This window comes from Malania oleifera, chromosome 10, assembly GCF_029873635.1.
Source record: "Malania oleifera isolate guangnan ecotype guangnan chromosome 10, ASM2987363v1, whole genome shotgun sequence".
Classification (NCBI taxonomy): Eukaryota; Viridiplantae; Streptophyta; class Magnoliopsida; order Santalales; family Ximeniaceae; genus Malania; species Malania oleifera.
The window spans coordinates 90742228-90814316 of record NC_080426.1 but is presented as its reverse complement, the minus strand read 5'-3'; the positions used below and the strand labels follow the sequence as shown (position 1 = coordinate 90814316).

Genomic DNA, 72089 nt, shown 5'->3' with positions numbered 1-72089 from the left:
ATTTGGGCTGGAGTTAGCTGCAACCTCACCAAAATCTCACCAACTTCAGCCACCATTGTTGATTATATTATTCTAACCTTGCTATAAATAGATGTTCGTATGTGTAATGTAAAGTGTGGTGTAGAGAGGGTGAATAACTAGTGAGTGAAAGATTGTATTTTTGAGAATTCCTCTCTATTTTTGTTTCAGATTATTTATTAAAATCAATTGAGTGTACTTGTGTGCAATCCTCACTGAGTTTCAATCACAACTAGTGATTGAGTGAGTCACCTCCACCCATCACCCACTAGAGGTTTGGGCCAGAAGTATTTAACATTTTTAAATGTTGCTTATGAGATTCTCATAACCTAATATGAACTGGAAGAATACATTTTAAAAGGAAAAAACTTTTTGCTAAGCTTAGAGATATTATGAATTTGTGTGGTGGTAAGTGAATGAAGGTGGGTTTGTATATTCATCACTCTTCAGTCACGTAGATTCATGATAATTTAGATGTTTTAAAATCAAGTTGTTAGCTTGTTCAAGAGTGTGATATAACTCAAAAAATTACAACTTATGATATTTTGGATTTATCCTGCCTCCAAATTTTTCAATGTAGTTATTTTTTTTTTTGTTCACTTAAAATTTTAGGCTTCCCACATTTAGTAGGAGCAATGTGCTTAAGCTTATTTATTAGACGTCTATCCCTTTTGTGTACACTTTTTCATGATGGTTTCTATATGTCTTTAGTGTAATCAGCCACTCTCACATCAAGGGGGAGTGTGTGCTCGAGTTAGGCAGTATTCCACATTCCTAAGACCCTTTTGTAGTTCAAAAAACATTGAGAAAATGAAATGTAAATATAAAAAGTTTCCTTCTCATGTTTGGGTTTTAAAGAAGATGAGAGAAAATAAAAAATATAAAAAATTAATATATTTTTTACAATTTTACGTGTTATTAATATTTATTTTTTAATTTTAATCACATTATAAAAATATTTTATTTTTAATAATATTTTATGTAGTGAGAAAGGATATGAAAAAAATTAATTTCTTTCTTATTTTGCTTTTCTTTCCTTTTCTCAACAAAATTCTTAATCCAAAGTTGTGTACATTTTTAAGTAATGACATGCTTGCAAGTCTTTTTATAATATATATTTTGAGTGTCATTTATGTTGAAATTGTTGATTCGAATGTGCAACGAAAACACTCAACTCAAATCCAAACAAGCAATACAGGCAACCAACAATGAATATACGGAACAAACAATCACAATGAGAAAAACAAAAAGCAATAAAATTAAAGACACCAGAATTTACGTAGTTCGGCAATGTGCTTACATCCATGGGAGCAAGAGGCTGATTTTCAATATCAATTTGTCAAGCTTACATAAAGGGTTACAAAAAATTGTATATATTCAAACCCTATACGTAAAGAAGGCATAGAGACTATCTAAATACTCCAATAGTAAATCCCAAAGGAAAATCCTCCAAATCTCCTAATCTACTGATCTTCCAATTCATATTCCGTGACCTGCACCAAACAAAACTGTCGATGATTTCAGGCAAACTGTCGACGAAAAGATACCGAGAGCTGAATCCTATAGATAACTAAAATCGTCGACGATTTCAAGGAAACCGTCCATGGTTGATACTAAGAGCAAATCATCAATGCAACCATCAACGGTTTTCCTCCTATAGCCTCCTTCCTTGTTTTTTGCATCACTATATTTCTCTAGCACATGCGTTCCACTCAAATATAACGACATCTCCAACAATCTCCACCTTAATTAGAGAATATTCACCACTTAGGAGAAATCCGAAAGCATAACCCCACTGCTCCACCCAGGACAGTAAATTGGGACCACCTTCCGTCTAGCACCTGGAGACGATAATCAAGTCCAAGTAATGCTTGAACTTGTCTGTTGTGACAGACTTTGTCAACATATCAACTACATTCTTAGATGTGTGAACCTTCTCAAGTAGAAGTTCACCTAAAGCAACTAGTTCCCTGATCTTATGAAACCGCACATCAATGTGTTTTGTCCTCGTATGATACACTTGGTTCTTTGCCAAATACATGACACTTTGACTATCACACTGCAACCGAACTCCACCTTGCTGGACACCCAGCTCCTTAACCAATCCTGTCAACACTTCCTTGGAAGCCCCAGCCAGTACTATGTACTCTGATTCAGTAGTAGATAAGGCAACGTGTGACTGCACCATAGACCTCCAATAAATAGGTGTTTGGTAGGCTCGCCAAGGCTTGGGTCCATAACTACAAAAGATAAAATTTATAACCTAACTAATCCCAAGTTTAGTAGAATAATTAGTAAGTCAGGTGTCTATCCTCAAGGACTCCAATGCAGTTGTTTGCCACTTCTAGCCTAATTTACTATGCTTTATGAAAAATGGAAAATTGTGAGATTTTGAAAGTATTTTTCTATCAATTATGAATTGAAAGCAAGTAAAATTATATTAATACTACTCCAACAAAGCAATTCTCAAATCATGAATCAAGCTTAGGCTATCGTGTGCGATAGCTATGTCCGGTCAGTTATCCATAATAGATTAGATAGTAAAGTGAACCATTCGAGTGGCATAGGGTACCGAAGGTGCACTAATCATCCGGAGCATGATCAAGAACTAGGGTATACCCTATCCAGCGATCACAAGAACACCCATACATGAACTGTAGCCTATTATATATAAGTGATTGAATCCCTAGTTATGCTATCCTTCACACTACGGTCTCATCACAATTAGAGAAGTAAAAGTGCATGGAAATTAAAGACATAACATTTAAAGTGTAAATATTCAAATGAAAGCAGAGTAAAAGAACATGTATTGAAAAATGGCTTCAATTGCAGCTGGAAGGCCTATCACTAGCAATCAAGAATACAACCAAGAACTAGTTATTCTATGTGGCAACACCTAGAACTCGAAAGTTGTCACAGGCCTTCAAAGAATCCAAGCACGAACCAGCACAAGGAATTGAAAGGAAAGCAGTAAATCTACTATAAGTGGCACCCAAAGATACTGTAGTTCTGTCACGAACCAAAGGGGGGCCCAAAGAGGAACCCTAAGCACATAGACAAAGTTAGGTTTTATACCCAAATGGGTTTACAATCATTTAAATTCAAATCAAGAAACTTTTGCAGGAAATCTCGCAAAGAAAATTGCTAGGCTTGCGTCTGTCAACCAAGTTGCACCTTTGTCTTCCCCTGGTCGCGTCTTGGTCGAGACTCTTGGGAATTCTAAGGAAGCTACCTTTAAGTTTTCTCAACATGGTCGTGCCTATAGGTCCTCTTGGTCGAGACTGTTATGATCTCTAGCTCAGTCAGTCTTAGTTCAGCCGACCTGATCTTACCTCAGGGTCTCCTGGTTGAGCTATTCGTTAAACCTTGCAGCATCTCACTTTCAAACTAAACCTTAGAGTCTTCTTTGTGTGGCCTGGTCACCCCTTGTGTTAGCTGGTCACACCACATGGCCGAACCAAGTCTTGTTTGCTTTTGATGATATAAGGCCTTGAGGGCTTGGTTGAGCATATGATTGAGCCTTGTGCTTTCCAATTACTCCCTTTGTTTCTTGTATTACCTAACTCCTCAGTTTTAACTTGATTTTCTTGAAATATGAACAAATCATGCATAACTCCAAACTATGATAAGAAAGGATAAATACATGCAGGATAAATGAGGAACACATCACAACCCCCAACTTACACTTTGCTAGTCCTCGATCAAAGCAAAACTAAGAAAACTATAAAAGATAACCAAAAATCCTATCTACCTCCTCTTTCGCGGGAAACACGATTGCATTTATTATAAACAATAAGGCTTTAAACCCCTAGGTGACCTTAGTGGACGAGTTACAGTCTTATGAAGGTTTCTAGGGAGATACCCATAAACACCAATCTCAGTGGATATTAAATAAGATCAACAAGTAACACAATCATGCCATTTCACATACAAGAATATAACCTAATTATAAACAGACTCTTCCATACGTAACTTCATTATACAAAAAACTCTAAAGCAAATCACTCATATAAGTACCAATAGTGTATAATCATCAAGAAAATCATAACTCATAAAGAATCAACTAGAAATTACAATTCAGAGTTAATATCATCATATAAATTTAAGTATAAATAGGCATATTCACAAGGCATGTGTAAAGTGAATGATTCATCACTCAGGTCACCCTCAGACACCTACAAAGTGGTCGTATTGACTTAGCCTCACCGGTATACTCTCAAAAACACTAAAGAAGATGGGTTAGCTCTTGTATGTTAGGAAAAGCATACATAATCAAACATCTCACATATTTCTAAGAACTAACGCTAAAAATGGAGTGAACGAGCCTCATAAGAATGGGATCCAGCCTATTATTGAGGTGTCGTGTAACGACTCGACTCTTTACGTGGGCCCAGAGTGCTATTAATCCATTCATTTACCTGATAATCCACATTTTAATATCATGTGCGCAGTGGAAAACATAAATATAATCTCCTAAAAAAAAATATAATACCAGAGTTTTCTAAATCTATCTATCAACCATAATAAATTAATCATCCACCTGTATTCATATATATACATGTCTCCAAAACATAATCCACAAAAACCAATATTCACAACTATTCACCTATCTAAAGACTTCAACACATAAAACCTAAATTTATACATCTTAAAATTAACATAAAAATATACCATTTTCTCTTTCAATTTCCCAAAAATGTTATAAAACCTCGAGCTCTCTAAGCTCAATCTCGAGGAAATCCTGAAAAAGATACATTTATATTCAGGTGAGACACATCTCAGTAAAGGAAGAAATAATATATTAAAACAGTGTGTGACTAACATGAGTTTATAAATATCATTTTAATAACATTTTCAAAACGTTATCATAAACACCGAAATCATTCTCCGAGCCTAATCAAACACATACAAAATATTTAACCCCACGAGATTACCCAAGGATAAGGGTGATTACCCACCCATACAAGTAGCACCCCTCTGTTATGATACATTTGACAACCCAAGGGTCGCTACTAAAGCATATCAAGGCACTTACCTTACTCAGTAAGCTCTCAAGTATTAGATTGATCTCATACTCACACAGTTCAAACAAAGGTTTACCAGCAAAAACTCCCAAGAATAGGGAAATCTACCCGCCCATATAAGTAATTTTCTTCTACCCTAGCACGTTATGCAACCTACTGCTACACCTAATACAATTAGGGCACTCGCCTTTCTCAGTAAGCCCTCAGGCAAAGAGTTTGCCTCGCCCAAACGTAACATGTTCTACTAGCATAAATTCTGATAATACCATAATACATTATTTTGTTTGTCATTATTCTGCATTTCTTAACTATTCACGTTTTCATTTTTTACTTTTCATTTCATTTCACTTTGCATGAATCTTTCCCATTTTACATTGTTCACATTTCACATTTCATTTCCGTTTCATTCGTTTCCATTTCCATTGCATTTGATTTCATACCCAGCATCTTTTAACTATTTTACCTAGCACCTTTCAACTATTTTACCTAATATTTTTCAACTGTCATATATTTACCCAACATCTTTCAGCTGTTTTACCTAACATCTTTCAACTGTTTACATGGTTGCATTAACACACACAAGCAGCATAGTTCATATCATATTTCATTCTTAACACTTTACTTACTTAACCTGCATCTCATACATTTAACATATATTTGCACAGAATTTATATTTACTCATGCCACACAATTTAGAAATAAAATTCATACATTACCTGTAAAATAAGTCAACCAATATTTAATGTTTATATACTAAAAATACCTTTCATTTCTTACATAATCATCCTGAAAATATTTTTCACTTTCATCAGTTCATTTTCGCATATACGTATCTAATAAACAACCCTAATGTAATAACCCAAAAAAAAAAAAAATTAATTAATTAATTGATTAAACACTATTAAATTAATTTATTAAATAAACAAATAAAAAGAAATAGTATGAAAAAAAAGTAATTATTAATTAATTAAACCTTATTAAATTAAATAAACAAATAAAAATAAATAGTAAAAAAAATGGAATAAAGATATATATATATATATATATATATATATATAAAAGCTAATGTATATATATGTGTATAAAAGTTAAAGCACAAGTTAATGTATAAATATAAATATATATATATATATATATATATATATAAAAGTAAGTTAAAGTAAGTAAGTAAAAAAAAAAAAAGATAAAAGAAGAAGAAAGAAACCTGAAGTCCAGAGACCTGCGTCTCTTTCTCTCTCTCTGAACTTACTTCTTCTTTCAGTTCATCTCTCTCCACTTCTCCATCTCCGTCTCTCTCTCTCCCCTCATTTCTTGATAAATATTCGACCGATCGGGAAACGGAAGGTGCCGTTGGGTTCCTAGCTCCACCACCGATATTTCTATTGGAGCGGATTTGTCGTGGGAACGGCTTAGGTACTGCTCCTGGGGAAAGGTAATTTTTCCCCAATTTCTCAATTTCTGGTAAAATCTGCTGTTGAATCGACGATCAGGCACCACCACGGGATCTTAATCGTTGTTGTCGTCATTTTGACGTAGGTCATTTTTCAATTGGGGTTTTTTAGGCCCTATTCTAAAGCGAAAGTGGGATTTGGGAAATTTGGCAATTTGACTAAATTTAAGAGTATATTTATTTATTTAGGAATTATGACTATAGGAAATATTTAAATAATATTTTATTTAAGAATAATTTATTGGAACTAGGAATTTAATTTCAGGGTTCAGGTGAGCGCTGCAGGTATTTTTCGGAATCCCTGTTGGCGTAGTTCAAGAAACCAGGTAAGGGAAAAAATATATATTAAATCAGAATTTTTATAAATTTAATGAAAAAATAAATTATGTTGACCTTATTGGTCACGCCCAGTTTTGATTATGACAAATACTCATTGTATCTAATGAGTGTTTGAGTTTTTGTGCAGAAATCAAGAATGATAAGATCAAGATGTGCACAAAGCAAGAAAAGCTTGAAGGCCAAATCATACTCTTTGTAATATATCTATATTGGTCTGTAATAGTAATTAGGGCATTTGGTTTGTAATAAGCTCACACACATCACACGTATGATTTATTATGTAAGCTCAAACCGAACCATGAATGAGAAAGGACCGTAGAAAAACCTTAGGGTGCACCTTCGGTTGACCGACACCGAACTTTTTCGGTGTCTTCAAATTGGACCCCAAGTGACCTTAAGACACACACATATTTCACATATGTTTATTAGGCATTTGAATAGGACTTGTTTGGGTCAATACGGGACCGAAATGCACACTTGGTGCACTTTCGATCGACCGGCCAAATCAGTTCATTTTTGGCCTGGTCGACCGAACCCTACCTGGGTCAATCGTTGACCTAGTTCCCGGTCGACCGAGACCATGTAGTTCATTTGACCCCGGTCGACCGAACCACCTGGGAGTCAACATGTTGACCTCCCAGTTGACCGAGCACTTTTTGTACTCCAACAACCTGGTCGACCAAAGGGTCTCGGGAGAATTCCCAGCGGTCTGGTCGACCGAACCACACAGTTCAAAAGGGCCCGGTCAACCGAACCTCGGAATTTTAGAAAATTTCCCTTTCTCGGTCGACCGACCACTCAGTTCAAAACACCCCTGGTCGACTGAGCCATTTGAGTCCTGGTCGACCGAACCATTTCTGGTCGACCGGACCTCTCGGGTTGCTCCTATTTTTACCGCGGTTAATAATTTTTTAAATAGGGTTAAAATGTCTTAAACGTCATTAAACTTTTCTAATAATACCCAATAGGTCCCCAACGGTCATATTTCTCCCTTGCCTATATATATGAGTTCATTTGGGATAATTAGCTATGGGATTAAAAATATTGATTAAGAGAAATTCTCTGAAAATCCCAAATCCTATAATACTCATATCCAATCCCCATTCACTCATGCTTACCTTCTTCGATCTCTTAAATCCTCTGTAAGTCGATTGAGTGTTTATAGTTAATAGGTTTGCTCTCCCATTCATTTTTGATTGATTTATTTTCATTGAGAGCTAAACCTAAGTATTCTTAGGAGACTTTGTGAATAAGTCTATCCTAAGAAAACTTTGATAGATCTTTTAAGATTTGCACCTTCATTGCAACATCTTAAGAAGATTGTATTTGTTTTTGGTTTCAAAAACATTTTCAAATATCTACTGTGTTTTTATCTTGAAAATATTTGATGAGATATTTGCTAGTGTGATAAAATCTTTGTTGCAATATTCGCTAACTCATATATCCCTTGCTGAATACAAAGATTGAATATCCTTTTGCAAACCAAACTTATACGTGGCTAGAGCTTCATATACATGTATGTATTGAGAAAACTTGTTGATTGAAATATATGAAGTTTGGATAATATCTTTGTTTAAGCACTTAGATTGAATATCTTGTGATACAAAGATCACTTAGGTTTGCACTCTCACGCACTCATTACAACGATAGTAAATCTATTTGAGAGTTGACATCTTAGACCACATTGAGCTTACAAATTATTTCATATTTGTGGTGTATATTATTGCACGAATTTGGATACATATCTGCTTTACTTGAAAGCACAATCACTGTACCATTTGATTGTATTTCAAATCTATTGTATTTCCAAGCACGGGCCTGAAGAGGGAGACTAGCCCTGGAATAGTCTCGGATTGGCTTAGACCCGGTTAGGAAAGCTAGGTGCGTCGTCCTGTTAAGGCGTGTAGGTTGAGGTCAGCCCCGCTAATTGACCTGGTTAAGGTTGAGGTCAGCCCTATGTTAATTTGACCTGATTGTAAACGGTGTCACTCCACCCTTAAGTGAGCTACTAGTGGAATCCTCAAGCTTACGAGCTTGAGGCGGGGACGTAGGCACAGTTGGCCAAACCCCGATAACATATCGTGTGTTTGCTTACATTTCCGCACTTTACATTTACCGCACATGTATGTTATGGGTGAATGATGCATATGACTTAATTTTCATATTATATTTATCTACGCATTTGGAAATTGCATAGACAGGCCCTAGGTTGTGCATATACTGTTGTTGAATACATTAACCTAGGAGAAAAAAGTTTAAAATTCCAATTCCCCCCCCCCCCCTCTTGGGAATACACAAATTCTAACAAATTGTGTTATATGTACATATATATGTTTCAGTATGGGTAAAATATCAACTGTTTAAATTATATTTTTTTTCGAGTTTAGGTCTGTATATTAGATATGTATATATGAAAATGAATTGATGAAAGTGAGAAATATTTTTAGGATAATTAAGTAAGAAATGAAAGGTATTTTCAGTATATAAACATTAAATATTTGTTGGCTTATTTTACAGGCAGTGTATGAATTTTACTATTAAATTGTGTGGCATGAGAATTTGTGCAAATATATGTTAAATGTATGAGATGTAGGCTAAGTAAGTAAAACCATGAAAATAAAATATGATATGGACAATGTTGTCTATGTGTGTTAATGCAACCATGTAAACAGCTGAAAGGTGCTGGGTAAACAGCTGAAAGATGCTGGGTAAAACAGCTAAAAGTGGCTGGGTAAATGTGTCACAACTAAAAGTGGCTGGATAAATATGTCACAGCTGAAAGTGGCTGGGTAAATGTGAAACAGCTGAAAGTGGCTGGGTAAATGTATAACAGCTGAAAGATGCTGGGTAAAACAGCTGAAAGATGTTGGGTATGAAATGAAATGAAATGAAAAGGGAAATGAATGAAATGGAAATGAAATGTGCAATGTGAACAATGTAAAATGGGAAAGAGTCACTTAAAGTGAAATGTAATGCAATGTTAAGCCATGAATATAAACAGATGTGTATGATTAAATAATGATAGAAAGAATGATATATTATGATATTAGAAGTATGCATGTACGTAAAACATGATACGATTGGGCAAGGCGTACCTTTCGCCTGAGGGCTTGCTGAGTAAGGCGAGTGCACTAGTAGCTTCAGATGTGACAGTAGCTGCATAATAAGCTAGGGTAGAAGGAACCTACTTGTATGGGCGGGTAGAATTCCCTATCTTTAGGGCCTTTGCTGGTAAAGTATTGTTGAATGCGTGAGTACGAGATCAATCTAACACTTGAGGGCTTACTGAGCAAGGTGAGTGCTCTGGTATGCTTAAATTGTGACCTTCGGGTTGCAAAATGTATCAAAGTAGAAGGGTGCTACTTGTATGCGCGGGTAATCATCCCTATCCTCAAGTAATCTCGTGAGTTAAACATTTGCATGTGTTTGTTTAGGACTAGAAAATGACTTTCAGTATTATGTTAATGATTTGCAAATATTATAAACTGATATGTATAATCTCATGATGGTCATACGCTGAGTTTAATATATTGTTTCTTCCCTTACTGAGATGTGTATCACCCGAATATGAATTCATTTTTTTCAGGATTTCTCAGGATCGAGCTTGAGAGCTCGAGATTTTATAACATTTTTGGAAGATATAAGAAAAATGGTATATCTTTATGTTAATTTTGATATGTATATTTTATGTTTTATAATTTATGTTTTAAGTTTTATAAGATATGGATGGTTGTGAAACCTACTGGTATTAGTGAATAATGGTTTGGAGACATGCATATATTTGAATACTGGTGGATGATTAATTTATTATGGTTGATAGTTAGAGTTAGTAAACTCTGGTAGTACGTTATATGGAGATTATGGTTATATTTCCGCTACATATATTATGGATTATGGATTATCAGAGATTTTATCAGGTATAACGTACCGGACCCGAGTTTAAGGGTCGGGGCGTTACACCTAAACTCGGAAAAACATAATTTACATGGGTGGCATTTTAAACCCATACCGAAACATATACACGTATATATAACATAATTTATTTTCCATTAAACTCATAAAAATTCTAGTTAAATATTTTTTTTTTCCTTACCTGGTTTCTTGAACTACGCCAATAGGGACCTCGAAAAATACCTGCGGCGCTCACCCGAGCCCTAAAATAAAATTCCTAATTCTATTAAATTAACCCTAAATAAAATATTATTTTAATATTTTCTAGGGCCATAAATTCTAAATAAATGGTTATACCCTCAAATATAACCAATTTACCAAATTTTCCAAATCTCACTCTCGCTTTGGAGTGGGACCTAGAAACCCCTAATTGAAAATTTATTCATGCAAAAATGATGAAGATCACAACTAGAATTCCATGGTAGTGTCTGATCGTCGATTTAACGGCAGGTTTAAAAAGAAATTGAGAAATTAGGTAAAAGTTGCCTTATCCCAGGAATGGTGCCTACACCGCTCCTACGATAAATCCACTCTAATAAAAATGTCGGTGGCGGAGTTAGGAATCTAACGGTACCTTCTGTTTCCCGATCGACGTTCATTAGGCCAACAAAATTGAGGAGAGAAAGAGAGCAGGAGATGGAGAGGCGACAGAGAGATGAGAGAGAGAGGGCGTCTTTCCTAGGAAGAAATCTTCCTCAGAAAGATTCAATATAAACATAATATATATATATATATATATATTATTATATTATTATTAAATCTTATATATATCTATATATATATCATATTATTTATTTAATAAATCAAATTTAATAATACTTAATTAATTAATTAATTCATAATAATTTTTAAATTTTTATTTATTTATTTAATAATGTTTAATTAATTAATTAATTAATTAATAATTACTCTTAACTTTTTTTTCATACTATTTCTTTTTACTTGTTTATTTAATACATTAATTTAATAATGTTTAATTAATTAATTGATTGATAATTTTAATTAATTAATTTTTTTTTGGGTTATTACATGTCAGGTCCTTCACCTAAGCGCCTTCTCACCTACTCGCCATATCCAACCAAGACCACCCTAGATTGACTATTCATAAACCAGGCATGAATACATCATATGAACTAGACATTCGAAGAAGCTTCATACGTGTAGGGATATGATTTGTTGTGTCCCTAGCTTGACCCTTTTTGTATTTGGAGCAGGCATTCCATGTATTTTTCTCATTTCCTTTTCTTCTGCTCATTCTTTTCTTTATACATTTTTCTTTTATGGTCAGCTAGGAAAGTCATCACAACTCTTGTCATCTTCATGCTACGGATAGGAAACTAAGCTTAAAAGGAAGTGCATGAATTATGTTCATTTCTAAGGGTGACTTACTTCTCACGTCTTGAGTTGGCTACAAGACCTAAGTTTATATCTCCTTACTAGAAATCACCTCCAGGCTAGCAAATGCAAATATAAAGACTAGCATGCAAAGAATATCCAGAGAAATAAATTGAATTCTGTGAACTCAGGGTTCATGTAAAATGAATCTCATAAAAAATGAAAAGCTCAACAAAACCTCACAAGGTGTCAAAGTCACCATGGTTGTTCTCTCAGTGCTCTCAAGGAACCCTAAGTTATACAAATCATGTGGAAGTGCGTCCTAACCTTGTAAAATACCATGTGAATACAAGAACTTATACTATAGTATTAAAATGAATGAACTACTACTCAACCCTCATGGAGTAGCAAAATAGGTAAATTGGCTATATCATGTGAAACTACACACAAGCAACTCACTACATTATTAGTGAGCATAATAAAGTCATTTAAATGATACAACCTAAGCATGTAACATACAAGCTATATAGAAGTGTGTAAAAGGCATCAAAAGTGTTATCATAGCATAAAATAAGCAATATTCATTGAAAATTTTAAAAATTGTGTCATTGTTTTGCTCAAAATGTGTCATGTAGTGCTTTCCTAACCCCACTACCCTAACTTAAAACTTCAGTATCCTTACTGAAGTATGGAAAGAAAGAACCTGGAAAGAATAGGAAGGAAACATTGCACGGTGCTCAAAGATTAACTAATGTACATGCGTAAGTAAGCATCCACATAAAAACCAGATGCCTATGCTCCCCGTTTCCCCCTAATTTCTGCAGAGTATCTCTATGCTCTCGGCTCGGTTTTCCTTCTTTTTCCCTAGCATTTCTCTATGCCCCCTATTTCTCTCCTAATTTCTGCAGGGTATCTATGCTCTCCGAGGAGTGTCCTTGTAGTGTGCGAGCCCCTCCCTATTTATAGGGAGCTAGGTGGCTTCTTGGCGCCAATTTTTCTAACAAACTTCCCCTCTAACGAACTATGTCAGGGAATGATTTCTTTCAGTGATTTCCTTTATTATTATTTTCCTTCTTCTACTAACTAACGGTGCCAATTTTCCCATTCTGTGTGCAGGTGAATTGGAAAACCCAGATGGCAGCACCGGAATGGAGGGCATGGCAACTACTTTTATATTATTTTTATTTCTTGTATTTTGATTTTTATTTTGTATGATTTCAACCTGGGTGCACCCGCGAGTTCTCTTTCTTGCAACAATTCTTTGTATAGATATACTGATGTATCCCTCACCCCCTTAGTACTATGACATGTATGTTTTTGATCTGGATGTGCTTGCACAGGAGGCATGAGCCTTACTCCCCCAATAAAATGTGTTGTGATTTTTTTCAACTTTTGACCAATTTTGACTCTTTGCTTAAGGGCCCTTGACTAATTTTGACTTAAAGAAACTGGCTATTATGAACTAACCTTAATATCAAACAAAAACCCTGGTTTGATTCAATTAAAAATCAGATTAAAAGATTGAAAGAACCGATTTCACAAATCAAACGTTAATGTTTGGCTTTCAATTAGCACATTTTTCAAAATTTAACTCAAGGCTTAAATTAAAAAGGACTTTAATTGAAAATTTTAGAAGAACTAAAAGAACGAAAATTTTTCTAGAACACTAAGACTCAACCTAACATGTTGGGATCCTTTTATTTATTTATGGAAGGGTGATAAATTTGAAATCCGGGTCCTTAATCAAGGCCATAAATCTTATGAAAAACCCTCTCAAAATTATAGCAAAAAGGATTTAAAAAAAAGCACCTGGATACGAGTTGAAATTGCAACATTATTTTGGGAAAATTGGTGATGATTTTTTTTTTCTTTTATATATATTTTTTTATTTTTATTTTTTATTTTTTATTTTTTATTTTTTATTTTTTATTTTTTATTTTATTTTAAATGGGACTCTAATTTTGACAAGGACTCAAAACTTGAAACAATCGGGACTTTAATTTGACTTAAAGTCAACTATACCATACTAGGTCTTTTCAGGAAGGCCTGGTAAAAATTAAGGCGTCTACACTAGAAATATGAAAAAAGAGCAATGGTACACTAAGCACAAAAAGACAGGTAGAAACAAAGCACCATGTATTCATGAAGCACGGAGGCAGTACATTTAAAAATAGATACATGATATGTCACGCCTCGAACCCCGAAATTGGACCCAAGGGTGAAAATGTAACCTAACCTGTCCCTATATTCGATAAAATATCCAAAGATACAGTACAATGGATGAGGGGCCGAACCCGTGGGGTTCCCAGGCACCTTAAACACATCCAAATACAATCATATATGTAGTTGAAAAAGGTCATTTTATAACAACATATCCAGTACCATACCAGAGTCTGTACAAGAGTAGAAACAAACTCTATCAAAACGTGCAATGGGTGCCCAAATACATCTCAAAATGGCAACCCACCAAAATACAGTCCTAGCACTTACCCAAGCGCTAAACGTAGTACATCGGCTACTACGATCTCTACACCAGGACGCTAGTTCTGGTTACTCGAAGGACCTGTAAAAATGTACGTACAGTAGGGGTGAGACACCTCTCAGTAAGGAAGAACACAGGTTATATCGGTGTGTGGCATTTGAGTGTTATCATGATACAACATACACGTAGTTAAATGCATTCCAGTACTAATTTTCACAGTGCATACACGCACACATACACATGATCAGCAATCCTGGTGTCGTCACACCCTTTGGCCCGAAGCCGGTCCACGACAATCCGACGTTGGCCTGTAGCCAACCCGCGAAGCACGGCGCCACTGGCACATGACTAGTCCCTGACTCCCATGACATCGTACCTACGCTAGCTGGTGGATCCACACCCTTCGGCCTAATCTGCTTGTATAGGCTCACGCCCTCAGATATAGAGCAGAACACTCTTGCCTATGTGGCAGGCGATAAACACACACCCTCGGATATAAAGTCATACAGTCTCAGTACCTGGACAATTCGGAACCCGGTTCCTACTAGCCATTTAACATATCACACACACATGCATGCTCATATAACCAAACAAACCACACCCATTTGGTAATCTAATTCATGGTTTTCCAAACAAATACAGTTTAAACAAGTCAAGGCACGACCATCCCAATATCATAGTATAAATCAACATATACCCTCGGTTTTCAACAAAATCAGGGATGCAGCCCGTCGCCCCCTTTTCCCAAAACTGTAATAATGAAAAACCCATTGTTTTTCCCATTAGATCCTCCCAAATGAGTAGCCAAAACATACACACGACCATGAACCACAGTTTCATTGAGTCCGATTTCAAAAATAACCAATATAAACATAGTTCCCCTTACCTTTTCCTCGAATAACAAATCCCAAACTCCAAGGCCCCTAAACAGCGAACTGAGAGCCAAAACCTACAAATCACAATACAAAATATGCTCACAAGATAGTTACCTATAAAACTACCGGATTAGAAATGAAAACTGAGCCTTACCTCGATTTTTCGCCAAAACTCAAAAATCTCTAAAACGGGATTCTAATCCGTAGAACTTGTAGAGAATCCTTCCACGATCCTCGTGGTAACTTCCGATTCGTGATTCCAATAACGATCCATGAAGAAATCGAGAGAGAGAGAGGGAGAGAGAGAGAGAGAGAGAGAGAGAGAGAGAGAGAGAGAGAGAGAGAGAGTAGGAAGAGGTTTAGAGAGAGATATATATATTTGAAGTTTTTTAATGAGGAAGTAAAGAATATTCTATTTATAGGCCCTTGAACTGGCCCAATTCGTCGACGAAATGGTGCCTTCATCGACGAATCTTCAATTGACTTTGTCGACGAATCGGTGGCCTCGTCAACAAATATGAGATCACCGGTTTTTCTAGGACTCCTCGGCTTCTCCTCGTCGACGAGTCTCTAAATTGCGTCAACGAGAAGAACAAAGGCTTCGTCGACAAAATCTGGCTTCATTGACAAAATATGCCAAATTCCTAATTTTACCCCTCTCTTATTTATTTCAACCCATTTATCACGGTTCGGGTTCTTACAATCTCCCCTCCTTACAAAAATTTCATCCTCGAAATTTGTCATCTCTCATTCACAAACTCATACCTGGAATACACATATACGAACTACCAACAAGAAACTGGTGACTACTACAGTGCAGTCCCATCATACACATATACATACATACCTCACTTATGTAGGAGGAATACCGTGGTTACATATACAACGATCTCTGGAGTTCACAATATACACGCACTCCCGATGACTAACCACCTATCCCAACCAATAGTAGGATCATGTACAAGTGCTCAAAATAACTGTGGATACTTCCGGCGTATTTCCGTTTCCAATTCTCAAGAAGCTTCCTCAACCTCGTGGTTGCGCCACAATACCTTCACTAACGGTATCTCTTTGGTACGAGACTTCTGAAATTTACAGTCCATAACCTGCACAGGTATCTCCTCATACGCTAAAGTATCCCCAATTTCCAACTCATCATAACTAATAACATGTGAAGGATCCAACACGTACCTCCTCAACATGGATACATGAAACACATCGTGGACCCTCGAAAGTGCTAGAGGTAATGCAATCCTGTAGGCTATCGGACCTACTCGCTCAAGTACCTCGAATGGTCCGATATACCTCAGGCTCAGCTTGCCCTTCCTGCCGAATCTCATCACCCCTTTCATCAGAGCAATACACAGAAATACCTTACCTCCCACTTAGAACTCTAAATCACGGCGGCGAACATCTGCATAACTCTTCTACCGACTCTGAGCTGATCTAACCCTCTCCCGAATCAAACCCACCTTCTTAGACGCTTGCTGCATAAGTTCAGGTCCTAACACCTGACATTCACCAACCTCATCCCAACACAAAGGAGATCGACACCTCCGTCCATACAAAGCCTCGAATGGTGCCATACCGATACTAGACTGGAAGCTGTTATTATAAGCAAACTCTACAAGTGGCATAAATTATATCCAGCTACCACCGAAGTCTAACACACAAGCTCGTAGCATATCTTCTAAAATCTGTATCGTCCTCTCCGACTGTCCATCAGTCTAGGGGTGGAACGCTGTACTGAAAGTAAGCTTCATCCCCAGTGCCTCCTGCAAGCTCATCCAGAATCGAGAAGTAAACCTCGGGTCCCGATCCGATACTATGGACACCAGTACTCCGTGCATTCTCACAATCTCATACACATATAAATCTGCTAGTTTCCTTAAAGGATAGCCAACTTTCATCGATATGAAATGAGCAGATTTTGTTAATCTATCCATGATCACCCAAATAGCATTCTGCCCGTGAAGCGTTGGCAGCAATCCAATCACAAAATCCATGGAAATATGTTCTCATTTCCATACCGAAATAAGCAAAGGCTGCAACGGCCATTCCAGCCTCTGATGTTCAGCTTTCACCTGCTAACATGTCAGACACTGCTCCATGAATTGAGCAATCTGCCTCTTCATACCATACCAGCAGAAGGTCTCGGGCAAGTCCGGATACATCTTTGTACTACCAGGATGTACTGTATACATAGAACGATGCGCCTCCTCTAGAATCGTCCCTCTGATCTCACCATTTTTTGGAACACATAACTTGGTCTCAAACCTCAGCACACCTCCCTCGGAGATGTTAAACTCCATAGTCAGTCCCTACTGTACCTTTTCCATAACCTTTGCCAACTTTTCATCACTAGCCTGCGCGACTTTTATATGCTCAACTAGGGTCGGTTGGACCACCAAACCAGCAAGATAAGCCTGATGATCACCAACCACCAACTCCATGCCAAGGCTTTCCAGATCCCACCTGACATGATACTGAGTCACAACCGCATATACAGCTATAGGTTCTGACTTTCGATTCAACACATTAGCCACCACATTAGCCTTCCCCAGGTGATAACTGATTGTGCAATCGTAATCTTTAATCAACTCAAGCCACCGTCTCTGCCTCATATTCAACTCCTTCTGCGTAAAGAAATACCTGCGGCTCTTATGGTCAGTGAAGATCTCACACTGCACCCCGTACAGATAGTGTCGCTAGATCTTCAGTGCATACACCACAGCAGCTAATTCCAGATCATGCGTAGAGTAATTTTTCTCATACTCTTTCAGTTGCCAAGAAGCATAAGCTACTACCTTACCCTGCTGCATAAGCACACATCCTAGGCCTTGCAAAGATGCGTCACTATAAATCACAAATCCACCATCCCCTGAAGGAATGGCCAACACTGGAGCAGTAACCAACTAGTGCTTCAACTCCTGAAAGCACTGCTCGCAATCACTGGCCCACTTAAACTGCACCCCCTTCCTGGTCAGTTGTGTCAGAGGTCTAGACAGTTTAGATAAACCCTCTACGAACCGACGATAGTATCCCGCCAGTCCCAAATAACTCTGAACCTCCTGCACATTCTTCGGCCTTACCCAGTCGACCACAGTCTCAATCTTGCTAAGATCAACTGATATACCATCCCCAGTAACCACATGGCCTAAGAACGCAATCTGACTCAACCAGAATTCACACTTCTTCAATTTAGCATATAGCTTCTTCTCCCGCAAAATCCGTAACACTAACCTCAAATGTTCCACGTGCACTTCCGTACTCCTTGAGTATACCAGAATGTCATCAATAAATACCACTACGAATCGATCTAGGTACTCATGGAAAACCCTATTCATCAGATCCATGAACACCGCCGGAGCATTCGTCAACCCAAAAGGCATGACTAAGAACTCGTAATGTCTATATCTAGTTCGGAAAGCTGTTTTCGCTACATCCTCCGCTCTAACCCTCACCTGACGATATCCTGACCGCAAGTCGATCTTCGAAAAGACCCGCATTCCCTGCAATTGGTCAAAGAGATCATCTATACGCGGTAAAGGATAGCGATTTTTCACAATCACCTTATTAATCTCACAGTAATCAATGCACATCCGTATCGACCCATCCTTCTTCTTTACAAACAGTACTGAAGCTCCCCAAGGCGAAACACTAGGTCGAATGAATCCCCTGTCCACTAATTCTTGTAACTACGCCTTCAAATCCCAATGTTCTGCTAGAGCCATTCGGTACGGAGCTTTAGAGATCGGTGCTTTACCGGACAGCAACTCTATCGCAAACTCCACCTCACGATCTAGAGGTAGACCGAGTAAATCATCTGGAAACACATCCGAAAATTCACTAACTACCCGAATATCTTAAAGCCTCAACTCATCCCGCGGCGGTTCCTTCATACAAGCTAGGTACCCCTGACATCCGTCCAAGAGTAGCCTCCTCGACTGTAGTGCCGAAAGAATCTGTGGCGCTGAACGCATACACAATCCCACGAATTCGTACTCTTGCTCTCCAGGAGGTCTGAAAACTACCACCTTCCTATGACAGTCGATCACAGCATAACTGGAGAACAACCAATAAATCCCCAGGATGACATCAAACCCCGACATGTCATATACAACAAGATTTATCGGTAGCAGCTTTCCTTGAATCACCACTGGGTAGTTTTTAACATCTTCCTACAGAAAGATACACTCCCAGATGGCGTAGTAATAGATAACACCCCATTCATGTCTCGGGTCTCAACCCCACACCGTCCCACAAAATTCGCAGACACAAAGGAATGGGTTGCACTTGAATCAAACAAAACAGAAGCTTTATTCAAAAGCAATAATAAGGTACTTGTCACCACGTTACCTGCATGCTCAGCATCCGCTGGAGTAAGAGAATATACTCTGGCCGGAGCTGTATTCATCTGAATAGTTCCCCAAGGTATCTGATTGCTCCCTCGGTCCTTACTGAATGCAGGCACATCTCGCCTCGGTGCATGACAATCATGAGCTATGTGACCGGGTCGACCACAGTTATAGCAGTTACCTTCAAAAGATTGACACTCACCCTCGTGCTGTCTGAAGCACCTAGTACAACGACCACCAGTCTGGCTCATCTGAAAATCCTGGCGCTCAGTATTCTGACGATAACCCGAGCCCTTGCTCCTCTTCTTCCGCGATCCCTGACGAGATCCTATCTGAGAACCAGAAGGTACTATCCTCTCCCTCGATTCCTGATCCACGTCATCCTCTCGGATACTGGTCTCAATCACCATGGCCTTATCCACCAACACCAAGAACTCATGGATCTAAAGCATACCCACTAGTATATAGATATCCTTCCTCAAACCCTTCTCGAACCTCCGAGTCTTCTCATACTCGCCCGAGATCAAACATGGTGCAAAGTGAGACAACTTTATGTACCAAGCCACATACCCCTACATTGTTAAACTCCCCTGAGTCAGAGTACAAAACTCATTTACCTTCGCATCACGTACAGAAGTCGAAAAGTATCTGTCGAAGAACACTTCCTTGAAATGGCTCCACGTTATCTCCTCTGGACCGGCTCTCTACTTGTCCAGCAGACACACTGCAGTCCACCATCGACCCGCCTCCCCAGACAGTTATAAAGTAGCATAGAGGACTCGCTGCCTATCTGTGCAGTGCGGGACCTCCAGAATCCTTCCAGTCTTCTCCATCCAATCCTCTGCTGTCATTGGGTCAGGTCCTCCAGAGAGTGTCAGAGGATGCATACGTGTGAACCTCTCAATGGTGCACCTTGCAATAGTAGGAGAGCGCTCGCATCTCCTCACACTTCGCTCGATCTCCCGTAACACCTATCTCGTCAAACCTCAAGGCACAGAAGGAGACTTATCACTCGCAGTCTCCTTGGAGCCACTTCCGAAGTCATTATCCTTGGGCTCCATTCTGTAGCATAATAGGAATCTATCAGTATCCCTACGACACATATAGTTAACATAAAGATCTACACGAATCATGTTAACTACTCCCTGTTAGGTCTAGGTCTGTTCTATCACACTGACATGAAAGTCATCAATGATATGCCCTGCTTTTACTGGAATCGTCATCCTAGGAAAAACACGGAATACCATCGACAAATCCCTGTTTAGCAACCAAACAACCCTCAACCAACTCTACCCACATCCACATCCTATACTCTGGTATATACTCACAACTAAGCCTAACCAAGTCTATAAGATCTAGTAACCTGGTTAGCTCTGATACCAAGCTGTCACGCCCCAAATCCCGAAATGGGACCCCAAGGGTGAAAATGTAACCTAACCTTTCCCTGTATTCGATAAAACATCCAAAGATATAGTACAATGGATGAGGGTCCGACCCCGTGCGGTTCCTAGACACCCTAAACACATCCAAACACAATCATACACGCAGCGGAAAAAAGGTCATTTTATAACAACATATCCAGTACCATACCAAAGTTTATACAAGAGCAGAAACAAGCTCTATCAAAATGTACAATGGGTGCCCAAATACATCTCAAAATGGCAACCCATCAAAGTACATTCCTAGCACTTACCTAAGCGCTAAACGCAGTACACCGGCCACTACACTCCCTACACTAGAACGCTAGTTTCGATTACTCGAATGACCTGTAAAAATGTACGTACAGCAGGGGTGAGACACCTCTCAATAAAGAAGAACATAGGTTATATCAGTGTGTGGCATTTGAGTGTTATCATGATACAACATACATGCAGTTAAATGCATTTTAGTACTAATTTCCACAGTGCATACACACACACACATACACATGATCAACAATCCTGGTGTCGTCACACCCATCGGCCAGAAGCCGGTCTGTGACAATCCGGCATTGGCGTGTAGCCAACCCGCTAAGCACGGCGCCACCAACACATGGCTAGTCCCCGACTCCCATGGCATCGTACCGACGCTAATTGGTGGATCCACACCCTTCGGCCTGATCTGCCGGTATAGGCTCACGCCCTTAAATATAGAGCCGGACACTCTTGCTTACGTGGCAGACGATAAACACACGCCCTCGAATATAGAGCTGGATACTCTCAGTACCTGGACAATTCAGAACCCCGTTCCTACTAGCCATTTAACATATCACACACACATACATGCTCATATAACCAAACAAACCACACCCATTTGGTAATCTAAATCATGGTTTTCCAAACAAATTTAGTTTAAACAAGTCAAGGCACGACCATCCCAATATCATAGTATAAATCAACATATACCCTTGGTTTTCAACAAGACCAGGGATGCAGCCCGTTGCCCCCTTTTCCCAAAACTGTACTAATGAAAAACCCATAGTTTTCCCCATTAGATCCCCCCAAATGAGTAGCCAAAACATGCACAGGACCATGAACCACAGTTTCACCGAGTCCGATTTCAAAAATAACCAATATAAACATAGTTCCCCTTATCTTTTCCCCAAATAAAAAATCCTAAACTCCAAGCCCCCTAAACAGCGAACCGAGTTCCAAAACCTACAAATAACAGTACAGAATATGCTCACAAGACAGTTACCTACAAAACTACTGGATCATAAAAGAAAATCGAGCCTTATCTCAATTTTTTGCCAAAACTCAAAAATCTCCGAAATGGGATTCTGATCTGTAGAACTTGTAGAGAATCCTTCCATGATCCTTGTGGTAACTTCCGATTCGCGATTCCAGCAACGATCGGCGAAGAAATCTATAGAGAGAGAGAGAGAGTAGGGAGAGGTTTAGAGAGAGAGAGATATATATTTGAAGTTTCTTAATGAGGAAGTAAAGAATATTCTATTTATAGGCCCTTTAACCCAGCCCAATTCATCGACGAAATGGTGCCTTCGTCGATGAATCTTCAACTGACTTCGTCGACAAATCAGTGGCCTTATCAACAAATATGAGACCACCAGTTTTTTCGAGACTCCTCGGCTTCTCCTCGTCGACTAGTCTCTGAATTTCATCGATGAGAAGAACAAAGGCTTCGTCGACGAAATCTCGCTTCATCGACGATATATGCCAAATTCCCAATTTTGCCCCTCTCTTATTTATTTTAACCCATTTATCACGGTTCGGGTTCTTACATGATAAGCACAAGTACAACCACTCATCAACATGGTGATGCAAAAATAAAAAATAAAATACAAATAAAAAAAGAAAAGAAAAGAAAATAGTGTGTTTGAGCACAATACATATGTAAGAGAGCGCAGACAAAGGATCCTAATAGCTAGCCCTAATCCTCCTCAGTAGAATCGCCAACGTCATAGGTAGAATCACTACCCATTAAATCGTTGGATGCATTGGAAAAAATTCCCTCATACGATCAGCGAGTCGTGTTGGATTGTGGTCTCGAAGAAGACTCCACCTCATAAAAACTACCAGACATCACCAGTGACTCGGGCGAAGCTGGAGTAGGAGGTGGCACACGAGCAGCCAGGCCTGTGTCGGCACGAGTGCATGAGGTGGTGGGCATGAGACAAGAGCCGCTGGTGGAGCAGATATGCATGGGAAAACAGCTGGCGGTGGGGCATATGAGGTGGCTGCTTCGCTGGCAGCCAGAGAACTAGTCAATTTTGCCACCATGTGGCGAAGGACTGGAAGGATAGGGGTGGGTGGTGTAATCATCTGGAGCAGCGTTAAGGACCACGAGACATCCACTGGCATAACGAGAGCCATCGTCTTGGAGGGATCGAGCTGGGCATGCTCCACCGTCGGAGGCTCTATGGCAGCAACTGGCGATGTTGTAGCATCGGCTGGCTCTGCAATGGAGGGTACCTCAGTAGATCATGTGGGGGACAGGGCCTCACCTGCGGTAGCAGCGGTTGGAGGTGGTATCTCCTCAGTACGAGGCTTCATCTCACTCTCACCGAAGGACTCAACATCGATTATGACCACTAGGCTTGCTGGTGGGGTAGCCTGAGGAGGGGGAGGCGGATGGGATGACTGTGGTAAAGGAGCGGGTGACCGCATAGCTGGTGAAGGAGGTAGAGCCGGCGATGACTAGGCATATAAGGAAGATATCTCCTATGTATCTGCAATAGATGTGAGAGTTGGAGGTACTTAGGGCTCAGGGGTCATGGCAGGAGCTGCGAATCCTAAAAATGTGAACATATCCAATGAGCGCAAGAAGAAAAATCGAAGTGCCTCTACTATTGCTCCAAATCCCTAAGTGATCCTCTCCCTAGTCACCGCCATCTTGTGGCCCACCTTGACTCTAAATGTCTCAAACTCCTAGCATAGACGGCCCAGGTCATCCCCTGCGTGAGGTAGAGTGGGGGATGCTGGTGGAGGAGGTTCCGTCGATGGAGAAGCTACCTCCGAAGGTGCAACTGAGGTGGTAGACTCAATAGTCATACTCCTTTTCTTCTTCAGCACTTGACGAGGGGGGGGGGGGGGCATCGATGGGCATGCAGGCTCCTTCTCGAGGTCATGGTAGTACTGAGGAACGAGAAACTCCAACCCCGATTCACCCTCAAAGGGTGCCCACTGGTGAACCTTCAATCATGTGGTGGCCACCAAATTAATAGGTAGATGCGTATCCAGATCACCCAAATTGACCTTCATGCACATCAGAATCACCATGACGAGCTTGGTGTACGGAGTGAGGGGCATCTTCGGCTTCGTAATAGTCTTGTCGCGCACAGGCCTCGGCGCAGGCTTCCTTAACTGTGGGTGCCTCACGTTTCACTTGTAGAAAGTGATTATCTCATCCATGATGAGCTGAGGATGTCTACCTTCATGGTGTGATGCACGACGTAAAGTACCAACACGATGGATGTTGCGCCTCTCTGAGTAATGGCCAGATGCGCAAATGTTGCGCTGAAGGATAACGTCCAATATGAGCAAGTAATCCAATACCTTGCTTCGTGTCGTGCATGTACCATGCTGCATGTTCCCACCATATCATAGTAAAGGCCGTTAAACATCTGGCTGATGATATGGTGGAAATCTGAAGAATTGAGGGCCTCCCACGATGTATCACCGTCCTCCTTGTGGGACCATGTCCTATCGATCAAAGTTGGAGTGAGCTCGAACCCTGTGCTTTGAACTACAGTGGACTAGGCGCTTGTCTGAGGATCATGCCACAAGTTCCAACAGAACTCCCGAACCAAGGTCGAATGATATGTGGTGGTGGATGGGGTCATGTAATGGTCCATTTTCCACCACTCAAGAAGCTCTATGCAACATTTTCATCAGGAGTGGGTGCAAGTCTCGTCTAACTAGAACCGATGCATGGGCCGGAAGTCAAACTCCTCAAGGTTCATCCTCGATGCCCTTGGTCCCCTGGAAAACTGTATCTGTGCACTCTAGGCCACTCAAACCCTCGTCATCATCAATTCAGGTGAAGTGTGTTTGAACCTGGACGACAAATCGTCCCTCAACTTACCATGAACGCTCTTCCACTTGGTGGCGGATTGTGAGGATAAAAGTGTATATAACTTTTAATTTTTTCCAAAAATTACATAAAAAATTAAAAAATCTAAAAAATAATAAAAGGGTGTTTTCCAACTTTTCGTATGCAAATTTAAAAAATTTTAAAAATAATTATAGCATCTTGTAATTACTTAAAAAAAATTAAAATAAAGACAACTATTTTCCACCATGATTTCTTATTATTTTCTAGTTATTTAACATAACTATTGCAAAACCTAATAATAGGTTACATTTTTTTATTTGTAATTATTTATAAAATTTGGCTATTTGGTATTTTGATTTACTTTAGCTGTTTGGTAAAAGGATGAGTGTTGACTGCCATGTTTTATAGAGTGAGAGGGCTATAGAGAAAGGCAAATCCAACCAGTAAATAAATGAAAAACAGACCAAAGCAAAGGAAAAAAAAAAGGTATTTCTCATCAAAATGATGCTTTGAAAGTCTCCCACTCGTCTCGGTCCCTCAACTGACCAAGAACCTGCACATGCGTCTTGGTCCTGACCCGGACCTTAAATCGGTCTCCTTCGGACCGGTCAAAGTTTGACCGGTTTGCCTCCCCCTGAGCCGTATGAACTCGGTTCCCTTTTCTTTCTAAATTTCTTATTTTAAATTCTGAATTACGAGTAGACTCCAAAATTCATTAAAAAAAATTAAAAAAAAAAAACTCATAAAAATTCAAAAAAAACACTAAAAAAAATCTAGAAAAGTGAGAGAAAATTTCTAAAAATATTTTAAGTCAGCTTAAAAATAATTCCATCACACATACATATTCATTCTTATTCATACACATACACCCATACACTCACACATGTACGCATTCATGCATACACCCGTACATTTAATGCACACTCTAAAACACACGCTAACTCGCATGCCCCATAGGCACCGTGTGCTGATTTGGCCTTGATTGGGCCTAAAACTAGTTGACCCCCTTCAACCAGTTCATTCCCGAGCTGGTTTGGGTCCTCTGAATCGTTATGAAACCGGTTTAGCATTCCATTTTATTTTATTTTATTTTTTTTTCAATTTTCACGAATTTTGCCTTAATTCCCCTTTTTGCTATTTAATTACTTCGGGAAAAATGTTGGAAAATCACAACAAAATAAAAAATTCCAAAAAATGTCTTTGCACTTGAAAAAATCATAAAAAAATCTAGAAAAGCCTTGGGACAACCATAAAAAATATTTTTTTGGTCCCAAGATTTGTGTCGTCCCGAAAAAGTTTGAAAACCTCTCGGAATATTATTTTCATACTTCGACAAATCTTACAATTTCAAAAACCCCAGGAGTGTACTTTGTATCCTACTTTCTCGATTTTCCAATCCCGATAATTTCAAAGGGAGACATGAACTCTTCGGAGTGTGATATGCCCCAGTTCTGAAGGAATACCTATATAGTATTTTCATTATTTTTATTTTTGGAAGGGAGTAATTTCGAAGGCTTATCAAGTTTAGTTTAAGGGATAATTTTCGATTAATCTGGTACCATTCGTTAATACCTTCCCCTCGCACAACCGTACTCCAAATCCCGACTTTAGCAAGATAAATCGATTCTACGCTTAATTAGGTAGTAATCAAGTGTTCTAACCATACTTCAAAAGGTTAGTGATGACTCCATCACACCTTATTTTTCCATGAAAATACTTTTTCAAAATTCACCTCATTTTTTCCAGTTCACAGCCGCATCTATGCCTATGTTTGGCGCGTCCGGGAACATCGCAACACATAGCATATATAATAAATAAATAAATAAATAATGGAATTTTGTTAGTAATCATTTTAGCTCATGTTACTTCTTTATTAGGATTGAACGATAATATTGATGCTTCAAAAAATACCACGTGATTATTATTTTTCTTATACAGTGAAATGACAAATTTGTCCATTTTATCTTTTTTTTTCCCCCCATTCACTTGTCAATTGAAAGTTGAGAAATAAAAGTAAAAGCAATAAGTAAAATTATCATTTATTAGAATACAAAATAAATATAGAATACTAAAAAGGAAAATTTTTGAAGAGCACCGCCAAAGCATTAAAAAGGTCAAATGAGAGATAAAAAGATTAAGCTTTAATGGTGGAAGACGTACGTAATCGAGTGAATGAAAGATTAGGTGCACCCAAATATTATATATATAATTAGATATTAATTTATTATTTTTTAGTTAACATAATCATTTTCTGCTTTAGTTTCAATATTATTTATTAGTCAAATATCCCACCAGCAGCATGCCAGCATGAATTTATATATATTTATATATATACACATACCCTTTGCCTTCCGCACCCGCAAAATCTTTTGTGACGTTGCAATTAACTTGATACCCATTTGCAGCTAAGCTAAGTTGAATGAATCACGAGTGGATCTACGCCTTTGAATTCCCCATTTGAATTTGTTAATTGCGGATCACACAAATATATATTCTACTTAACTTGTTGCATATATCAATATATGTGTTGACGGTGAGGCTTTTAGTTTGTCATTACATGCTGAATTAGTTTATGAACTCTACGTTTAATAATTTTGCTCAATTATCTTGTCATCCTTATTCACATCAATGAACCTGATTGAGAGAGAGCAAGCGCCGTGTAAGATAATCTAACGTCGATGTTTGTTTTTTAACTTATTTTGGATGGTTAGGCAGCATTCAACCATTTCGAAAAGTAATTGCTGAGATGAGAAAAAGAAAATATAAATGTTCGTCCAGTCCCACATTATCTTTATGCACAGTTTTAAAGTCAGTATAAGATCATCTTAACTATTTCTTCTTAACACCTAGATTTTGAGGATGAATTCTCTAACATGGTATCAGAGCTGGGCCTTGGGCTGCTTGGCTCTTTCGTGGGTTGGACTTCTCCTCGTCTCGTTTCCTCCATGGGCTCAAGGGGGAGTATTAATGTACGCCCAATCCCACATCGTCCCTGTGAACAGTTCCAAAGCCAGTATAAGATCCTCTTAACTATCTCTCCTTAATACCTAGGTTTTGAGGATGAGTTTTCTAACAGAAAATAATGTTTTTGATCCATTGAATTTTACTTGATTTATATATGAGAAAAAAATAAAAAAGATAAGTGGATGGTATAAAGGAAAAATGTCGCTTTTGTCTTCCCTAAGTAAATTATATATAAAATTTAGTCAACCAATCCCTAAATTAATTTGAAGTCCTAACACATCTCATGAGAGGGGTTAAGAAGACTCGTCCAAGCCAATCCTAAATAAGAATACTTGGCCAATAGCTTAGACCATCAAATAAATATCCCCCTAAAATTCAACTACAAATAATTTGCTCGTTTCGAGAATTAAAATAGCACCTATGCATCAATCCTATTTTATCCAATGACTTACAAAGTATATATAAAAAAAATTCACCCCTGCCAAAAAATAATAACGAAATGTTTCCTTTCTACCACTAAGTCTTTCACCATATTTATAGATAGATACTTAAAATAGAATTGATTAAACCTTATTTTGGTAGTTGTCTCAATGGAATTAGTCTTTGTGGTGAAGAAACAATATTCTAATGATTGAAATTCAAACGAATCTTTTACTACTAGTGATCTGACAATAAAAAAAAAAAAAAAAAAATTGAAGCTTAATTAGCTCTTCTCGAAGTATCTACCTAGCTACCTAGAAAGTTTGATAAAAAAATGGAAACACAAAGTCCCGTAGAAAGTTCCACACTTTGTTAAGTCTTTTGGTAATGCTGAACATTGTTACATAGGTAGTAATAAAAGATAAGACTAATTAGTTGTGCTTATAAATTAATGACCAACAACAAATGAGGATGTATCAAGGGTAGGTTAAAATTTTAGAAAAAGAGCTAAGAACACTAAGATCTACATGTGACAAGGGCACGCCATGTTGCGATACGATACATGAATAGAATAATTTTCGGGGGAAAAAAAAAAAAACTAGGGTAGAACATAGCATGGACACTAAATAATTTTTAAAAAACAAAACATATACGAGCTTCCCTTTTAGACGAATTTGATCATCATTCGTGGACTATATTCATATTTTATACAAGAAAACAAACTTCACACGGTACCTCTCGAACATAGATTGAATGAAACAATACGAATGCCAGTAGTAAGAACATAGAAGCTCGATCTAATATTTAAAGTTACAAAATACTAAGGATGTTTAAATATAAGCAAAAAGCCAGCAACATCCTCCTTTTGTATTATATGGATGCATGAACATTATTGGTTGACAAAATGCAAATGCAAATTCAACTTCCATCATTGATTACGTTTGAGCATCAAATTCACATATCCAATTTGATTTTCTATTCAATGTTTATCAACATATATTTTTCCCTAGAAAAATGCTATCATGCATTATTTCTAGTTTATCTTCCCATTAACTCTGCACAAGTTACAATAGTATTAAACAACCTAGAGTTTTACCAATAAATTTACGTCCTTGAAACTTGAATAATTTGAAGAATCTGGTTTCATATTGATTTTTACTTCCTTTTGGAACTTGAAAAATATAAGGAAAAGAAATAAAAATTATTAAAAAATTCATATTTTCATATTTAGTTATCAAGGACTCAAAAATATGAATTTTAAAAACATTTATATTTGGTTTTTCTTAATTTTTAACCACCATGAAATAAATTTTTGTTTATAGAAAGAGAAAAAATATAGTGTAAAATGAGTTCTCTTCTTATTTTTCTTCCTTTTTCTTTCTCTAATCAAAATCCTTCCTTCAAACAAATTCCTAAACATATCTACCACACAATTAACCAAGTTCTTTATATCATAACTTTTATATATATATATATATATATATATATATATATATATATATATATATATGTTGATAACTCGCGGACTTCAGCCATCATCGCTCTACTTTAGATAATATAGTGCGGCACCAAATCCGAAGGGTGGAAAATCGTTCTTTTATTGGCGCGTCCTAGGAAATCAATTTTGGAGTCAGTAAAGTCACATATCTGTGTTAATCTTATAAAATTTATCAAAATCCTTTCCAACAAGAATTAAACTCATCTTCAAAAATGTCACAAAAGGGGAAGGTACGTGCGTGGGTTAGATTTTTGCTGTTTATTCCCAAAAAAATAAAAACAAAAGAAAAATGAAAAGCAAAACCCCAAGCACACGTCAGACGAGAAGAAGAAGAAGAAGAAGAAGAAGATAAAAACAAGGTTGGGGGTAATGTTCCTGCACGGGCCACATAGGACAAAGGCTCTGCGTACGGTGCTCCACTGACCTCACCCCTCCGTCGCCTCTATAAACCCCACCTCTCTCCTCCTCTCTCATGCGCCCATCTCCAACTCTTTTCTTCTCCTCTCCCTCTCTCTCTCTCTCTCTCTCTCCCCACTGCACCCCTAACCGTTAGCTGCCTTCCTTCAACCTCAGTCCGCACCTGCCAGGGCCATCCTCCTCCCCTCTCCGTCGTCTGCCGCCGTGCCACCGCCTGCCTCCCCACTACTACTCCATCATCAGGTCCTCCCTCTCTCTCTCTCTCTCCCCCCCACGCCCCCTCATCTGGAAATATTTGAAATAACATAAAAAATAAGACTACAGAATGTTTCTAAGATTATTTATTTTATTTTTTGTCCGTTGAAGAACCATGAACCCATTCTTTAGTTTTAATTTTATTTTTTTATTCACACGCTGCTTTTATCTACATTTTCTCTTATTCACAAAATTTTAAATTCATTGATTGGATTATTTGATATTTCTAAAAGGTCTTTCCAATTGCTAGTTGGAGTCATACGAATTAAGAATTTAATTTCATAAAAATTTATAAGTATTATTTGAAATATAATACAAGAAAGAAGATCAAAATTTTAGAGTACTAAAATATTATTAACACTCCATATTTACTTTTCATGTATTGAAAAAAATAATTTCACATTTTTCCCTTATAAATGAAAAGGTTAGAAAGATGAGAAATAAATTCATTTCATTGTCAAAATCGTTTGTGATTTACCATTTAATATATATGTATAATTAATTATATCTCATGTGTGTGTGTGTGGCAACAGAAGAACGTACGAATACTGAGTCAATGATTTACATGATGGATGTTGTACCATGCCATGCATCATCATCACGTGTGTGTCTATATATATATATACTCCAAAACAGTATATCGTGTGCGACACCTCATCTAAGAATGAATGTCACTTTGAATATTCTAGTGCGACACCAAATCCAAAAATGAAAGCTCATTCATAATAATTCTTCAGGCTAAATTTTTAAAGAAATATTGAACTCATATTATTATAAAGAAAAATTTTCTTGTGATGTTTTTCTTAAAAATATTAAAATAATTCTTATAACTATTTATAATTATTTATAAATATCCTTATAACTACCTATCATTATCTTAAAATATCTTTATAATCGTATAAAAGTTATCCCTCTAAGCTCTAACTATACAAATTATTTCAAAGCATCATTATAATTATTCATAACTAATTTAAAATATTCTTATAGATTTTTTAAAAAAAAATCCTATAAATACAAAATTGAAAAATAAGATATTTTAACTAGTTTTAAAAATAATTAAAAAAAATCAAAACTAAAAGGTCGTTGAGTTTGTGCTCCACAACTAGCTTGAAAATAAAATATATTGTAAGTGTTTATAATTTATTTTTACTATTTCTTATTCTATTTCCTAATTCAATTTGATTAATCAATATGTTATCTTTATTGAAAGCCTCATAAATGTAGTATCACATATCCAATGAGCTACTTTTTTTTTTTGGGTTCTACACAATAAAAATAAAATTATACATATCATGCCCAACTGAGTTAGTTCAAGTAGTAAGGGCGAATTGTGACTTTGATAATCTCAAGATCACCGGTTTAATTTTTCTTTGAGAGTTTACTTCGGTGAATTACCAGAGGTACGTCAATGGGTGAACGACTTTTACCACCCAAGGGTTTGGTGCTGAATCATAGTGTCCAAAGTGGTGATAATTTTTATATGATAATTTTTATTCTTTTAACTTTTCAATTTCCATGCAAAAAAATAATATATATATATATATATATATATCATTTCATTGAGAAAATTAAAGGTAAAATTTATTTGATAAAAATAAAAATAAGTATGGAGTGTGGATGGTATTTTTTTTGGAATGGTAATAGCTCTTTCCTTAAAAAGATTCCAATAAATAAATATGTGAATTCTTATAATTAAATAACTCAAAGGCATGAAAAATAAGTATAATAAATGTATGCTTTGAATTGGATACATTATGATAAAAAATATTATTTATTTAATTATTTAAAAAATTGATTGATTTTTTAATTTAATATAATTTTTTTATTTAACTTATTTTTTGATTCGTCTAACATTAAAGAATCAACACATGAAGACGGGACGTCCCACTATGATTTTTGCTTGTTTTGCATTTTTTTTTTTTTTTTTTTGTTTTGCTTATTTTTGTACATATAGTTAGCGGCCATGATTGTAGTGGAGCCATGTTATTTTGCTGGTACGTAATCGGTAGGTAGGCAGACCAGTCATCAGCTGATGTGGACCAATTAGATGGCTTCAATCTTATTGGGACGATTTATATATATATGAGATTACCTTTGACCGGTCAAAATGTCAAACCGTTTGAACTTTTTGACTTTTGTTCAACTATAATTTAGATTTTAGAACTGCCCAGGCCAGCCATCTAAGTTATTATTTTGATTTTTGACATTCCAAAAATCTCAATCTCTCTCTCTCTATCTCTCTCTCTATAATATATATATATATATATATATATGTTTCAGTGGACAATGTTACGTCCTACTCCTTCTTCTTCTTCCCTGTTCTCTGTGGCTATTTGTGTAATTAATTGAGTAATTAATTAAGCTGTGGAATTTGGATTTCTACTGCTGTGCTGCCCGTGAAGCAGCTAGCTAACGGATTGATTGGGCTTCAATCTCTTTCATTCATTCATTCTTCTTCTTTCAAGTACTTACGTGTATATATATATATATATATATATATATATATATACTCACACATACATACATATATTTCTTCCTGTTTCCAGCAAACTTCATTTCTTCACATTACAGAGAGAGAGAGAGAGAGAGAGAGAGAGAGGGGGAGAGGAGAGAGAGAGAGAGAGAGAGCTGTCAAGTAGTTTTTTCTTTTTAATTATCATTATAAAAATGAATGATGTAGTTGTAAATTAAGGATGAATCAAAGTAAGGGTTTAAAATATATTAAAAAAAAAAAGGAAATGGTATAGCACTACGTACGTGCTAATGAGTTTTTGGGTATAATGGAAAATTCATCAGGTGCTCTGCGAGGAACAATAATTATTATTAATTTACAGGAACTGTTGAAGATCGACATCCCACCATATATATATATATATATATATATATATATATATATATAAGAAAAGAAGAAAATTAAAAGCATGTGGAAGCTGAAGATAGCGGAGGGAGGAGGAGGAGGATGGGTGAGAAGCGTGAATAATCACACAGGGAGACAGCACTGGGAATATGACGCGGAGGGTGGAACTCCTGAAGAGCGAGCCCTCGTTGAATCCCTCCGCCATCACTTCTACCTCAACCGCTTCCGTTCCAAACAGAGTTCTGATCTTCTCATGCGCATGCAGGTACTCTCTTTTTCTTAATTATGGCTTTAAAATTCCATTATAACTTATTCCGTCGCAGTTCAATTTCATAGTTCATACACACACACAATTGTATATACGCAGCAAGTAAATAATTAATAAAGTAAGCTTCATATGTTGAAGCTTTACATATAGACAAACGTATATGAATAAATGCACAAGTGAAATTGCTTTGATTAAAATGGCAGCAGCGCAGGGACTTTGTTTTTGTTTTTTGTTTTCTTTTTTGTGGGGGTCAACATAGAATGCATGGGAGGGGTCAGATGGACATCCTTTTCACGTTTATAGGTTTGATGGCATTGTGGGGTGCACGTTAATTGTGTGACATGTGTGCTATTTTTGTTTCTATTCTATTCCGAGCTCTCTCTCTCTCTCTCTCTCTCTCTCTCTCTCTCATCTTTCTTCGCGCTAAATGTCTTTTTCTCAACAAAAATAGTGTTTCCAAAATTAATTCTACCTGCCACAAGCTCACACTTGGATTTGAGTTACTAATTCATAACTACTAATTACAAAAATAATCCTTAAAAGTCAGGAATATTTGTCGGTACTTACTTATAAAATATTATATTTTATTGTCGGCCTGCGTACTTTTTGTAGGAATTATGTTAATGAAAAATATTATGTCTAATAATTATTAAATAATTAATAAAAAAAATATTAATCTCTCACAATTGGTAAAAGAGCCCACTTTGAGAACGTCTTTTGAAACTTTAAAAATTTTAGAAAATTTCATAATATTTTCTAATACATGATCTGAAAAAGTCTTGAATTTAGAGTTGTATTAATTTTAAAATAATATGTAATACAAAATTGTATTAAAATTTATCACAATTTAAAACTAAGATTGGAAAATTCATGCTCCTAAACATTACCTAACGGTTTCCAAAATTAAATGTTCACAAAGGTTTTAGGAATTTTCAAAACGGGAGAGACTTACATTTTTGTGTCAAATGAATGATTGTTGTTGTCCTCGATTTATTTAAATAAATAAATTATAATTTGATGTTTAGATAATTTATTATTATTATTATTATTGCTATGGCTGCTACTCCACCAAACTTGAAACCAGCTGATTTTTTTCTGGTTTTATCTTCTTTTTTTTTAAAAAATATATTAAATAATATCTTTATTAGGAAAATATTTTCTAAAATAATCCTGACGTAATCTCGTTACTTAGAGTAGCGAGATTTGCCACGTGTCATTCCAAAAAAAATATATTATTTAATATATTTTTTTTAAAAAATGATAAATCGAGAAATAAATTCTTTTAATATATTTTTTAAAATCATTTATTATTAGTTTTGAATAATTAGCATTTATAAATCGGAAACGTTTTGGGAAACTTTCTATACCCGTTCTACAATTGAAAAATTTATATATATAATAATTATTTGAAACTAGCCGTTGACAGCGGGCAAGACAATATTTATGACGATCCAAAATAAATTTTATTTTAAGAAAACACTTGTGTCTCTCCCCTTTTTATATTTATTATTTTAAGAAATAATAATAAAAAGTTATGAAGATTTATTCAAATTTTAAAATACAAAATCATTTATAAAATTATTATAATATATATATATATTACACTATTTTAAATTTTTTTAAAATATCCATATAATTACTGTAATTCTTACCTTATATGCATTGCTTTGGTTCTTTAATTATTTCCAAAAATTGATAATTTAATTGAATTAAAATATCCCCTAATTTTTTTATTTTTTATTACTCATAATTTTAATATGTATGGGTCTTTTGAAATATCTCAAGTGACGCCAAACCACCTAATTAATCTCAATAATTATAATTTAAATTATGGTATCATTTTTATTTATTTATATTCATTTTTGTACAGTAAATAAGCAGTTTATCACAAAAAAATCAGGTATTGAATAAATATTGAAATTACTGCTCATAACTTTGCAGTATTAATAATAAGTATTTTTCTTAATTGATATTGATATTGATAAAAAATCTTATATTGAATAAATATTAAAGCAATTTTTTTTGTTGTGTCAATAAATATATATATATATAAATTTCAGATACAATTAAAATTAGTAATTTAAATAAAATTTAAATTTTAATTTATTATACAATAAATTCTTTCAATATATTTTTTAAAAAATTTGATAAATTAGGAAATAAATTTATCATTTATTATTATAATAATGATAAATCGATTTATTACGTATAAGAATTTATTTTCTCGATTTATCATTTTTTTTAAAAATATATTAAAAAATTTTATTTCCTGATTTATTACGCCAATTCCAATTCCTATTTCAACGACAGTGCCGAACTTCGGCGTTGATATTAATTATGTGGAATTAATTGCAGCTTAGAAAGGAGAATCCATGCGGCCCAATTCCGCCGGCGGTGAGGTTGGGAGATACAGACACTGTAACGGAGGAAGCAGCGAGAACCACACTGAGAAGAGGCATCAGTTTCTACTCCTCCATTCAAGCCCACGATGGGCACTGGCCGGCGGAGTCTGCAGGCCCCCTGTTCTTTCTTCCTCCTCTGGTATTAATTTTACTAATTGCACTACACTGGATCGAAGTTGTATTGTAAAATTTTAAACATGGGTTAAGGGTTTTTAGTTAGTAAATCCTTCCAATCCATAAACAATGCAGGTTATGGCGTTGTACATAACAGGAGCAGTCAATGCAATTCTCACCCCACAGCACCAGAAGGAAATCATCCGCTACATCTACAACCATCAGGTATTCTTCTTCTTCTTCTTCTTCTTCTTCATCACTAAAACCAGTGTGTGTTTTGATTAATATGTGTTGGTGGTGGCACAGAATGAGGATGGAGGGTGGGGGTTACACATAGAGGGTCACAGCACCATGTTTGGTTCGGTACTGAGCTACATTGCCCTGAGGTTGCTGGGGGAGGGACCTGATGATGGAGAGCAGATGGCCGCCGCCAGGGGCCGCAAATGGATCCTTGACCATGGCGGTGCTGTCGGCATCCCGTCCTGGGGAAAGTTCTGGTTAACGGTATACACTTTTTTTTTTTTTTTGTCAACACCATTCTCTGTGCTAGCTTGTGTGTGTATTTTGTCATGTTTGAACTGCATTTATTCATACTAAACTTGCTTGAAATTCTTTCATTACATATGGTAATTGGGAGGAGGGGAAGAGAGCAGAATGGAAGGGAATGGAATGCAGGGTTTTAAATAATTTTTTTGTTAGTGAATTAATTTTTAGGAGGGAAAGGGATCCGAGGATTTGTCATTCCATTAAACTCCCTTCATAACCCAATTTGTTTGGTACGCCAGGCTGGAATGGAATGGACTTGGTCCTCAGGATTTTACGTATTCTAGATGAATCCTTTTCCACCATTTGACACAATGGCATACATTTTCTTCGTTAGCTAGTTTAAGAATTATTAAATCCTTTTTCATTATCTCATTTCATGTTATTTTAGGTCTATCCTGACCCTTTTTTACTGCAAATCAATAAGGAGAGAACATCCACCCATTGTACCCTCTCCCCCCCTTCCCTTCCATTCCATTCCTCTAAAAGAATTAGTAATTGCTAAATGCTTTCTTTTTGCTTCTGGCTTAGGTACTTGGAGTTTATGAGTGGGAAGGCTGCAACCCAATGCCCCCGGAGTTTTGGCTTCTTCCTAAGATCTCTCCAATTCATCCAGGTTTGATTCGGCCAAACACATACATGTTCTATTTTTGGGGGGGGTGGGGGGGAACCACATAACTTGCCTATTGATTATTGAACAACTTTGTATGCATTGTGCAATGCAGGGAAAATGTTGTGCTATTGTCGCTTGGTTTACATGCCCATGTCATATTTATATGGGAAGAGGTTTGTCGGTCCAATTACTGGGCTGGTTCAGTCACTAAGACAAGAGCTCTACACTGAGCCTTATAGCAAGATAAATTGGAATAAAGCCAGGAACACATGTGCAAAGGTTCAAATTGTTTTTTTCTCCATTTCTTAACAGTTGATGCAATTTTATACCCAAATGCATATTAACAAAGCCATCTCTTGTGTACAGATAATGGAAGATCTATTTTCATACACATTTTAGACAATTTTATGCATGTGAAATTATGAATCTCAGTTAAATATGGGTATTTCAGGAGGATCTGTACTACCCACATCCCCTTATACAAGATATGCTCTGGGGATTCCTTCACAATGTGGCTGAGCCTATTCTGATGTCATGGCCCTTCTCCATGCTGCGAGATAAAGCCCTGAAAGTTGCAATGGAACACATACACTATGAGGATGAGAACAGCAGATACCTTTGCATTGGATGCGTGGAAAAGGTCGATCAAAGTTGTGAAAAAAATGTTTGATGATGTGTGCCCACAATGGAGTAAATTATTTTTGGGTAACAAATTAATGCTATGCATTTTTACTGTTGCTGCTTGTGTTGCAGGTCTTGTGTCTGATTGCCTGCTGGGTGGAAGATCCAAATTCTGATGCATACAAGTTACATCTTGCCAGAATTCCAGATTATTTTTGGCTTGCTGAAGATGGCTTGAAATTCCAGGTAATGGAATTTAACATGGTGTTTGCTCTTGCCTAGTCAAATGCAATTTGAGGATATTAATACTTAACTGCTATAAATCTGCTTCAACCAGATAAATTCAATGTTCAATTTCTTAAATATTTCGCAGACTAAAGTTAGACCTTACTATATTGATGTACTGCAGAGTTTCGGGTGTCAGACGTGGGATGCAGCTTTTTCTATTCAAGCAATTATCTCAAGTAATCTTAGTCATGAGTATGGGCCAACACTACAGAAAGCACATGACTTTGTAAAAGCTTCACAAGTATACTTCTATTGCTTAACATCTTTTATAACACCGTTTGATACACCCTACCATCTCTATGAATTTGACCAAATAACACTGTCTTAAGGTACGGGACAACCCCTCTGGTAACTTCAGTGAAATGTACCGACACATTAATAAAGGTTCATGGACATTCTCCATGCAAGATCACGGCTGGCAGGTCTCAGATTGCACAGCTGAAGGACTGAAAGTAATTACATACTGATTAAGTAATGCATTTTGAAGTTTATAATACTGAAGTTAGAACTTTAATTTCTAGCTGTTTTTATCTCCTGTACAGGCTGCGCTATTGCTCTCACAAATGCCTCCTGAGCTTGTTGGGGAGAAAATTGAAGCAGAACGTTTATATGATGCTGTGAATATCATTCTTTCCCTACAAGTATGGATACAGTTGAAGGAATCTCCTTCTTGCATGAGTAACACAAACAATATATAGTTAATGTCTCTCCTTTAATTTCCAACACAGAGCAGCAGAGGTGGTCTTCCAGCCTGGGAACCGCAGAGAGCATTTCGTTGGATAGAGGTAGCAGTTTTTATGCATGTTTATATGCATGTGTATAAGAAGGTATGATGCCATTTATGTTAAACTCTGCACTTAACAAACATTTTTTTATGTTTTCTTTCACAGTATTTCAATCCTACAGAATTTTTTGAAGATGTTCTTATCGAACGGGAGTAAGATTTCTTGAACCACAATTGATTTTTAATAATAGTATTACTATTAGTCATACTTTATGCTGCTTTTGCACTAATATCTTGCTACTTTAGCTATGTGGAGTGCACTTCGTCAGCAATTCAAGCTCTAGCACTCTTTAAAAAGTTACATCCTGGATATCGAAGAAAGGAAATAGAAGCCTGCATTTCAAGGGCACTAGAGTACATTGAAGATACACAAAATCCTGATGGTTCATGGTATATTTTTACATGCTAAAACTCCATCTCTTGTCGTCCTCCACAACCAGTTATTGCTCCTGAATTCCCTCTCCCTTATGCATGAAGGTGCTCCTTTGTGATCAGATAAAACCAGCTGCATTATGTGCATATAATTGGCCATGTCTTTTTAGTACATACTGATAATTAGTATGCATAGAACAATATTCACCTAGAGGAAGCATTTAAACAGGTATGGCTGTTGGGGAATTTGCTTCACCTACGGCACATGGTTTGCCGTTAAGGGACTGGCAGCTTGTGGGAAGAACTATCACAACAGCCCTGTCCTACGTAAGGCTTGTAACTTCTTGTTGTCAAAGCAACTACCAGATGGTGGATGGGGAGAGAGTTATCTTTCAAGTGCAAATAAGGTGACACCTTTTGCTACAATATTCACATGTTTTGTGAAAGAGCATTTAAATGAAAGTTTTGAAGGCAGAGAGGCCTTTTTATTTGATTAAGAACATAGGCAACATGACAGCTAAAAATGAATATTTTTTCTTTCCATAAGATTTTTCATTTTTTATCATACAGGTGTATACAAATCTAGAAGGCCATCGGTCGAATTTGGTACAGAGCTCATGGGCTTTGCTATCCCTCATTGATGCTGGACAGGTCAGTTCACTGATTAATTTGTAAAACCACAAAAAGTTTGAATGATCAGATCATAACAGTAAAGGTTACCAACACACAAAAGAAGGCGTGGTTGATAAATTTGAAGATTGTTGTAGATAAATGTTTCTTTTTGATGATCATTTTAAAAGGACTTTCTAATCTTGTGAATTTTTTTTATTGTCTTTAACCACTAGTTAATCTAGAATTACACAAGTGTTCCTGTGTCATTTGTGAAACCTGAAATGTTGGCTGCAAGACTGCATGCATAAATTTTCAACACATTATCAACCATTATGGCAAGCACAGAAGTACTATGTTTTTTTGTTGAACAATCAAATCCATGTGATTGCCAAACAGTAATTAAAGAATGTTTTTAGTAAGTTGAGAAATCGCGTTAGATTTGATAGAATAAAACAGTTGACAGTCTCACAATGGGTATGTCTCATAGAGGATTGTCAAATATACAGGGAAACTAATGGGTGCCCTTGTGTTCTTTTGGGTTATTATTTTTTAAGTACAAAAACAATATGATAAACCGATTTCTTGACTTTGAGCTCATGGATTATTGCAAGTAGGCTGAGATAGACCCAGAACCCATACATCGTGGAATGAGGTTATTGATTAATTCACAGATGGAGGATGGTGACTTCCCGCAGCAGGTAACTGGTTGGACGCATGAACAACCCCCTTTTTTTTCCCCTGAATTTTATGTTGTTTCATTCATCTTCTCAATGAGAAACTACTATAATGCAATGCATCGAGACTGCTGTAGGAGCAGCATCAGCATGTAACTAGTGGTTTTTTGACTGTAGGAAATCACGGGAGCATTCATGAAGAATTGTACTCTGAACTATTCTTCATATCGAAACATATTCCCGTTATGGGCTCTTGGAGAATATCGTAGGCAGCTTCTTTTTCTGTAACTTCCCAACATGAGTGGGCACTACAAAAGAAGGAAGTCCTTTGCCCTCACTCTCTCCATCTGTTATATATGGATGTGTATCACGAAAATATTGACGCTGTCTATTCCAAATAGTAAATGCTCATCATCAAGTTGTTTCAACTAATCTTGTTACATGTATTATGCAGTAGCTTTCTTTTCAATGGGAATATATAAAATAGCCTTTCAGTTTTCAAATGTACGCTAGCTCATAAAAGCACTCATTAGCTTGAAGAGAGAAAAAAGTACAAACTCAACCGTCATGCCTTGGGCTTAAAATTTAACTTTAATGAGTGCAATGGGCATGATTAAGTTCAAATTTTAGAGCTAATTCCTTTTCAGCCTTAGAAATGTAATTTAAAAACAAGAGCCCATACGCAGTCAGCTAATTGAAGATGCATTTAAAAATACAAATTTAGGTGCATGGTGTCACGTACCCCCAATTTAGACTCGTCTAAGGGGCCGTGCGGCAGTCATTGAGGCTCTCCCTCAATAGAGTCGGCTAATAATCACTCATTAAAACTTGCAAACGTGAGCATCACATAAGTCTCAGCAACCACTCATAATCATGAAATATCAATATAGACAGCGATGGAATAGGCAAGCAAGAGACATTCATGCTCAATGATAAAATAAAGACTACTTATTTTATTCAAGTAAGAGAACACTATGCAAGCCATGACACAAGTAATTTTATATTGATTTACAAATCCCTGGAGAATGCAAGTAAAGTCATCTCTCTTCCCCATTAAATCCCCATTACATTGTCACCCCCTAACATTCTGCCCCACTCATTCTATCGACGACCTCGTCGAGTTGTTGTAAAGAGTCTTCAATCTCTAGGTTTTGCTGTTGTTGTCTTGAAGTTTGTAAATTCTCGGATTTTTTCTTTGAGATGCTGGAAGTCTTCTGTCTTGTCACCATCGGTCCTCTCCTAACTAAGTATTGTTGTTGTTGACTTTCATCAAGACTCCATCTGCAAGGGTCTTCTACTATCTTCATTTATGGAAGGGTTGGGGCTCCTGCACTTCTATCTATACTGATCTTCTTCATTGACATGGGGCTCTCCAAGAACTAGGTCTCTAGCTTCAAACTGTCATGGTCATGTAGGCTTTGTGAGTTTGTAGGCTTTCAAGCAAATGTTCATCCTTACAAATTTGACGGTTCATCTATCACCATCTCAACAAGATATGATTAGTTGCAAATTATTGCAAAAGTAATACATCTTAAAAGGAAACATAATTTCACAAAAAGTTTCTAGTATTTTTCCCCCATTTGACTCGCTACTTGGGCTTCTGAGGACTCCCCAAAAGCCTTAGGGCACCCTTTATACAATTCCTTTCTCCCAAATCAGTGTTCAAGACTTTTGTTTCCTCTTGAATTGTTTTCAAGATATTCAAGGCCTTCCGCTCACGGCATTCTACTGCAGAATGGGGCCCCATGCATGGAAAACAAGCAAGTGGCGGTCACTGCACCCCATTCATTGCATCTTTGTCATTCCACTCTCTCATTATTTAGGGTCCCTTCTCACTCAAGAAGCTATTAGATCCCTTGTCACTATCCTTGCCCGAAGATCTATACACCTGAGAATATCTCTATTCGTGATTGTCAGATGTTGGGTATTTCCTTTTCTCAGAACCATTTGAGTAGTCACCACCTACTGCTAGGGTTCGGCTTGAGAAATCCTCCAACCGTTCAGCTGTTGCGAGAGTCGAGGGAAGGTCATGAATCCTTTGCCTTCACAGCTCATTCTTTGGCCATGTTTTGAGTCCTCGAATGAAGTGGAAGAGTCTGTTAGAATCTGCGATATCCTTAATGTCGAGCATTAGGGTTTGGAACTCTCGTACATAACTCCCTATCGAGCATGTCTGTTGTAATTCATATACCTTGCAACATGCCATGTACTCTATATTTCTTGGATAAAATTATTCTTTTAAGGCATGTTTAAACTCTTCCCAAGTATTGATGGTATACTAGTTGTTTTGCATGTCTTCACATTTGGTTGTCCACCATAACTTAGTATCCTCAGTAAGATATACCATTCCAATGTTAACTTAGTCCTCCTCTAGATCAATCCCTGAGCACCTAAGTTAGTGTTTCAGATCGAAGACAAAGTTGTCTAACTCCTTTACATCTTGAGCGCCCCCAAAACATTTAGGTTTTGGCACCTTAATGCGAGTCCCCCCACAAGAATTGATTATTGGCCTTCGAGACATCTGGGACACTGCATTTAGCTTAGTACTCACCTCTCGCAAGCCATTCTGAAATTGATCTCTTAGATTCCAAAGCTTACACACCTCCTTCACATCTTCTTTCATAGTGCTAATAAATTCTTTGACATTATTTGCAAGCACATGAAAATCATCAATTAATTCTTGTAGGGAGGCCTCAAGCTCTATTGGCTCTCTCCCTTGGGATGTCAAGAATGGCATTATGCCCTCAATGTGTTTCAACCTATTCTCGAAGGCTTCCAATTGTTCAATGTTCCTTTGGAAGACCTCAAGCCTAATCACTTGGTTTGGTATTGTAAGCCAATAGTGACAACCATGAAAAGAAGGAAGTGGATGTTGTATATAGGGCACAAGGCTCTCGTGTATATTTATGTACCTTCGCAAGCATTAGGATGTAGATGTATCCTTAAGTGGGCTAAGTGGCTCTGTCCATTTTTCAAAAGATAATGATCAAGATCTTCCAGCCCATACTTATGAAGGATCTGTCTGATCACATTGCTGGAAAGTAAGGATATAATTCTCATTCTATTGATCATCCATGGAGAACATAGACTTGATGTGATTGACATATATTTTATACATAAAGGATGTTGACCTGTAGGATACGATAAACATTATGCTCAGATTGATTTAGGAGGACATACATGCATTAATGTTGAATGCAGTTAGTGTGATGATGTAGAAAGGATGCAGTTAATGAAAAGCTATGATCCGAGGATCTGTGGATTCTGTGAGAGATAGGATGATTTACAGAGAGAACATCTAAAGTGAAGTGATGATCAAAACTTGTGAAATGGGCCAAAATGAGGCTAGTCAATGATAGAAGAGAGCTTACATATATAGCATTGTATAGCCAAGGCGAATAAGGAAAACTTCAGTGTGTCACAAACAACACGTCGCAGATATTTGAAATTAGCTAAAGAATTACTAAAATAGCTAAGCATCCCTAAACAATCTCATTCAAGTCCACCTACTACTCAATTCTCTCCAAGCCATCCATGAACCTCGGATTAGTTTGAGATCCTATCATTGAGAATAATTTGCAATTAGCAGCAAAATCATAAAACAGCTATCTACAACTATAAAGCTTTTATTTTAACAATTTCTTATCAAACAATGATCCATTTATACAATTCTTACACTGCATAACACACGTAAGATGAAAAAAATTACATTATTCTGAATTCATCTTGAAAAAATGTTTCACACCCCTATAGTGAGACTTCCTACTAATGGCTTTACGACACATTTTTCAATTTGAATATGGTTTAATAATATTTACAAATTTTTCAAGGAACATTCAAGTAGGCGAGGGCTGATGGTGAAGCCGTTCTTTCAGCGCACTACCTGATTTTGACTCATTACACCATAGAATGTGCCTGTGATATTCTCCAAGAGCCCATATTGGGAATATGTTTCGATACGAAGAATAGTTCAGAGCACAATTCCTCATGAATACTCCTGTCATTTCCTGCATCAACAACCCCTAATCAAACGATGCTCAAAAAAGAAGCAAGAACCAAAAATGGATGATATCTGTGAAAAGCAATGTGCAATTTTTTATTTTTATTTTTAACTTTGTAATTGTAGGAATTAAATCAAATTTGATCCAAACCAAGATCAAATCTTGTATGTTTAGTGATTTCTTAGAGAAAGTTTACAAATTACTATATTTAGCAGCCCGATCACATCTCCTATGAGATTCAGACAATGAACAAAGTTACCATGATGGTACAAACTAAAGGTGCTGTCTTTCATAATTCACTCAGTCCTCTCTTTCTTTTTAGGGTAAGAGAGAAACAAGTGTCGAAAACTTGTATTTTGCTTTGTGTGTATGGGTCCTATAGTGGCTCCAACTGCTATAGTTGGATTAGGAATTTTAATCCTTTTAGTTTCCACCTATGAAAAATAATTTCTCTTAATTACACATGTCTAAATCCACCTATATAATTACAAAGCAATGCTACAAGTAGGAATATTTACGAGTGAAAAACGTTCTTAGCACCTCTTTTCTAACAAGTCATCCTATACATTTTTATCACTTCTAGCTGGGTTTAAATATGTTAATGCAGTGCAAAATTATGGAATAACATTTAGTTCAATAGAACTGCTGGGATCCCTTCTCAAATTGCATCCATGCAATTTAATATGCGCGTATTTAGCCCTCATTTGGATATCAAGGTTACCAATGTGAGTGTTATACACAATTATAAACTGAACATAAAATCCTCTTCTACTCAAGGAATAATAATTCAATTATGAAGTGGTAATGGATACTAAATGTGGTATCTGTTCATTACATTAGACAACTTTGTTATGAACTTATAAAATCTAATGCTTTGACTCCAAAAGTTTACATATTAAAGTCTTCAAATGATTTTTACCATATTCTACATCAGATTATATATCCCAAACATGTTTCATCATTTTATTGACAATAAATCTGATCTAAATTCTGAACAATGAAATCTTAAAATAGTGGATCATAAATTATGGATGGTACACATCTATATTTCATAATTTACAACACAATCTGATAAATAAGTAAATATCATAAGTAAATATTTAGTCCAAGGATAAACAGTACAAAGCAAAGACTAAGCTACTTGCCTTTAAATTTAATTTTTTATTTGAATCATTTAGCAATGGAAGGATTTCCATAGGATAAAAAATTTCGACAATAGATTTTTACTCACCCTCATAACAGTCAATTTGATTTCTTTAAATTAATTTAAACTTAATTTTATGTTTAATTCTTGACTATTTGATGGTAAATATGATGGATATAGTTTATAACTGTTGTTTCAAGTATTAAAAGCTTGAAATGCTTTAAAAGTATGAAAATGATGTTGAAAAACTGTTTTACGCAATTCTTAGCTAACGGGGCCATAATCGCAACTACTATGGAATGCAGCAAACAATAGCAGACCATACATATGTAAAAATTGCAACAACGGATTTGAAGGCACAGATACGTTTTTAAAACAATGTTTCCTTGATAGTGTATATAATAGATAATTGATCTTGAACTTATTGTACATATACATTTACTGATATGTACTACTGTTCTTGATTAGAAAAAAACTACTCTACATTGTAGGAGCTTAGCAAGTGTTAACCTCCAATTGAAATATTCATTTCTTTGCTTTGGACTAGGAACATGATAAGGTTAATGAGAAAGTTGAGAACTTTTATCTTGGACTTCATCATACTAAACTAGAAGGTGGATTTTTCCCCCTACAACTAAGGCTTATAAGCATTGCTCATGTAATGCAACCATAAAAAATATCTATATTTGAATTCCAAAACTCATATTAAAATAAATAAATAAATGAATTAATATGGACTTTTAAGGGTATGCATATCTAATAGTCTAGAGTATGGCTTTCCTGGCCTCTTTAAGAAAATATAATTATTCCAAATATTCTTCACGATTCTTGATTTTTTGTTGCAATAATTATCAATTTAGGGATATAAGAAATATTGACAAACCGGATTAAATGTTCAACTGTTACATAGCTTTCTTATGATTTTACAGACTAATATTCCCTTAAAACAGGCTACACATCCTCATAGATTACCTGTTGGGGGAAGTCGCCATCTTCCATCTGTGAATTTATCAACAAGCGCAGTCCTTGATGTAAGGGTCCTGGATCTATTTCAGCCTAGTTGCAATTAAACATTCAGAATCAAGACATTAGAAATCAAAGTATTTGTGTTTCAAAAATAATAATTTGGAAAAAATAAACACATAGGAACTCAATTTTTTTTCCTTGTATCTCAGAAACCGCAGGATACGCTAGTTAATTTTGAGAACTTTTATTTATTTATCTAGCTATTTTAACGATAAAGGAACATGTATCTTGATTTCAATTAGTACTTTAACATCTTACTATTTGAATTTTAAGAAAGCCAGTGCACAACTGATCAAATAATGAGTAAAGAATCAATTCCCTAGCTTGATCCTTCATATGATTGTTTTTAGTGTTTGTATCATTTGAAATTTTGAATTACTAGTCCTTTACTCCTATCCATTGAATTTGCAGTGCCGGCTCTATTTAAGGACCCTCTTTCTAAGATGCAATGAGCCAGCACATGGGGTGATTTTATGAGAAGAAAACAGGGTGGGAGAGAGAGAGAGGTGTCTGGGGGATAGGAAGAGGTAAGGGAGACAAGATGTAACAAAATTGCAATGTCAACAGTAGAATATGAAGATAAATCAAAGGAAACATGCACGTTGTGTTGTAACATCATCTCTCCACTCCACATAGTAGTAGCTTTGTAGTGTGTAGATTCAACTCTTAAAATCTTTGCAGAGGATAGATTCAATATTATTCCTATGATCTACTTAAGTTGATTTATATCACTTAGACTAATTAGTTTTCAGTTATCATTTAATTTTATAATCAATATTAATCCTATGGTCTACTAATGTGACGGCAGGCCTTCTGGCGTTTGAAGGCCTGCCGTTTGAGGCCAAGAAAACAGCCTCTCTGCATGAAAGCAGGGGTAATGCTGCTTACACTGTGATGCGCCCCCCCCCCCCCCCCCCCCCCTCTAATACTTCCATTTTTTTAGCCCTATGGTCTACCTAATGTGGTTTATACTTTATATAACTTAGATTAACTATATTTTAGTTATCTTTTAATTTCATGACCATGGTGAAATAAATATAATACCAAATATTTAAGCATGATAACTTATCAAATATGTTTCCTGCTACTCGCAACCATGCATGATTCCTCCCAATTATAAAAAATTCACAAGATTTTTGCCAAGTACACTAGCTTTCTCACACTTATATCGTATTGCACACCACCAACGCAGTTCCCAAATTAGAAGTATCCATGGGAAATCATTAATTTTCATGTTTGAATTTGTTAGCATGCAGGAATGGAAATTGGAATAACTAGCGTAGAAAAGTAATCTGATAAACTAACCTGCCCAGCATCAATGAGGGCTAGTAAAGCCCATGAGGTCTGTACCAAATTCGATTGGTTGCCTTCAAGATTTGTATACATCTGATTTTCATAAATGATGATAAGTATTATTGAAAGAAAATTTTCAGATAAGGCTTCTATTTTACAAATTCGCTCCTTTTTATATGTATTAGAATAAGGATTGAGGTTTTTTGCCTTCTTGATTAGTATACATGCATTTTATTTTCAACCAATCCTTCAGAATCTTTCAAACACAAATATGTCAAAGTTACGATGCTCACACCTTATTTGAACTTGAAAGATAACTCTCTCCCCACCCACCATCCGGTAGCTGTTTTGATAGCAGAAACTCACAAGCTTTACGCAGTGTGGGGCTGTTATGGTAGTTCTTCCCACAGGCTACTAGCCCCTCGACTGCAAACCAAGTGGCATAGGTGAAGCAAATTCCCCAGCAACCATACCTGGTTAAATGTTATTCTTTTGTGAATATTAATTGTTCTTTCAGCATGGACATTAATATTAACACCAACAATATATTTGAATCTTCATATTCTCAATATTGATATGCATAAATATCATCTAGAACATTATTTGGCTGACTTGCTGACAAGTGGCACATTCAAGATTGGAAAGAGAGTAAAATAACCATGGAAGACAGTAGGCGATTTGAATAACGCCAGTTTGTGCAGAAGCAGAACATTGGGCACATAAAACATCAACAAAATGACAGTCTGAGCTTTTAGCACACAATAACCTACCATGAACCGTCAGATTTTTGTGTTTCTTCAAGATACCGAATCCCTCTTGAAATGCAATTACCTATTTCTTTTCTTCGGTGTCCAGGATGCAATTTTACAAAGAGTGCCAAACTTTGAATTGCTGATGAAGTACACTCTACATACCTAGCGACACAGTTGTTAACTGTAAGAGGTAAGCAGCATTAAATATAACTGTATCAGCAAAAGAGTTGTGGTCAAGAAAGCTTACTCCCGTTCAATTATAATATCTTCAAAGAACTCTGTAGGATTGAAATACTGCAAGAGAAATACAAAAATACTTATTAAAAAGTGACCAGTTTAACATAATTGTTTCTTACCCTCTCATATATCTAGCCCTACACATACATAGAGACATAAAGCGCACATACACAGACAATTATACATTGAATAATGCTTGAATCAGGATGTGGTAAAAAATTCAAAAACATTACCTCCAGCCAACTAAATGCTCTTTGTGGCTCCCAAGCTGGGAAGCCGCCATTGCTACTCTGTATTGGAAATTAGACAGAAATTTAATATATTGAACAGTTGAAAAGAACCACATGAAAGATCGGAAAAGTGAATATAAGTAAATGGTTACAATTCACAACTAACAATAAATGTTTTGTGATGGAAGAATTAATGGTTTAATCCTTACTTGTAGGGACAGAATGATATTCACAGCATCATATAAACGTTCCGTTTCAATTTTCTCCCCAACAAGATCTGGTGACATTTGTGAGAGCAAGAGGGCAGCCTGTAAAAGAGAGACAATTGCTAGAAATTAGATATCTTGTATGAAGCTTGGAAATGTGCAACTTAGTATACATGTGTTTAATATACATGCTGTGTGGAATTACCTTCAGTCCTTCTGCTGTGCAATCTGAGACTTGCCAACCATGATCTTGCGTTGAAAATGTCCATGCACCTTTAGAAATATGTCGGAACATTTTTCTAAAGTTTCCAGAAGGGTTTTCTAGAACCTTAAGAATAATTTCATTATAAACAAATTGTCATGCTAGATCACTAGAAGGCTATCATTAAAAGACAGTTGGGCAAAAAAACTATACTTGTGAGGCTTTTACAAAATCATGTGCTTTCCAAAGTGTTTGCCCATACTCTTGACTAAGATTACTTGAGATGATTGCTTGAACAGCCAGAGCTGCATCCCACATTTGACTGCCTAAACCCTGCATAACCAACTTAGCATTCTATAGAATTTTGTTGAATTCTAAGAAAACTGACCTATGTAAACATCCCCAGCTAATGGAATATGGAAGAATGAAAATAATATTAGTTTCAGTGATAAGCTTAATTCCCTTTTTATTTCTGTAATCACATTCACACCTGAAGTTTCATGCCATCTTCTGCCAGCCAAAAGTAATCTGGGATTCTGGCTAAATGTAACTTGAATGCTTCTGAGTTTGGATCTTCCACCCAGCATGCAATGAGACACAAGACCTACAATAATAGAAGGAGCCGCAATAAATTCATAACATTTTATGCGTGACAAAATATAATTGATGTATCTCGTCTTCTTATTTTAATTTGAGGCAGCGATTAACTTTGTCTCTAAATAAGATACCTTTTCCACACAACCAATGCTAAGATATTTACTGTTCTCGTCTTCATAATGAATAAGTTCCATTGCAAATTTTAGAGCTCTCTCTCTCAGCAGGGAGAAGGGCCAATGCTTCAGAATAGGCTCAGCAACATTTTGAAGGAATCCCCAGAGCATATCTTGTACTAGATGTATCGGGTGGTACAGATCCTCCTGAAACAGTACATTTGGCTAGGTTCATAAGTTCACAGGTCCATTAAATTGTTTAGAAATGAGTGTTATTGCTTGTTCACTTATGAAATTTTATCATCTTTTCTCGAACTCAGTTCATGGAGCTTTCTTTGAAAAAAAAAAAAGGGAAAATTTAAAGCAGCACTTTGATTAGGGTAATCCATTATAAAATAACAAAACTGTGCATTAAGAATCCAGAGGAAAAAAAGTTTGGGGGAGGTATCCAAACCTTAGCACACATGTTCCTGGCTTTGTTCCAGTTAATCTTGTGATAAGGCTGAGTGTAGAGTTCCTGTCTTAGTGATTGAACCAATGCGGTAGTGGGGCCAACAAACCTCTTGCCATATAAATATGACATGGGCACGTAAACCAGCCGACAATAACACAACATTTTTCCTGCATTGTGTACAATTTAGATGCATGCATTCAGCTAATAATGACAGAAATCAATTTATATACCTTGAAACAAGTTAAGCGCACTCCGAAAACTGATAGAGAGAGAGAGAGAGAGAGAGAGAGAGAGAGAGAGAGAGAGAGAAAGAGAGAGAGAGGGGGGGAGTGGGCGCGGGCGCGCGTGCGCATCGCTCTTATTTATTTATTTGGCGAAGTACCTGGATGAAAGGGAGATAACTCAGGAAGAAGCCAGAACTCCGGGGGCATTGGGTTACAGCCTTCCCACTCGTACACTCCAAGTACCTGCAGTAGATCAAGAAGGTAGATGAGAGACAATTTTAAGAACTATCAAACCAGAGTGGATTACTGTGGATTATGGAATATCACACCGCACATTCAAGTATGGTTTTTTAAAAGACCTACAGTTTTAAATGAAGATGAACCCATAAGGCCCGATGGCAATTTAGATCATTCAAATATCTTTTCACAGTTATAAAGCTTCCATGGCTGACAATTACACTTCTGTTGGATTTTTTATGTCATTAAATGTACTCCGCTTGATCAATTGGGTCATCATCATATTGCATGTCAACATCTCGTTCAGGCATTTTCTCAAACAACTCCTAAGCATCGCTCATGCCCCGTCCACGAACCTCGCGAGCCAAGAACCGTGTTCTGTAAAAGCGAACTCCATAGAAATCCCAGTTTCTCGACAATCCCATGAGCGATTTTGCAGTCAGAAAAAGACCCAGAAAATGGCTAACAAACTAGCTTTGAGAATAAAAAGTGCCCCCGGGGGGGAACAGAAAAAGAGAGATCGGGCGTATGAGCATACGAGCCCATTGAGTGGCTTTGACATAAAATCAAAAATCAAAAAAGAGGAAGTACTCATGAGACTTCTACGATTTTATGTCTTAACAATTGAAAATTGGGAAACATGTTTGAATGGTCGCTCTTGTAAATAAGAAATTAATACACACTCGTCCCTGTTTTTTTTTTTTTTTCTTCTTAAATTAATATGAAGTTTTTTTTTTTTTTCTCAAACTCGAATAAGTTTGATGCCCATCAATGCTTCGTCCACTTTAATTTAATTTAATTTTCGATGTCTAGCAAAGAAAACACCTAATGTCAAACACAAAAAGTTTTAAATTTACACTCCTGAAAGCCTATGAAATATAATTATTATAATATTGAAATTTCATTGAGACCTAAATTGTGCGGCACATTTCGGGAGTTGACTAGGGGCTCCAAATTGAAGCCTAAATCTATAAGATCTCAATCTAAAAATGTTTAAGAGGTCACAAAACGGGCTAGCAAGTCGAGTTTGAATGGATCATAAATGAGTATGGTTAAACGGGTTCGAGTTCGGATTGACCTGTTTACTAATGAATGACTAACATATAAATCTAAAGACGTCCTTTTAATAAACAGGTCATAAATGGGTGACGAGTCACTCGTCGGATCATCTTCTATTAAATACAAAATCATTTATAAACGGATTACCTTCTACTAAATCCAAACCTGATTTAAATAGACAGATGATGAGTCACTCGTCGGTTTCGACCTATTTTGTCACCCCTAAAAATGTCCAACTAACCCTAATCCAAATGTTAACTAATTAAGTTATGAGATGGCTCATTAATATCATACTTTGATGTAGAAAGTCTCTAAATTTATAAGTGGTAACGAGGGCTAGTCACTAGCCCTCGAGACATCTCAAAAATCTCTCAAATGGGTACAGATGGACTGTGTACAAGCTGTACATAAGTATTTATAATAGTTAAAATTGCGGAAAGTTATAAAATTATAAATCCCTAAAAACATTTAAATGATAATTTCATGTTGAAAGAGCTTTAGAAAAAGTTGAAAAAAAAAAAAAAAAAAAAACAAGAATTCAGATGAAAGATTTGAGTATTTTTAATTGTGTACCCTAATCTCATATCAGATTTTAATACATTCAATATCCAATATATATATATATATATATATATATATATATTATAACAAAACATTATTGGCTGAAAATAAAATAGAGAGAGAGAGAGAAGGGGTCGCACCGTGAGCCAGAACTTTCCCCAAGATGGAATCCACACAACGCCACCGCGATCAAGGATCCACGTTCGAGCCTTAGCCATGTCCACCTGGCAGCCATCATCGTCATCGTCACTAATAGGACGACGTCGTTTCTCCTGCAGCAACCTAACTGCGACGTAACACAGTGCAGTTCCTAACATGGTGCTGTGACCTTCTATGTGGAATCCCCATCCTCCATCCTCATTCTGTACGTCATTCATTCATGATTAATCAACCACACCGTATTAAACTAATCAAAACTTTGTTCGTTAATCTTATTATATTAATTTGGCCAATTATTTGCTTTAGTTAATTCCATCCTCCTTCTATTTTGTTAATTTATTTTATGGCATTGGTTCTATTTTGTTCTCAAATTTTCATAAAATTAAAAAAGGACAAAAGACACTAACCTTTCCCAAGCATTGATAAAAAAACGATGACTCAAAACTATCAAAGACCTCTCCCTAGATTTCAAAATTTTCAATAACCTTTCCTAAGATTTGTGAAAAGAGACACAATCTTCCCTTTGAATTATACAAAAAAAATTAATTTTTTGAAGAAAGGTTTGTGCTCTCAGGCAAATCTGAAAGAGGGTCCCTGACAGTTTTGAAATCCAAGGGAAGGTTCATGTCATTTTTATAACCTCAAAGAGATTTTTGTCTTTTTATCAAACCTGAGAGGAGGTGAGTGTCTTTTACCCAACTAAAAACTTGATTTTATACTTCTCAATTGTTAATAGATTTTTCCACAAATTAAATCATTTATTATATACAAACTTGATTTCATGAAGATAAAAGATTGAAGGAGGAAGAGACATTAGACCTGGTGGTTGTAAATATAGCGAATGATTTCCTTTTGGTGCTCCGGTGTGAGAATTGCATTCATTCCTCCTGTTATATACAAAGCTATGACCTGCAGATTATAAAAATATAATATATTGATTCAAATTAATTCTTCCTTACATCTATACTTTACGTTATATATTAGTAACATATATGCATTGTATCGATCATAATTCAATGTTTTGTATGATTAAACAATATTTGGCTCTTAGTCATGTACATCACATTAATGTGAATTAAGCTATACTGTAAAATTGTTTTAAACGAAATTATTTTAATTATTGATTATGTGAAAAAAGCATAACATTCAGAATAAATATTTACGACCTTCATGCATATATGCAAGCAATACTGTGAATGATTATTAATTAAGGGGGGACATGCATGCATGCATGCGTTTGGGGACGTGCATGAGTGAAGGTGTGTGTGTGTGTGTGTGTGAGAGAGAGAGAGAGAGAGAGAGAGAGAGAGATACCAAAGGAGGGAGGAAGAAGAGAGGGGCAGTGGCAGACTCGGCAGGCCAGTGGCCGTCGTGGGCCTGAATGGATGAGTAGAAAGCGATGGCTCTTCTCACCGTCCTTCTCACTGCTTCCTCCGTTACTTCTTCTCCATCTTTCACTTTCAACCCCGGCGACCCTGTATTTATTGTCTCCTCCCACCCTCCACCATTCTCCTTCCTCAGCTGCATATAGCAATTAATTACTCAATTAATTAGTTAATTAAGTTCCAAATCACGACTATATCCTGCTTAATTAATTGGTATGCAAAATCATTCCTGAATCCATTGATGTCTCCATCAATAAAACCTGTTACTTGCTGATTAAGAGAAGACGAGATGGATGTAGGACAATTGATACTAATGCACATATATTATAATTGGTTTAAGATATTGATTCATAGTTAATTTATTAAAATGAATTGTGCAGATGCATATATATATATATATATACAGTACCCCTTAATTAGAACTCACAATTAGATGATTCAATGAATGTCATCTGCTTAATGGGCTAGCTTGTCTTTTGAAAATTGACTGAATAAAACTAATCATATTAATAATTAACTTTTGAAAATTATAAAAGTTTATTCCAACATAACCGCTTTTGGTATCTCTTTAATTAATTAATTAATTAATTAATTATAATTTGTACTCGATCTGCTTTTCTTGCATTCAGTTGCATTCAAAAATCAAGGCATTTTGTGCAATAGTAATTAATATTTGGGTTGAACTTTGAACAGTTTAGAAGATTGATTAATCAATTTAATTTAAAGAAAAAATTAAGAGTGTGTTTAGTTCTAAACTGTTTTAATTAATTTTCTATTCTGAGTTTTTGAATGAACTATATACAAACATGCCATCTTGTATTTCATAAATTTTTTTTTTATCAGCATTCAAGTAGATCTTGTAATAAAAACATATATATATATATATATATATATATTTATATATATATTTATATATTTTCTAACCAGATATTTTAAAAATAGATGTTGTAATCTTAAAAAATTTTAAACCTGCATTCGCATCAAAAGATCAGAGCTTTGTTTGGATCGAAAGCGGTTGTGATGAAAGTTTTTTCTGAGCTTTTCGACGTAGGCTCGTTCCTTAGGAGTTCCTGCATTTGCATCGTACTCCCAGTAGTGTCTTCCTATGTGATTGTTGCCGCTCCTCAGCCACGCTCCGTCTCCTTCCCCTATCCTCAGCTTCCACATTTTCAATCTTCTTCTTCTTCTAATTTATATTTATCAATATGTATATATATCTGTAAGTATCCTCAAACACCTCTTCTTGGACTTCTTCTTTAAAAGAAACCCCCAGAATTAATGCAATATTCCTGAATTCAAAACCAAATTAATTAACTCGTCAGTTTATATATCAGTTAAGTAATTAAATATATGCATAGAACCTTACTTAATAAATCTATTGTTCATACATACACACACACACACACACAATCACACAAAGAAATTGAATTCAAAAAAGAGAAAAGAAAAGAAAGAAAGAAATAGTAAGCTTGATTTTGTGATATTGGGCATCCAGATGGATGGATGGATAGATGGAAGGAGTAGTTTAGGAGCATGTAGTGGTGGTGAATCGATGATCTGACGGCATGCATGCACGCATGCGTGTATATATATATATGGATGTGAATGTAATGAATAAGAAGTAATTAGAACATAAATATGCACACACATAAAGTTTCTGAGTACGTACGTTGTGAGCGGATTGAATATGGATATGCTGCGCTTTCCGCAGAGGCCTTCCTCTTTATATACGAAGAAGAAGAAGAAGAAGAAGAAGAAGAAGAGGAGGAGGAGGAATTAGCTATGCAGGCCGCACGTGCACTTGATGGTACGGCTACCATTCTACAATTAACTAGTCAAATTAATTACCGGAAGATTCATAAATATAATTAATTAATGTCAGCAATTTATTTCAATTCTTATATTTGACTAGTTAACTAGTCAAATTTAACATTTTAAAATTACATTCAAGAGGCGTTCTTCTATCTTCCCACCATATACATATGTGTTAGTGTCTATATATATAAAATTAGACACTTGAACTATGGATTGGATTGGATAAATATATATATATATATATATATATATATTTCAAGAAGAACGGCACGTCTATTTATTTATTGATAAACTCCTCAATTTTAACAGAGGAAAACCGTGGTTACAAGATAAGTAATGGAAGATTACAATAGAAAAAAAAAAAAAAAAAAAAACTGTAAAGGTCTCCCAAAAACAACACCAACATCGAACAAAACAGGCTACAAGTCCAAACAAAATAAAATAAGGACCTACAAACTAATAAAATACTCTACGTAACAAAACAAATAAAAGAAAAAAAAAATCTCATATAAACATAAATCAATACCAACACGAAATCAGTTAAACATAACTCATATAAGTCGTACCCAAGATATATATAGAGTCTCACAATATTATAAATATATTTATATTTAAATTAAATTAGAGTGTATATATACACGAGAATACGTATTATATTTGTTTTAATTATAGATATTTTACTAACTTCCATGAACCGATTAAAACTGTAGAACGCACGTGGGATTTTAGAAGAAAGTAAAGGCTCCGTGCGTTTGAATATTTTGGTTAGATACGCTCCCCAAGTTGGATAAGGTTTATACATAAATATTTAGGCGAAAGTTTCAACTGTTTAATTAAGTAAGTAGAACTGCTAATGCAGATTTTCCAAAATCTAAGATCCGTAGACTGATGTGTTTTTGAGATTATATTATATTTATTTTGATTTGACCAACTCCTCTCCCTGCCCATGACCCAAGAAGACTGCACACCCACGAGACAGGCGGACAGAGCTCTCTCTACCTCTTCGCGCGCCAAGATTCTCTTATGCAACTTTCTTTTTTATTTCTTTTTTCTTTTAAAGGATTCTCTTCTCAAATGCGAGCCAACCTATTTTTCATCATCCTTATTTATTTATTTACTTTTATAATTCAGGAATTATGGAGAATCCACTTGTGAGTTTGTCCCACATTAAAAAAAAGTGAGTGGATGATGAGTGCTTATATGTATGATTGGGTCTAAAACCTAATAGACTTAAGATTTTGGGTCAAGTTGGTGTTCCCTTATGTGTATCAAGCACACGCATGGATTCCTCCGGTACTAACAAGTGGTATCAGAGTTGACAGTTCGTAACTCTGGATGAGTAACATGTAAAAGTCGAGAAGTGAAATTAATTCTCTTGACATGCTAATAGTTTGGAGGACCAAGTATGTGATCGAGGTCAATAAAGATCATCTAGACATCGGATGGGTCAGAATAGAGTCAAGACGTGAGAAGGAGGATTTGGGAAGATTGCTCTAATACCAGTGTTGGGTGGTCTTGAGCCTTCTCGATCACAAAAGTTAGCTTATGGCGTGAGATTTTCTCTCACACTTAATAACTTATCACCAGCCCCTTCCACAACCAATGTGAGATAATCCTAACACGAACTCCAACCACTGTCGTGCCACTTTGAATATCATGTTGCAGCACCAAACTCGAGGGTTGAAAATCGAAGTCACAAATCGCCCTTATCACTTGAATTGATCCTACTGGGCATCTTTATTTATTTGCGATGTGTTTGTTGAAAATAATTAGTGACAAAAATACATCACTCATTAATTTGAAATATTACATGCATGTATTTTTAATAACCTGAAATTTCAATTTTGATAACTCTTTGAACCTCTCCGGTAGCAATAATTTGGAAGAGAAAGTGACTGATCCTATAATTGATAAATCAAGAATTTGCATTCGTGCAAAATGAAACTCAAGATCTCATACTACAAGGAAGCCTTGTAGTCTGTCCATGCTTGACATTTGAATTAACCGTTGGGAGCAATTTAAAATATTTTATTAATAGAATAACGATGTGATTTATCATTATGGATGCCAAGTTCTATATTGAGCCATTGAAATTGTGAGCATGACTCTACCAAACAAGAAAGTCGAAGAACGGGTGAAAACAAAGAAGAGAAAACCAAAAAGAAGATAAGGAAACACTATAATAGAAATATCTTTTAGTGGTAGTTATTTTACGATAATTTACTACAAGAAAATTGGTTTTTAGTAACAAAACTATTAGTGATGATTCTAATTTCGTCACTAAAAGTGACTTATTAGTGACGGTTCTTGAAAATCGTCACTATTAGTGTAAGTATTAATGACAGTTTTCAAAATCGTCATTAATAAGTCACTTTTAATGATGAAATTAAAACCATCACTAATACGGTCATCACTAAACACAATTTTTCCCACTCAAACCATTGTGAAAAATCACTTTTCGTGAGGAAACTATCTCAGAAAAATATTATTGACGTTTCTTACGATATTAGTAACAATTTCAAGGCGTCACTAAAAGGCAATTATTAGTGACGGTTTATTAACTGTCACTAAAAGTATTGTATTAGTCATAGTTCCCTGAGCCGTTACTAATAATGTATATTGACTATTAAAAAGTCAACAATATTAGTGACGGTTCTTATAAACCGTCGTTAATAATGGATTATTAGTAACGATTCTTCCAAAGCGTCACTATTTGTCTCTTATTAGTAACAGTTTATTAAACCGTCACTAATAATACATTTGTTGATTAGGAAAAAGTCAAATGCATTAGTGACGATTTATGCAAACCGCCAATACTAGTCTATTATTAGCAACGAATTTATGAAACAGTCACTAATATAGTTTTTTATTTTAAAAAATATAAAAAATTATTTAACTATATTAGTAACAATTTTTAAAAATCGTCACTAATAGTGTATTATTAGCGACAAATTTATTAAACCATCACTAATAGTCTTCCTTATTTTGCTTCCTCGCCAATATCAACAATTGTTCCTATCTGTCCACTATTACGAAGACAGTCTCATACTGACCCATCTAAATTGTAATCATCTTCACGAGCAACCCACCCATGTATAGATATTTGAACTAACAGTTGTTTCTTTCGTGTGCATCACATTCCTCTTTAGCACTATGACAATGAACAACTTCAAAAGATCGCTCAAACTCTATGACATTTAAAAAATTTGTTCAGCATTCCAGAACTTGACCACAACATCTTTGATTTATACACGGTCATTCCAAAGGTATGAAATTTAATATGTTTAATTAAATTAAGAGAATCTTGGCAAAATACTTCGAAACTGACCTAGCTGATGAGTCGAATCTCTCAAACTCAAAAGCGGAATGATTTATAAAATACAACGAGAATAGGATGTCCTAGGTTTAATGTGACAAGAGCCGTTACACATCATATTATATAGCTTTTCCCTTAGGGAAGTTCCACATCATATTATATAACTTTTCCCTCAGGGAAGTTCCACTTTCATCATCTATGGAAGATTTTTTTAGCTTCTTTGAGACAGACTTTATAGTATTGTGCAAAGGCTTCACAAAAGCATTACTAATTTTTAACTTCTTGAATGAATCAAGTCCTGAAGATATTTTCTCATTTTTCCTAATAGAAGCAACCTCTTTCAAATTTAAATAAAATTATATATAAGGAAAAATCTATATGTCTAGCCATGGACTAGGACTATTGTTCTTAACATAGTAGACGGAAAATAATGGAAGAGTTTTCATTGATAGTGAATATTTGTTGAAAAGATTCTCTAAATTTAAACTTTTTCAAGTTCATACCTTTTTGAATTACCGTGTAGACCAAGGAATTAAGGTGTGGTGAAGTGATGCAATGATTGGACTGATTATTTAATTATGCAATAGAGCTATAGTTTGAGAGATCTTTTGAAACTGTTCATCACATACAGTAACAAAGAATGGGATGCATAAAAGAAAAACAACGTGCTTTCTTCAAATGTATATGCATAAGTGGGAATTAAGATGATCACAATTACGAGTTTGTCCTAGGTTTATGGGACCAGAGCCCTTACACATCATATTAATTACATAACTTTTCCCCAAGGAAGTTTCACTTTCATCATCTGCGGAATATTTTTTCAATTTCTTTGAGACAGACTTTGTAGTATTGTGCAAAGACCGGCTTCATGGAAGCATTACTCATTTTTATCTTCTTGAATGAATTAGGTTCTAAAGATCTTTTCTTACTTTTCCTAATAGAAGCAACTTCTTTCAAATCTGAATAAGGAAATATCTATATGTTTGGCCATGGACTGAGATTATTGTTCTTAACATAGTGAACGGAAAATAATGGAAGAGTTGTTATTAATAGTGAACCATGCATATATACGTATTACGAGGAGTCATCTGAGCGGAGATATTTGAGGTTGGTATCAGTCGCAGTTAAGCTAGAGGAACGAGATTATGAAACAGCTATGTCGGTGCATGCATGAGTGGGTTGCTCATGAAGATACATGATTATAATTTAGTTGAGCCAGTATGAAACTATCTTCATGGCAGTGGATAGATAGGAACTGTTGCTGATATATAATGTCTAGGAAGAAAGACCGCCAGTAATAATCTTTATATCTTTCATCAACCGTCACTAATCATTCAGCTTAGTTAAGCAGTTAATCTATTAATTTTATTAATAAAATTAATAAAATATAAATTAGTGACTAAATGGTTATCAAAACACTCCAAAGTAGCTTTAATTTATATTTAAATCTGTAATTAATTATTAATTCAATTAACCGAATTAAAATAGATATTAACCAAACCGATAGCCGATGAACCAAAATTTGGTAAAATCGTAACTGATGAATCGAACCGATCCTATTTATTAACTGAACTGAATTGATCGAAATTGGTAAATTGTAACCGATGAATCGAACCGACCCTATTTATTGACTTAACCGAATTGACCGAAATTGGATGCTTAATTTGGTGAATTCGGATTTCCCGGAATTATACATGCTCACCCCTAGTTTGTACAACCTTTTTAATTTTAATTTTAAATGACATACTATTAGTAACATTTTAGGAGAACCATCACTAATAACAAACTATTAGTGACGGTTTTAAGAGTTTTAACGACAGTTTTAAAACCGTCACTATAGACACCCCATTTTTGTCCAGACCCAATATAATAAAAGTTTTATTATTATTATTATTATTATTATTATTATTATTATTATGATAAATAAAAAAAGGGAAGATAAGAAACGAGAGGGGCCGAAACCTTACCAACACCCCCCCCCCAAATTCCTCTATAAATAAATAAAAAGGGTCCCTCAAATTCCTCTATAAATAAATAAAAAGGGTGCAGCCTCTCTTTCAGAGAGCCGGGGTACCAAACAAAAAGGAAAAAACCTAAGCCTCCCCTTTGCCCACGCAGCCCTATTGCTGCTCCTCAAAACCCTCTGCAGCCCCACTCGCCTAGCTTCTTTCTTTCTTCCTCTTCCAAGTTCCAACTCTCGTGAACCTCTCTTCCTTCTTCCTTCTTCCTTCTTCATTCATGTTTCTCTCCATCCTGTTCCAGCTCCGGCTGCCGCCATTGTAGTGATCCAAAAGAATACAAAAATTTTAAAAAAAAAATAAAAAATAAAAAAATTATTATTAAAAAATTAAAATTAAAAATTAAAAATTAATCAATTAATTAATTATTAATTAAATAATATAATTGTTGACACCTCAATTTTGACCAGGCTTTTCTGGAAAGACCCGGCGTATGAAAAATTGCCTTGATTCACGATTGGGAGGATCTAATTGTATCCCGGTGAGTTCTTGAATCCCGGTGAATTTTTGAGTCCCATTGAATTTTAATCAAGCCTTGGAATTCTAACTAATTCCTGTTGAATTTTGAAGTCCCAAGGAATTTTATTTGTGTCCTGGTGAGTTTCAACCGAGCCTTGGATTTTAATTGAATCCCGGTGGATTTTAATTGAGCCTCAGTAATTTGATTGAGTCCTGCTAAATTTTAAGTGACTCCCGATATTTTAGTTACGCCGAGTCCGAGCTCTCCCCAAATTATGGGAATCTGAGTGTTGTTAGGAAATTCAAAAAAAGAAGAAGCATGTGCATGAATTATTCCCTCCTAAATCCGTCTAACCGAACCATGCGCGTGAGGGAATATTTTCTAGTTGAGGGGATAGAATATTTTCCCCTTTCTGCATGCCTTTGCGCGCCATCATCCAGCTGCAGAGCCTATAAAGGCTATTCACTGCAATACCAGAAGAGGGAGGGACGTCTCCATCTGATTTCATTTTTCACGCGAGGCAGAAAAGGAGGTTTGATTTTTTTTCTTTTCTCTGGCACTCCCCAGATTCCCAAATCCACCTTTCCTATCCTTTCCATCCCCGTCGCAACTCCTGCAACTCTCCCTCATCTTTCTCTCATCTTTCTCATATCTTTCCCTCTGCATCTCCCTCGCTCACACTCTGATCCTCCACCGTCTCTCATTCTCCTCCAGCCATAAATCCATCTCCGAACACCCCAACAACCTGTTCACTCAACAACGATGCACTTTTGGTTTCTCTCATCTCTTTGTGTTCGCCAACAACTCCAGCGCTATCTCACCCACGGCTCTGTTGGGGAATAAGACCTGGAGTAACAATCACACACGAAGAAAAATACAAGCACACACAATGGAACACCGGATTTACGTGGTTCGGTCCAAACTGACCTACGTTCACGGGAGCACACACCACTGCACTATAATCTGGGAGAAATAATACACGGAGGAGCCACTGCTCAACTCTCACACTGTCTCTCTCTCTTTCACCACAACTCTCTGCTGTATGGACACAACACAGCACTCTCACAACTCTCTGCTGCACACAACACACATCCCTCACTACAACACACAGCACATTACCTATATGCCTCACTACAACCCACATATATATATAGAAGGTGGGGGAGCAAAATTCAAAGAAGGTGGCCGCTGTTTCAGCAATATCTACAAAGTAGGTGGCCGCCGATTTTCAGTGTCAAAGGTGGTGGCTGGTTTGGTGCGGCTGTCGGCGGCTCCACCCCTGCAAAATCAACAATCTCCCACTTGGAGGCGGAAACAGCATCTCAACCAGTATATATGCAAATGTTGTGCTCATGTCCGTCTTCAATCATGAAGACTAACTGAAGTTGAGCATAACTTCAGTTTCTCTATAGTTACCACCTTTGTTAACATGTCAGCTGGATTTCTGCTGCCTTGAATCTTTTCAAGTGTTAGTACTCTATCCTCTAATAGAGATCTAATGAAGTGATAACGCAATCCGATATGTTTGGTTCTAGAATGAAATGCAGAGTTTTTTGCCAGATGTATAGCACTCTGACTGTCGTTGTACAAAACATTCCTCTCCTGCTTTAAGCCAAGCTCTGTCAACAAACCCTAAAGCCAAATCATCTCTTTGCTGGCTTCTGTCACTGCTACGTACTCAGCTTCTGTAGTGGATAGGGCAACAATCTTTTGTATCTGCAACATCCAACTAATAGTTGTCGTGCCAACAGTGAACACGTATCCGGTGGTGCTCCTGCGGTGATCAATTTCACCAGCAAAATTGGCATCTACATACCTTTTGACTTTCAAGTCTCCTTTGCCAAAACATAAGCACTTATCAATAGTGCCTCTGAGGTACCTGAAGATCCACTTCACTGCTTCCTAGTGAGTCTTCCCTGGATTAGACATGAATCTACTGACTGCTCCCACTACTTGGCCAATGTCCGGTCTCGTACAAACCATAGCGTACATGAGACTTCCAATGGCTGAGGCGTAAGGTACCTTAGCCATGAAGTCCTTCTCTTCATTAGTCTGGGGAAAGTGATCCTTGGAGAGGTGAAAGTGTCCTGCCAAAGGTGTATTTACTGCTTTGGCGTTGCTCATATTAAACCTCTGTAGAACACGGCCAATGTACTCCGACTGAGATAGCTGCAATGTTCCATATCGCTTATCTCTAGAGATTCGTATCCCAAGTCCTTCATGTCAAATTCCATTGACAACTGCTGCTTCAATTTCCTGATCTCTTATATATCTGGTCCTGCGATTAACATGTCATCCACATATAACAACAGAATGATATAGCTATATCGATACCTCTTGAAGTAGCAACAGTGGTCGGCAAAATCATTCCTGTGCATAAAGCCGTCAAATTTCTGGTACCATTTTCTGGGAGCTTGTTTGAGACCATACAAGCTCTTCTTTAACCTGCACACCAAATTCTCTTTACCTTTCTTTGAGAATCCTTCTGGTTGATGCATGTAGATTTCCTCATCAAGATCACCATGAAGAAACGCCGTCTTCACATCTAACTGCTCAAGATGTAAACCCTCTGAGGCAACAATACTCAGAACAGATCTGATGGTTGTCAACTTCACAACTGGTGCAAAAATGTCGGTGTAGTCAATCCCTTCCTTCTGCTCAAAGCCTTTAACCACCAACCGAGCCTTGTATCTCCTGGAGCCGTCATGCTCCTCTTTGATTCTGTATACCCACTTGTTGTGAAGGGCCTTCTTACCTTTGGGCAACTCAGCTAGTTCCCACGTTCTGTTAGAGGTGAGAGATTTCATCTCATCCTTTATTACAAGCTCCCACTTGCTCACATCTCCTGCCTGACATGCTTCATCATAGCATTCGGGCTCTTCTCCATTTGTAAGAAGTAAATAATCTATATACCTTCTGTTTGGTATATGGAGCCGAGTAGATCTCCTAAGCTCCGGAGCTAGAGTAGGAGGCGGTGGTGCGAAGAACTGCTCCACTAGTTCTTCCACCTGAGGATTCTCGGCATTCTACTGTTGTGTCCCCACACATTCTGGGACATTATCCATATTTACATGGGTTGATTCTCTCTGAACTGGTTCGGTGGATTCAGTTGTGTGCCTATCTTTGTACATCACCTTTTCGTCAAAAATCACATCTCTACTTCTGATTACCCTTTTGTTTTCATCATCCCATATGCGGTATCCAAATTCATCTCCACCATAACCGATGAAAGTGCATTTCTGGGATTTTGGATCCAGCTTATCCCTGACATGATCATTGATATGTACATATACAACACAACCAAAAACTTTCAAATGTGAAAGTCTTACCTCTTTGTTATTCCAAACTTCTTCTGGTAGGCTATAGTCCAATGGTACTGAAGGACTTCTATTAATCAAATAAGCTGCTGTGTTGACTGCATGTGCCCAAAACATCTTTGGCAAGCCTGATTGCATAGGTATGCTTCTGGCCTTTTTTGTCAACGTTCTGTTCATCTGCTCGGCTACACCGTTGTGTTGAGGCATACCTGGCACAGTCTTTTCCATTCTGATACCATGCTCATAGCAGAATTTCTTGAACTCGGTGTCAACATACTTTCCACCATTATCAGTTCTCAGCCTTTTGATTTTCAAACCAGTTTCGTTTTCTATCATCGCTTTCGAATTTTTAAAAGTTTCAAAAACATCAGATTTATACTTTAGGAAGTAAACCCATACCTTCCATGAATGATCATCGATAAACGTGATGAAGTAATGCTTTCCTCCTGTAGACGAAATGGTTGTTGGTCCCTATACATCTGAATGGACTAGCTCAAGTCTTTTCTTCTTCGGGGTACTAATATTTTCCTGGAAAGTCTTTTCTTCTTCGGGGTACTAATATTTGCCTGGAAACTAACTCTCTTCTGTTTCCCAAATATGCAATCCTCACATGTGTCGATCTTCACTGACTGTAAATCACTCAACTTGCCCTTCGAGTGCATCACCTTGAGTCCCTTCTCACTCAGGTGTCCGAGTCGTTGATGCCATAGGTTGCTATCATCATTTCCTGTAGCAACTGTAATAGACATACATGTATCAGGAGTTACATAAAGTGTACCACTTTTCTTACCTAGAGCAATTGTCAATGCACCCTTCGAAATCTTCCATTCATCACCAATGAAAGATGTGTTATAACCTTCATCTGCTAATTGACCGATTGAGATCAAATTTTTCCTTAGGTCTGGAATATGTCTGACATCCTTCAGCTTCCATACTGACCCGTTCATTTTGATCTTCACTGTCCCCTTACCGGCAATGTCGTAAGGTTGATCATTACCCAGATATACTTTACCGAAATTACCTGATGTATACTCCTCCAGGCAATCTCTGCTGAAAGTGACATGGAATGAAGCTCCAGAGTCTAACACCCAAGACTCCTTTTTGCTCTCCAAAGAGTAGATCAACAAATCATCAATTTTGGAAGCAATATTTGCTTCTGTCTTTGCTCTCGTATCTTTCTTCTGACTTCTGCACTGGTTCTTGTAATGACTAGTTTTTCCATAGTTCCAGCACTCAATAACTTTTCTACTCTGAGAACCTGTGTCCTGAGTACCTCTGGAATCTTTGGATTTGGACCGCCTAGTCCTGGATCTACCACGATTGTTAGATCGTCCATGACTGCTTCCCTTTCCCCGGCTTTCCACATTCAAAGCTGAACTTGAAGTGGAGTCATTGTTCGACTGCATTCTGATCTCCTTTGTCAAAATCATACTGATAACCTCGTCGTATTTTAGTTTTGATTTTCCTGTAGAGCTATTTATTGCAGTGACAATACCTTTCCAACTCTCAGGCAGCTGACTGAGAATTAATAGGGTATGGATCTCACTGTCAAAGGTAATCCCGACCAAGGCGAGTTGATCCGACAATTCGTTGAAATTATTTAAATGCTTGCTAAAACTCTCACCTACAGACATACTCATGGTAAATAGTCTCTTCATTAGATGTACCTTATTTGCAGCTAATGGCTGCTCGTACATGTTAGATAGCGCATCCATAAGGGACTTGGTTGTCAAGTGCTTGATGTTGAAGGCAACAGACTTTGCCAACGTCATCCTCACGGCTCCGAGGGCTTTTCGGTCAAGCAACTCCCACTCGCTCTCCTTCATGGATTCTGGCTTCTCCATCAGTGGTAAGTGCAACTCCTTACCAAACAAGAAGTCCTCGATCTGCATTTTCCAGAAATCGAAGTTCGTGCCATCAAACATCTCGATGTGAGAGCTCTTTTCGTTTGATATCTCGATTCACTGATCTAGAGATGGAATTAGCTCAATCAGACAGCACTGTTGGATCCGAAACGGCCGAAAACCCTAGAAATGGCTTAAGTCGCCCGAAAAACGGACCCAAAATGGCTTCAAAAAGCCCGATCAAACTTTCGGTCAAATCTGGTCAACTTAGTCAACCCTGCTGACGTGGCACTACTGACGTGGCACGTGGGGCCCCCTGCTGGAGTGGCAATGTGGGGCCCACTCATGACGTGGCCTGTGGGGGCCACTACTGACGTGGCAATGTGGGGCCCGCTGCTAACATGGCGCTATGGGACCCACTGTTGACGTGTCGCTTGTGGTACCCATTACTGACGTGGCGTGGGTCCGAGGCTGACGTGGCGGCTAACTCGGCAGCTTATTTGGCGCCACGTGGCGCTGACATGGCGGCTAGCAGGGCGCTGACGTGGATTGACGACGTGGTGCTGACGCAGCAGCGCTGACGTGGCTCCGGGTCTGGGATGGTTCGGGTTGATCCGAACTGAGAGCTGTTCCGGGTCGGGTCAGGTGGAGTCCGAGTCGAGTTGCGTCTGTCTGGGCGAGGAAGAGGAGTGGGCTTGCGTGTGGCGCGTGACGAGTAAGCATGCGGGCATGCGGAGGCATCTTTCTTCTGCTCGGCGCGTGGTGGAGCGTGCAGGGTCGTCCGATCTCTATTCGAGCTCCGATTGCAGCCGTTGGCTTCGTCTCGGCGAGAGGAGTTTGATGGTAGCCTCAAAATGAAATTTTGAGCTACTGGACAGGGGCTCAAAATCCGGAATTTTTCTCGATCTGGCGATTTTACTCCAACCTGGCTCTGATACCAATTGTTGGGGAATAAGACCTGGAGTAACAATCACACACAAAGAAAAATACAAGAACACACAATGGAACACCGAATTTACGTGGTTCGGTCCAAACTGACATACGTCCACTGCAGCACACACCACTGCACTATAAACTGGGAGAAGTAATACACCGAGGAGCCACTGCTCGACTCTCACACTGTCTCTCTCTCTTTCACCACAACTCTCTGCTGTATGGACACAACACAGCACTCTCACAACTCTCTGCTGCACACAACACACATCCCTCACTACAACACACAGCACATTACCTATATGCCTTACTACAACCCACATATATATATAGGAGGGGGGGGAGCAAAATTCAAAGAAGGTGGCCGCTGTTTCAGCAATATCTGCAGAGTAGGTGGCCGCTGATTTTCAGTGTAAAAGGTGGTGGTTGGTTTGGTGCGGCTATCGGCGGCTCCACACTTGCAAAATCAACAGGCTCATGGTTGCAAACCAGACCAGAGCCTCCTGAACCACCCTCTGTCCCACAGCCACAACCGGCCAAGCTCCAGCTCCACCACCTGCTTACCACCACCTCTCGCGGCATTAACTTACGTACCGCAGCGAAGCTGCTGTCAACTTCAGATCTCCCCGAGAATGCCCAATCTCAACCACCTTCGGCATCTTCCTCCGAGCTTTGCCAGATCTCCACCATCATTGCTGACCTCCAGCTCGCCACCGTCAACCACCAGCAATGCCAGCGAACCGAACCATCATCTCCGTCACTAGCCAAGGCACTTATTGACTCTCTGCCATCCCTCCATTCCCAGCAGCCATCAACTGTTGGGGAATAATCCTGGAGCAATAATCACACACGAAGAAAAATAAACAAACACAATCACAATGGAACACCGGATTTACGTGGTTCGGTCCAAACTGACCTACGTCCATGGGAGCACACACCACTGCACTATAAACTGGGAGAAATATAACAAAGAGGAGGAGCCACATTGCTCAACTCTACTCTCTCTCTCTCTCTCTCTCTCTCTCTCTCTCTCTCTCACCACAACTCTCTGCGTACAACCTCTCTGCACTCACAACACAACACTCTGTTCTCTCTGCAACACACCTCACAGCATACACCAACATTCACAGCTTACTCTCACACGCAGCACACTCCGCGCACAACTCCACCACAACATACACACACATCACAGCCACACCTTACTGCACATATATATATACACATAGGGAGGAGTGAAAAATCAAAGACGGTGGCTTGCAATTTTAGCAAATTCTGCAGAGCAGGTGGCCGCCATTCTTCAATGTCAACATAGGTTGCATGGGGAGGTGCTGCAGTCGACGGTTCCACACCAAAATTCCCAGCATCAACCACACCAGTAGCAGCTCCGACATCACCCGCTACCACCGCGTTTCCCCTCGACCAGCCTTGAGGGCCTCCAGGCTTTCCACAAATCCAGATCTCCCCGCAGGAATCCCCAGCAGTAAGTTCATCTCCCACAGCTCTCTTTCTCTCGGGTTCTCATCTCTCCCACCAGATCCTCCACCTCATTCATGATATCCGACCAGTCAACCTTTCCCACCACCAGATCCCATCTCCATGAGCACCCACAGACTCCCACTCCATTTTCTTTTAGCTCCCCCTCACTTCACTCTTGCAGACCCGAACCATTCTCTGTCTCTCGGCCAACCCCCGCGAGCACCCCCAGAATCTGTGGCCAAATTCTCCCTTCTTCATAACTACCAGCAGACCCAGACCACCTTCCTCTCTCCTATCTCGTTTACTCCCCCATCTGCTCTTCCCTCTCGGCCACTCATGCACCAGAACCCGCAACAGACTCCGCTGGCCGAGCCACCCACAGCCTCTCCTCTTCCTCCATTAGCCCCGAGCACCACCACCATCCACTCTCCTCAACACCCAGTACCCCTCAAATTCACGCAAGCCCCCTCTCTCTGCTTCACACCCACAACCTCTCCTCTTCTTGCCACAGCCCCGCGACCATCATCACCACCTACCTGCAACACCTTACCAGCAACCGGCAAGAACTCGACTAGCACTCTTACTAGACAATCACAACCTTCGCACCACCACCCTCACTGACCCCAGCTCCCTCCCGCCTTGTTCTCGTCCACCTGAAAACACCCAGCAGCCACCACACCACTCTCGGATAACTTCACAACCACCAGACAGTCCAGGATCTCCGTCCAAGTTTCCAGTATGTCTAGCGACGACTGTAGCTCGCCCAACAACAGCAACTAGCCGAGGCACTGCCGCCCTCGGTGTCTTCCATCTTTCCACCATGAGCACCTCCATCTTCGTAAGTCCCTGGTAAGCCCCTCTACTCATGAGCACTACACACAGAACACACACTCAGACCCAAACACAATCACACACTCGGGCACCAATATTGCTGTGCTTTTCTTATTATGTAGTGTTCTGGCATTCTCAATGGTCTTACTTGCAGCAATTTGGCATCCTGATTCAGTGCTATAGTAGTGGTTGGGTTTTGATGGTTGCTGTGTGGAAAGGCCTCTAAATTGGTTTCTGTTACACTAAAATACACACTCAAACTCCTTCTCACATGCACCATCCACACACACTAAAATACACTGTCTCACACAAGCACACTCCACACACACTGAGACACCCATTGCTTCACGCACACGCACCAATACACCCATGGGCACACACACACACTGCTGCACAATATAACACACGCAACACTAACACTCACATTACTGCATGCACACTAACACCCACCTACCTACACCTGCACACCCCACTAACGCACAAAACTTGAAATCAAACACACTACTAATTTCTACCCACTCACATGCATACACGTGTTCAATTTCACATGTTAGCATGCAGCACCTTCATGCACCCAAGCATACACTCACGTTCACACACTCACGCACTCATATACGTATACCATATTTATATGTACACATTCACGTACTCATACATGAACATGCACACAACACATATGTCCACATACCCATGCACATGTACGTCCACTCTCATTCGTGCGAACTCACACACCCGTGCACACGCATGTCGCATTTCGTACCTTCATTATATGTGTATACATCATTGCGTATTCATGTACATACATGCACGCACTTCCATCCACCGTCTCCTACTTACGCGCGTACATGCATGCATGTAAGACTCTCACATGTGCTCACACATGCATGAACGTGCGATGCTCACATTCTCGTGTTCACGCATGCATAGTCATGCATACGCACACACTCGTGCGCATGCACACTCACCTGCACACGCTCTAACACACACTTGAATACCCTAACACATATAGCCCATGCGCCACGCAACGCGTGTTGATTCGTGGTCTCAACCAAGACCTAAAATTGGTTTTCCTCCGGACCGATCAACGTTTGGCCGATTCATCATTCCTGAAACTGGTTCATGCCGATTTTCTCCATTTCACTTGTATATTATTATATAGATATTCAAAAATT

At 37.4% G+C, this 72089-nt stretch overlaps 2 protein-coding genes across 3 annotated transcripts; one reads left to right on the top strand and one right to left on the bottom strand.

Annotated features, from left to right (window-relative positions):
* Positions 1-30684: 30684 nt before the first annotated feature.
* On the top strand, positions 30685-41530 carry LOC131166295 (lupeol synthase-like). Of its 2 annotated transcripts, none has more exons than XM_058124706.1 (19): positions 30685-30867; positions 33714-34001; positions 36360-36545; positions 36656-36745; positions 36827-37024; positions 37595-37679; positions 37789-37955; positions 38128-38316; positions 38430-38543; positions 38707-38826; positions 38915-39037; positions 39128-39226; positions 39314-39370; positions 39476-39522; positions 39616-39759; positions 39971-40148; positions 40312-40392; positions 40968-41051; positions 41205-41530. In XM_058124706.1, exons 2-19 carry the CDS (start codon positions 33801-33803, stop codon positions 41313-41315), a joined length of 2274 nt encoding a protein of 757 aa, XP_057980689.1. In that variant the 5' UTR covers positions 30685-30867; positions 33714-33800; the 3' UTR covers positions 41316-41530. The 2 variants fall into 2 exon arrangements, with proteins under 2 accessions (XP_057980689.1, XP_057980690.1); XM_058124707.1 differs by having other exon boundaries at positions 33676-34001.
* Positions 41531-44633: 3103 nt separating this feature from the next.
* LOC131166294 (lupeol synthase-like) lies at positions 44634-56074 on the bottom strand. The gene is made up of 18 exons (XM_058124705.1): positions 55877-56074; positions 54837-55043; positions 54342-54431; positions 53504-53725; positions 51665-51749; positions 51283-51449; positions 50847-51035; positions 50609-50722; positions 50332-50451; positions 50122-50244; positions 49920-50018; positions 49714-49770; positions 49491-49537; positions 49262-49405; positions 48787-48964; positions 48504-48584; positions 47145-47228; positions 44634-45034 (listed from the first exon to the last, which is right to left on the bottom strand). Exons 1-18 carry the CDS (start codon positions 56072-56074, stop codon positions 44864-44866), a joined length of 2376 nt encoding a protein of 791 aa, XP_057980688.1. The 3' UTR covers positions 44634-44863.
* Positions 56075-72089: the final 16015 nt, after the last annotated feature.

What these genes read in the sequence shown, in the direction of transcription:
- LOC131166295 (XM_058124706.1), top strand. Translation starts at nt 33,801, where the DNA reads ATGTGGAAGCTGAAGATAGCGGAGGGAGGAGGAGGAGGATGGGTGAGA. An exon ending in TGTTCTTTCTTCCTCCTCTG is followed by an intron (nt 36,546 to 36,655) that starts GTATTAATTTTA and finishes TAAACAATGCAG; the next exon opens with GTTATGGCGTTGTACATAAC. An exon ending in ACTTTGTAAAAGCTTCACAA is followed by an intron (nt 38,827 to 38,914) that starts GTATACTTCTAT and finishes CACTGTCTTAAG; the next exon opens with GTACGGGACAACCCCTCTGG.
- LOC131166294 (XM_058124705.1), bottom strand. Translation starts at nt 56,074, where the DNA reads ATGTGGAAGCTGAGGATAGGGGAAGGAGACGGAGCGTGGCTGAGGAGC. An exon ending in ATTTTGTAAAAGCCTCACAA is followed by an intron (nt 50,245 to 50,331) that starts GTATAGTTTTTT and finishes ATTATTCTTAAG; the next exon opens with GTTCTAGAAAACCCTTCTGG. An exon ending in CCCTCATTGATGCTGGGCAG is followed by an intron (nt 47,229 to 48,503) that starts GTTAGTTTATCA and finishes AATTGCAACTAG; the next exon opens with GCTGAAATAGATCCAGGACC.